The following is a 72,089-nucleotide window of genomic DNA, read 5'->3' as shown; positions in this document are numbered from 1 at the left end:
GTTTGGAAGGTCTATGCATTGAATTGATTCAGCATATTCTGCTCCTCCCTCTCCTGAAGAAGTTGCTCCTCAGGTCTCTGAAATCTCACATGGTACATCTGGAGAACTGAAAGGTATCCCCATGGTCCATCCTACAGCTTCTCAGCTGAAAACCACACAGAGCAATTGCCACAGGCTAGAACATGATCAACCTTGTCACTGCTCAAACTGTGTCACATCTGAAGGCCCCACTCTGCTGACTCAAGTCCCGGACATTTGGGGCAAGGTCTTTCTCTTACAGCAGAAGGGTCCTGTGTAGTTGCTGCGAGGCTCACTTTGTAAAATTGCAATGACACTGCTAATCACCTAGGGATGTTGCTAACATGCTGGTGGTGACTTAACAAGGCACCTGAATCCCCATCTCCAACATGCTCCCTGGTGGTACTCACATTGCTGTTCTGTAATGAAGTTAGAGAGAGCAACTGTATACAAAAGAAATGGGAGGGAAGCCACAAAGATGATGAACAAATATCTTATAAAAAAATTAGAGTTATTCCGAAAAGGAAAGATATTTAACCCATGTGTCCAAATTAGAAGCATGTCCACCAGCATAAAATCAGTGTTTTATTTTATTTTATTTTGTGTCAGTCGTGGAGCGTGAACTCTGGGCCTGGGCGCTGTCCCTCAGCTCAAGTCTAGTGCTCTACCACTTGAGCCACAGCGCCACTCCTAGTTTTCTGAGTGGTTTATTGGAGATAAGAGTCACACAGAGTTTGCTGCCTGGGCTGACTTTGAACTGAGATCCTCAGATCTCAGTCTCCTGAGTAGCTAGGAAGGCGTGAGCCACTGAGGCTTAGCAAAATCAGTATTTTAAAAAGTCACATGAGATAACTTACAACTTTGTTTTGTATGAAGTCTTTCAACTCCACAGTGCATGTTATCCCTAGAGTAAAACCAGCGCAACAAGTTACATTTGTGGTGCTCAGCAGCTAAATGTAGCCATCAAACTAGACAGCAGAGCTCTAGAGGTAGGGAAGAAAAGGAAAGAAGAAAGAAAAAAAGCCAATGGGATGACCTCTCTTGAGGCAATACAAGAATAATCTAGGTTCTAAACTGTACTTTGACTCAATATGTGGCTTAAAGAATCAGGTAAATGGTAGATCTTTCCATTTCTACCTGTAAAATGGGGGCAACAATACCTGTCCATCACTAGGACTCAAATACAAAAAGGACTGTTCCAAGAGCATAGGCCTTGTCACATAGGCTTTCGAAGAATAGAAATACAATCTCTCATCAATAATGCCTGAACTCAAACCAAAAAGAAAATCGACAAACAGGATCACAGCAAGCAGAAGTTTCTGCAGAGCAAAGGACATAGTTAACAAGACAAATAGACAGCCTACAGAATGGGAGATCCTTGCCAGCTATATATCAGTTAATGGCCTAGTATCCAGAATATATAAAGAGCTCAAGAAATTAAACTGTCAAGGAATCAACAACCCAATTAATAAATGGACAAAAAAATTAAACAGAGACTTCTCAGAAAAATAAAAACAGACAGTAGTCACATGGAGAAATGTTCAACATTTATAGCCATAAAGCAAATCAAAACAACACTGAGGTTTCATCTCAGTTAGATTTCATCCAGTTAGAATACATCAAGAAAACAAACAACAACAGATGCTGGCAAAAATGTGGGGGGGAAAGGAATCTGAATTTACTGTTTATGGAAATGTAAACGTGTTCAGCCACTCTGAAAGCAGTTTGGAGATTCCTCTAAAAACTAAACATATAACTACCCTATGATCCAGTAATACTACACTTGAACATTGATCCAAATGACTAAAAATCAGGATACAGGATAAAGTCACTTGCATAACAATATTCATTGCTACACTCTTCACCATAGCCAAGGAATGGAAACAGCTTAAATGTCCCTCAGTAGATGAATGGATCAAGAACATGTAGTATATACACACAGTAAAATTTTCTTCATTAGGAAGAATGATATTACACCAGTTGCAAAGAAATGTGTGGATCTGTAAAAACTATAATATATATATTATATATATATATATATATGTTAAGTGAAATAAGTCAGGCTGAGACATAGAGAGGACCCATGTTTCCTCTCAGAAGTGGAAGTTAAATCTAATTTATAGTTATACAAGTAAACACATAAAGAGTTATATGCAAGTATACACAAATATATTAACCAGAGTATAGTATTTGCAAAGTAGAATTCAAATAGTATAATTCCTTAGAAAAACTAACTCACAGTCCAACGAAATGAATACCAGGAAATTGGCACTTGAAAGTTGGGAAGGAGATCATAGACAAATGAAGAAGACAAATGAAGAGAGGGAGAGAAGGCAGTCATAATTTCCAATGTACACCCAATGAAACTAGGAAAACTGAGGTGAAGGGTTGGGTAGGGAGGGATGGGGGAGAATGATAAAAAAAGGTGACACTGATCAAGGTACATTATACTCATAAAATGATTGTTTGAGTGATAACCCCTTTATATTTATACAACTGCTCACGGGTAATAAAAATATAAATGCAAAGTGATAATGCCTGAGAATACCATCTCCGGTCTCCACGTTTACATGGGCTTCCTGTGGAGTCAGTGACAATGGTGGGGGTCTTTATCCCCCTTCCAAACCTCCATGAACCACCTGGTCCTATCTGAGAAGGGGACCGTGCTGTCTCCGTGAGTCGAGGAACTGCAGGCGGATAAAATTAGTGCTGCCCACCCATCCCAAGCTGTCAGAGAAACTATTTTGAGGCCCCTGCTGTCAAGTTCATTGTCACATCCTTTGCTCTGACTTTTTCCTGTGCTGAATTCAAGAGCTGAGTCACTGGAGAGGCGGGTCCTGGTGGTTGTTCTGTTCTGGCTTCTCCCTGGAACCTTAAGGCCAATTAGGGAGGTACAGGAAAGGATTCTGCAGAATAGCGAAGTAGGTGGGCACGTGAGATTTGCCATATATAATGTAAATGCCACATATGAGCTTCCTACCCACATTCTACAAAGTCAGGACAGAGAGTGAAGGAGGAAAAGGAGAAGGAAGAACAAGGCAAAGTAGCTAGTAATCTGATGATAGTACCAATAAATACCTCACAATAGCTTGAGTTTTCTAATAACTAGATATGTGATATCACCACACCAAAAGACACCAGACGAGCCTCTCCTAACATTGGCTCCCTTTGAGGCAATAATAGACACAGTGCTAGCTCAGCCTCTACAAGGCCACGCACAAACCTCAAGAGCCTAGGTCTCTGAGAGACAGTGAACCTGGCAGCAGGGGCCCAGGTACCTGTATCTACCAGACAAGAGGCTTAGTCTCATTGATACTAAAGAGGCTGAGCCAGGGGAACCAGATCCTGCTTGTCTCCAAGTTGCTGAAGAATATATCATAAGCCTTGCATACCACAGCCAAGATCCATGCACCCCCTCCCCAACACTACAGAAGCCACTTCCAGATTCAACAAAGTTAGGAAGGACCTTTGGATGCCTTCATACAGGCCCTTTTCCAGTGAATGAAAGAGGAGCCCAGAAGAAGAGAGCATCTGAGGTCCTTGGCTCCTATACCACCCTGAAGATCCTCCTTTGCGCCTTAGCTGTTAATGAAAGAACAAATTCCTTTCCCTTCCTGCAGGAGCTTTATGGTCAAGTCACCTTGCTGGGAGACATAACACCTATTCTTTGTTCCCATAATTTGGCCAAGGGTCTGAGCATAATAAACACTTCCACCCTTCCTCCCAGTCCTGAGGCTACCCCATCACTCCAAGTCCACTCTGAGCTAGCTGTCCCTTGTTGTCATCTCCTAGGCCTGATAATGTCACCACCTCACATCTTTCCTGTCAAGGTGCCAGGTCTAGATAGGGCAGACCTCATGCTTCTCATCTACAGAAGAGAAGCAGCTCATCCTTCAATGCTTCCTCCTCTAAGAAGCCTTCCCCTCTTAGGAGCCATAACACTCCGTGTGCTCTCCTTTGCAAGATTTACCACTTCCACCAAACTAGGAAGTGACTTGGCATCTCTGTATGGCCAGTGATGGGTACACAGTTGGGGTTGTATACACATGGCAGAAGCTTGCTTCTTAAATCCAGCTACCACATGGCCCAGGGCACTTGCACTCACAGATACTCACAAACTTGGCAAACGCACGAGTTTTTGCATAACAGCCAAGAGAGAGCCTCTGAAGCGCAAAGGAATTCTGGGAAGGTCCCTCCAGCCTTGGTGGGGTCCCAGTGGGTGAAGACAGATGTCTGCAGGTACCCAGTCCATGCTCCTCCCCACCCTCCTCAAGAAACCTCCACAGCCCTTCTTGCAGAAAGGAAAGTCAGGAAAGACAGCAGCTGCCCCCAAGGACTGCCAGACCCCCAGAGAGTTTAAATGGAATGAAATTAATCCCAACGTGCTGCCCCTGCCGCAGATAGGCACGGTGAGGAAAGCAAAGCTGCTAAATACTGCTTTGAAGAGGCAAAGACTTTTACCCCAAAGCTATTTGTCCTCCGTAAATGGGATTTTAGAAGCAGAGCTGAAAGGGGAGACGATGGCCTCAAGAGCCTCAGCTTGTATAAAACATTAGACAGATATTTAAAAATAAACAGCGCTTAAAAGAATGCTATAAATGACAGAGCTCCAGACCCTCCAAGGCCTTCATGCAAATGTCTCACTGCTCCTCAGCCCCAGAAATCTGGGCCACGCTGTAATCATGACTTTAATGGTTTAAAAAGGTTGGCAGTGGCTGCTGTGAAGGGCTGAGAGCACATTCACCAGGTGGTGACCGGGGTCTGAGGTGAGAGGCCCTGGACAGGTCTTGAGCACCAGTACCAGAAACACTCCTGAGATGCTCTCACTATGAAGGGTCTGTGCGCATGCTCACCAGCTTTCCTCCTCCTGACCAGCCTGAGCATTAACAATGCTCATCACACCCTGAGCCAGTAACTATTGTTACTGCTATTTTGTCATTAGAACCAGTGATGACTGCAGCTCTAGATTTTTGTTAAGGTTTTTAATCATTGCTAATAACTCCCTGGAACCATTCTATGCTAAACTTTTGTCTCTCCCTTTTCAGAGAAATTTAGCTTACAATCTTAAAAAAAGAAGAAGAAAAAAGATAACATCTACACATCATTCAGATTTTATTAGTTTTTGCCTGATGTTCTCTTCCTGTTCCAGGATCCTTTCCAGGATACCAGTTACATTTAGTTGTCATATCTGCTCAGACTGCACTTGGCTGTTAAGAGTTTGTCATATTTTCCTGGTTTGTACTGACTTTGACAGTACTGCTTAGATATTTTTTTGACACAGACTGGCTATAACTACATAATACAGTCTGGCTATAACATGTGAGCCTCCTGCTTCTATTTCCAATGGCAGAGATTAAAAGTAGGTGCCGGGGCTAGAAAATTGGCTCAGTAGTGGAGTGCTTGCCTCACGTATATGAGGCCCTGTATTCAATTCCTGAGCACCACATAAGCAGAAAAAGCCAGAAGTGGCACTGTGGTTCAAGTGGTAGGGTGCTAGCCTTAAGTTGAAGAGCTGAGTGAGGGACAGCACCCTGGCCTCACTACCAACAACAACAAAAAAAAAAAAAGTATGTGCCACTATGCCTGGCCATTGCTTGGTTATTTCGTAAAATGCCTCCTGACTGGAATTCATCTGATGCTTTCCTCTTGATTACACTGAGGTTATAGGTTTATGAGGAAAAGGCCAAAGAGGTAACATGCCATTTTCATACTATCACCTCTAGAACATACACTAACTACAGGATTTATCATTCCTGATGCTGACAAGCATCACCTAAGTAACTTCTGTCAAGTTTCTCTAAAATTTTTCATTGAAATCCTGCCTACCTTCCTTAATTCATGATAAAAATTCATTCCCCCCTAGAAGTCTCCCCAGATAATATACAGTTCTCAATACGTAGCCTTTCTCAGTGTATTTCAGATCTCCATGAGCTTGTACTTGTCTACCTTTTCTTGTTTATTGCAGGCTCTGTGAGGACAGGGACCTAACAGCCAGCAGCATCTAGCCCATAATATTAAGTAACCACTGATGTAGCATTCCTTGAGGATCAACTCCATGCTCTAAGCATTTAACAGTCATTACCCAACTGGAACCCAATGAAAGAGGCTCTCAGGTAATTATTACCCTGCAAATATATAGGGGACCATGACTGGGACAGCAAATAGGCAACAGAGTTAGAGTTGGCAGTTTGTTTCTGCAGTCTACTCCTTTGTCACCCTGCTCTACTTTTTCTAATTGGAGTATTTAAGTGCCCTCAGTTTACTCTCACTGACCTTCTCAAGGACATTGAAGTCTGGGTTCTTCAACAGCAACACCAAAGGCATGACCATGGCCCAGCCTCAACTTGACACAAACACTGGTTCCCGGCCCTAGTGTACATAGACCATGCCAACAGCTACCCTCAGGCCTGCCAGTCCTCGATAACCATCAAGCCTTGCATTTTTGACATCCAGAGACAGGGTGGCACTGCTGTGCACCCATCTTGCTGTATCAGCAAGAAGCCAAGCACTATATGTGAAGCTGGATCATCTCCCATGATTTCATTTTATTAAATTTTAAACTTTAATAAAACAATGACACATTTCAAGTAGTAGCCCTGGGTCTCCTTATCCCCAGCACCCCACTATCATGTGTTCCCCAACAACTTCTTCTCTTGTACAGCCTTGAGAGTGTTCAAAGATTTCTTGGGATACAGGCATCTGACATTCAGAGCCCTGTGTCAGGGAGGGGGAAGACAGAGGGCCAGGTAGAAATGGGTGACTTCAGCATGGAATGGAGAGATGAACAAACAGGCTAGGCATAGCCCAAGTAACTAAAATGAGAGATTCCTGCTTCTCTAAACAGTGTAGAAAACTAGCATTATTTGATTTTGGTACCTTGCATTTTGTATATACATTTATCTAATTTGTGAAGGGGGAGGGGCATAACAAAATGCCGAAACAAAGACACAGAATGACCCATTGCAACTATGATACTCGCAAGACACTATGTTGAAAATGAACCTTAAGACTTTGGGGGCGGGAGGGGGGGGGAATAGGGATAGTGAGAGGAAAAACACAAAGGAGGGGGTAACAAGGCCTGACAAGAAATATACTCATTACCTTACTGACGTAACCTTAACCTCTTTGTACAGCATCTTTACAGGAAAATAATTTTTTTAAAAAAAGAAAGAAAAGAAAACTAGCATTATAGGCTGGGGCTAGAGATAAGACTCTAGCCTTGAGTCAGGTGCTGGTGGCTTACACCTGTAATCTTAGCTACTAAGGAGGCTGAGATCTGAGGATCACAGTTCAAAGCCAGCCCATGCAGGAAAGTCCGTGAGACTCTTATCTCCAACAAACCACCAGAAAACCAGAAGTGGTGCTGTGGTTCAAGTGGTAGAGTGCTCACTTTGAGCTGAAGAGCTGAGGGACAGTGCCCAGGCCCAGAGTTCAAGCCCTACAACCAACAACAACAACAAAAACAAAAAAAGACTTTAGCCTTTGGGAGCCCAGACTGAACCAAGGGTTAAATCCTGAGACCTCAGTTTCCTATCTAAGGCCCCAGTCAACAGAGTCAGGGCACCAGAGACATTTTGGGTGATTGACCATACCTTGCACAGTAATGCTCAGTTTACTGATAAGGGTAATCCCATTTTTCTTTACGGGTTCTCTTCCAAGGCATACTTGCCCTCTCCTCATTTCTAGCTAGTCCTGTAGCTACCCCAGACTCACAGTTACTCTATGAAAACAGCTTGATCACAGTAAGCTCTAAACACGTGACTCCCACATTTCCAAAATCCCTCTTCCTGTCTTGTGATCCAAGCTCCTCCATCAGCTCTTCTTCCTCTGTGTGCCCTTGTTCCACAATGGACGCTTCCTCTGGAAGGCCTTCTCCCAAAAATCCCCTGTCAAATCCTGCAGAATCACAAAGCCTTCCCTCATTCCAAGTTCTCTTTGCCACTTGAATGTCATAAGAAGTCCCTCTTCTGGAATCCTCCTCTCTCTCTTTAAATCTCTGCTAAGTGCACAGTCAGTTATGACCCATGAGACACCTACTTTGCTAGCCAGCAATCTCTTGACCACTAGAAACAGTGCCTCCATTGGTTTGTAACCCCCTACAAATTCCTACCATGCCCAAGTAGTAAAAGGCAGCAGTGCCAATTGATAGCAAGGGTAGAAGACAACAATGAGAAGATGAGATCAGATTCTAGGAGAGCCCATGAGCTAGCCACCTACTAAGGCCAGACCCAGGCTGCACCAGAAGCTCAGAAGCAATCACTCCTATTCTCCCACAAAGTCACAAGAACTGCAGACCCTGGGCCCCTCCCTCCTGGGCCCTATTTTCCATTTTAATTTATATCTAAATAAAAGTCAGAGAACAAAGAACCAGAAGCCCAGAATAAATGCAGTCAAGACACTTCTCCAAATTTTACCTCTCCATATCTTTCCACCTCCACTCAGATCTTGTCTGAGGAGGTGAGAGCACTATCATACCTGTCACCATAAGACCCTTTCCAGCAGGAGCAAGCAAGGTGGGTTCCTGAACCAGAGAGCAGTGGGACCGTCAGTGTCCCCATCACATACACAGCAGGCTTAAGGTCCCTGCCTCCTAATCTCCAAGCCCACGCCTCACCACTTCCAGGACTGTATCCTTTTCAACCCAAATTCTGCCAAACTGCTTTAGGAAAAACATCACAAAACAAGCAGGTGACTGAGTACATAATGCTAGGCTTTGTGGGTAAGAGCTTAGTCATGCTTTCCATTCGTGCTCTGCTTAAAGCCCTCCAACCACATATCTTCTAACCCTTGGGAGACCCCCATGCAAGAGTGACTTCCATAACTCAGGTCCTTTTCAAGCACTTCCAGCCAGAACCACCACTTTTCATTCTAGGACATATTCTTGTTCAAAGAATTGCCCGTGTGTGTGTGTGTGTGTGTGTGTGTGAGAAAGAGAGAGAGAGAGAGAGAGAGAGAGAGAGAAAGGAGAGAGAGAGAAAGGAGAGAGAGAGAAAGGAGAGAAAGAGAATGGGAGAGAAAGAACGGGAGAGAGAGAGGAAAGGAAGGAAGAAAAAAGATCTACTAGTCTCAAATTCAACCTGTCACCTCAGCCAGGGTGCCCTCTATCAGCCTTATTATATTTTCTCTGGGATATAGCCTGTGAAATCCTTGGAGTCAGCTACAGGCCCCTTCCTCTTAGCATCTCATTTCATGGAACCTCTGGAATGCTGGCTTCCCAGACTGCAGCCCTTCCCCCGTCACTTCCAAACCAAACCCCTATGTTTTCTTCAATTCTCAGTGCCCCCACACACCCTGAGGATAAATGTGTTTCCTTAAAATTAAAAACTTTTTTTCCCTCTGCTTCTTTCTACACCAATGAGGAAGAATGTTTTACACTGGGGAAAAAGTTGGGAAAATGGTTCAATTAGGTTTAAGACCCAAGCCCACCAAACTCCTTCTTTTGTAATTGAAAGTAATGAACTTTAATAAAAAATCATCACAGCCCCTTCAGCATCGGATCAGATGTCACTGAAACTCATTTGAGTGCTGTCTTTCAAGGTTCCTTCTACAGGGCACTGTGATGAGTGAAAGCCCAGGAGGAGGAGGGGCTAATAGCCCAGATTCGCTTAGTAGCCCTATCTGTAGGGGATGCTGGGATTTGATCCCTTCCTTCCTGCCACATTCCTCACCAGGTCTGTGCCCCAAGCAGGCCTTGGCTTTTGTGGTCAATCACATGATAACCAGGCTGAGAACATGCTAGTGCATATACATGCATATATACACACGTGACAGGCTTTAGAATACACTTTCTTCACTAAGCATCCATCAACTGACAAGAAATTCAGCATGGCCTCCCCAGCCCCAGAATGCTCATCCTGACCCATGACCTACATGACACTTTGAAGAGAAATGTAGGAAAACTCACTTCCTTGAACCATAACCCTCTTTTTTCTAGGCACCAGGCTGGGGCCTGCCATCTCAACACAACTAAACCCACCCCTCTAGAATCTTCTACATATAACAACAGTTCTTCCCAACCCCCCTAGTCTTTTCAGTGATTTTGTTACATAAACAATGGATATTCATTATGGAAAATTCAAAAATACAGATAAGCAACAAGAAAATGAAAATATAACATCACTACTCAGAAATCACATTAACATCTTGGTTTATAACTCACCATGAATTTCTCTATGCATATAAGATAAGTTTTTGTCTTCATGGCTTGTTTTCTTTCTCTGAAGTAAAAATGGGATCACTGTATTTAAAGAACCCTATAGATTCCTCTGCCATGTTACTTGAGCTGATCTGAAACTTTGACAATGTAACAGGACAAAAAATTAACCCCATATCCAGGCGCCGGGGGCTGGTGCTTATAATCTTAGCTACTCAGGAGGCTGAGATCTGAAGATCGTTGTTCAAAGCCAGCCCAGGCATGAAGCTCTGCAAGACTCTTATCTACAACCAGAAGTGGTGCTGTAGCTCAATTGGTAGAGCACTCACCTTGAGTTGAAGAGCTGAGGGACAGCTCCCAGGTCCAGAGTTCAAGCCCCATGACAAAAAAAAAAAAAAAACTCACAAAAATCAGTAGCTTTTCTGTATGCAAACAATGAGAAGAAAGTGTAAAATTAAGAAAGCAATTCCATTTGTAATAGACTCAAAAAAAGCATAGGAATTAACCAATATGTGAAGGACTCTATGATGAAAACTTTAAAATCTGAAAAAAGAAATTAAAGCAGATTTAAGGAAATGGAAAACCTTCCATGTTCCTAGATTGGAAAGTTTAACATCATGAAAATGGCAATACTTCCCAAAGCTATCTACAAATTCAATGCAATACCCATCAAAATCCCTATAACAAAAAATCATATGAAGTAATAGAAGACCCTGATAGTAAAAACAATCCTTATCAGGAAGAAAAGTGCTGAAGGAATATCAATACCAAACTTCAAACTCTATTACAAAGCCATAGTAATAAAAACAGCTTGGTACTAGCACAAGAATAGGCCTGGGAACCAATGGAATAGAATAGAGAACCCAGAAATTAACCTCCAAACCTAGAACCACCTAATATTTGATAATAGAGTCAAACACAGGATGGTAGAAAGACAGCTTCTTCAACAAATGGTGCTGGCAGACAACTGAAGCTAGATCCTTACCTTTCACCCTTCACCAGAATCAATTACAAATGGATCAAAGACCTCAAGGTATGGCCAGATACTATGAAAATATTATAGGAACGGATAGGGGAAACACTAAGGCTCCTAGGCACAGGTGAAAATGTCCTAAGTAAAGATCCAGAAACACAACAAATCAAAGAAAGACTAGATAAATGGGACTGCATCAAAATGAAGAATTTCTGCATGGCAAAGGACATAGCTAACAAGATAAATAGAAAAATCTACAGAATGGGAGAAGATATTTACTAGATATGCCTCAGACAAGGGGCTCATATCTAAAATATAGAGTTTAAAAAATTAACTCCCCCCCCAAAAAAACAAATTCTCAAAGAAACAACAACCCAATGAATAAATAGGCTAAAGACTTAAAGAGAGGGGCTGGGAAGGTGGCTCAGTGGTAGAGCGCTTGCCTTGCAGGCATGAGGCCCTGGGTTTGATTCCTCAGCACCACATAAGCAAAAAGAAAAAAGCCAGAAGTGGCACTGTGGCTCAAGTGGTAGAGCGCTAGCCTTGAGCTGAAGAGCTGAGGGACAGCGCCCAGGCCCAGAGTTCAGGCCCCACGACCTGACCCCCCCCCCAAAAAAAAAGACTTAAAGAGAGACTTCTCAGAAGAAGAAATGGGAACTGACCAATAGATACATGAAGAGATGTTTAACATCTCTGGCCATAAAAGAAATGCAAATCAAAACAACACTGAGATTCTACCTCACCCCAGTTAGAATGGTCATTATCAAGAAAACTAACAATAACAGATGCTGGCCAAGATGTGGCCAAAAAGGGAACATTACTACACTGTTGATGGGAATGTAAACTTGTTCAACCACTCTAGAAAGCAGTATAGAGGTTCATCAAAAGATTAAATATGTTTCCCTATGACCAAGCAAATCCATTCCCGGGCATTTATCCAATTGACCACAAAACAGGTCACACTAAAGCTACCAACACAACCATATTAATTGCAGCATTGTTTACCATAGCCAAGATATGGAAGCAAGATTCCCCTCAGTGGACAAATGGTTCAAGAAAATGTGGTATATACAAGTCGTTATGTCGAAAACGAACTTTACAACTTTTGTGGGGGGGTGAGGGGGAGCGGGGAGGATTGGGTGGGGGGGCAGGGGGAGGATGGGAAGGGGAAACAAAGGAGGAGGCTACAATGCTTGATAAGAAATGTACTCATTATCTTGCCCATGTAATTGTAACCCCTCTGTACAGTAGTTTCACAATAAAAAAAATAGCAATACAAAAAAAAAAGAAAATGTGGTATATATACACAATGGAATTCTATGCTTCCAACAGAAAGAATGATACTGCTCCATTCATAAGGAAATGGAAAGACTTGGAAAGTGAAACACAGATTGCATGGTTTCCCTCATTTGTAGTAATCACAGTGTGCCTATAAACCTACAAGTAAGCACAATGGATGGTAAAAGACAAAAAAATTACACTTGGACATGATAAATTAAACAGGACTCTAAACATTCACACAGTGAGACCAAAGGAGGATATTCCTAGGAGAGGATCACAAGGGCTCAATAGCTATTTGCATATGATCCAAAGAGAACTCCAAGAAATGGAAACAAGAGGTTTTTTATTTTACTTTTGTAATTTTCTTTTCTTTTATTTTTCCCCTTTTGTCACTTTGTATGATTTCTGTACTTTTTGTCCTATATGTAAGTTTATCTGTTTTTGGTAAGGGGAAGGGGAAGCAGAAAATAGTGGGACAAAGGGTGAACTAATTCAGCAGTGATATTCACTAGACACTATGTTGAAAATGGGGGATAGAGGGTTCAGGAGGGAAAATTGGGAGAAAATGAGGAAAGAGGTGACACTACTCAAACATAAATGTACTCATTACCTGACCTATGCAACTGCAACCCCGCTATACATCATCTTTACAACAAAAATAAATTTTTAAAAAATGAGATCACATTGTGGACTTCCTCATCTCTATTTCCACCTCAGTTTATTCTCTGTGACACGTGTCCATATTCCAAACTCCTCTCACTCAAAACCCACTCTTGGCACTCACTGAACTTGGGTTACCTCCTCCATGATGATACTTCTGGCCTCTCAGATTATCTAGACTCCCATCCCCCAATTCTCATGTGTTTCCTATCTAGTCCAGGCTCTAAACTCAGAGTAAAAGGAGGTTAATTGGCTTTTCTCACCATCTGTTTGCACTGACAACCCATTTAAACAGAGTTCACAATCAGTCAGCATCTTGTCCAAAGCCTGTATTATCAGTATCGTCAATTGGTTAAATGACAATACAGCCCAACAGTAGAATACAACACAGCCATGAATAAACAGTGTCATGGGACAGTGTTTACCATCTGAAGCAATGTTTAAAAAGCAGTAGACAAAATATTTACAGTAAAATCTCAATATTGATAAGCATTATACATATGCATAGATCTACACATATACCTTAATAATGAGTAACCACTCAGGATAGATCATTGAAATTTCCATCTGTTTGCTTTCCTGGCTTTTCCAACATTTATATAATGTTTTGTTTTTACTTTCAGAAAATTCATTTTTTAAAAAAAATGTAGAAGCTTTGGTAGGATTATAAAATACCTGGAAGGAAAAAAATGCCTAGAACAGTAGTTCTCAAATTTTATCTGCAACAGGATAACCTGAAGGGTTTGTTAAAATATTGAGCTTGTAAAGTCCTAACCCCAGAATTTCAAATTTCAGTCTGAGGAAGAGGAATTTTCCTGTCCAAAAAAAAAAAAAAATCCAAGCTAGGAATCCTGTGGCTCATTCTTACCCTTTCAAAACCACTAGTTAGAAGTTCTCAGCTGATCACTTGTAGGATGAAAGCCATATCCATGAACCAAACCCATGAGGGGAAGTCCCCCACGCTCCCGCCAGAAGATTTTGAACTTCTAGGAATCCTCAAGCTTTGTCCCACTCAATCCACACCACCCCAACCATAGGGAAGGAGGTATCTGGAGAATGGCCGCTACTCCCTGAGCTTACTTCCAGAGGGCACCATGACTGCTTCTTATCCTACAATGAGCCCTTCGTGATCATTAACTTTGTATATTTTAGACACAGTTTTTCATCCTATTGTACCATGGTGTCAAAGGACTAGTGTAAGAGCTGTTCCAAGTGACTGGTTCTGAGGCACAAGGGAAAGTCACAGAGTTAACCTAATTTGGGGGGGGGGGGACATTATGTGCATGCTCCTTCCCATCTCACTAGGGCTTTCCATTTGTGACCAAAAGTTGCTTGGGTATCTTTCTTTCTTAACAGAAAATTCCCCCTGAATCTACCCACCATCCATCCCTTATTCTATTTGTGTATCTTGTGTGTGGATCACCATGCCATGGATCCAGAAAGACAATAAAGCACACATCACTGCATTGTGCTCCATGCCAGGGCAAAGGTGTACATAAAGGCCAAGATACAAAAGAGTCACCAAAAACAGGCAAGGTTGCATTTAATACCACAGACAAAGTGGTTGAGGGGATAGAATCCAAGTTTACTAACAGCTGGATGCAAATCCTAGTTCTACTTTAACCAGTTTATCCACTCCAGACTTCAGTTATCCAGAAGGGGGGATGGGCAGGTTTAGATTGTAAACTCAGCCTTCAATACTGTGAATCCTGGCAACAGCAATACTCACAAAACAACATGTTTGAAATGAACTGCAGAACTTGCAAGGTAAGTAGGAGAAAACTGAGGGAGGGGGTAACAAGTTCGACAAGAAATGTACTCACTACCTTAAGTATGTAAATGTAACCCCACTGTACATCACTTGACAATAAAATTAAATTTAAAAAGTACTATGAATCCTTTCCTTTGATGTGGGCAGATCTAGCCATTGCTTCTAATGAATAGAAAATGGTAGAAATTATAGACATCACTTCTGATATTAAGAATGGGCTGTTGCTCTCACTGTGAGCACTCTCTGTATGTCTATCTCTCTCTTTCACCCTTTGTTCTGGGTGAAACAACTGCATGTGTGAGAAGTCTATGGAGAAGGCCCCATGACAAAGAGCTGCAGCTTCCAGACAATTGCTGGAGGACATGACCAGGAAGTAGTCAAGCCTGGAGATAACCATGGCCCCAGTGGCAACTTTCATAGTTGTCTCCTGAGCTCCTCACTCAGAACCCCCCTGCTAAGCTTCTCCTGGGTTCCTGATCCTTAGAAACTAAGTGAGAATAAATGCTTGGTGTTTTAAAGTATTTGTTAGAGACATAACGATATGGGCAGTAGTGTGCCTGAGTATGGGGTTGTTATGAGGAATAACAGGTATACTTCTTGCATCGAGTACAACATATAGTAGTTTCTTTAAAATGTCACTGCTTATAACAAAGAGCATCTATTTTCCACAAATGCCCTAAAGCAGTGCATCCAGTGGTTGTTTGAGACAGTAAATTTCAGCAAGGTTCAAGGATGTATCAGTGTCTTGTTGCTATCATAACAAATGACTACCAATTTAATGTCTTAAAACAACAAAAATAGATTCCCCACATACCTTTTCCGGTTTCTACAGGCTGCTCATATTCCTTGGTTCATGGTAGCATCTCTAAAAAGTCTACTTCTGTTGTCACAACTCCTTTGGCTCAGACTTTCCTACCTTTCTTTTCAAAGAGACCCTTAGCACATAATGAGGCCAACCTAGGTAATGTGGTAAAGTATCACAGGATTTTTAATTTATTCACATCCAGCAAATCTGTTTTTTCCATGTTATAGAACGCTTGCAGAGTTCCAGGGATAGGATGAATATTTTAGGAGACCAACACTGATCTACCACAGCAGGATCCTCCCTTTTTGTTCTCCAGGTAAAGCATCCTCAGTTCCATCTGCTATTCCACCCACCAGGGAATCCATTGCCCTTGCCTTCAAGTCCTCTTCAATGATCTCCAGCCCCTGCCACAGGATTCTATAAAAATCAGGTTGTGAGAGAAAATCTTGACACTGTATTCCCACAGGACTGAATTTAATAAGTGAAGACTTTGGTTCTCACACATTTCGCAACACTTCAGGAAAACAAACAGTATTTCCTCCCTCCTCTGCTAACACCACTATCGGCATGAAAATTCCTGCTTCCCATTTCAGTTGGCTACAGAGTTGCTCACACAAAGAGAGGTGAATTATTCAATAAACTCAAACTGTTTAAACTGGCATTTAATATTTGATCAATTAGCATTGTTTGATCTGTTCCCTAACAGTAGATTGTCCTGGCTGTTATGCAGTTGAGCTGGGTTTGCTATTTCAGAGTGTGGTATTGGGGAGGGGGGGCAGAGGCTCACACAGGGTATGGATCTGAGGCTCAGGAGAAGGCAAGCAATCTGTGGGGGTAAAGAAAGGACACTTGTGAGACTGGAGAGTGAGACAGAGCTCACAAGAAGTAGGGTGAATGCACCTGGACTCTCCACCCCCTCCCACCCACCTGGCTGAGTGCCTCTGGGACTGAATATCCATGTCCCCAACACTTTGTTAGTCTCCCTCTCTCCATAGATTTCAACAGCACTATGCCAGCACTCAGCACACAACCAGCCTCAGGTCAATGAATCAGGTCTGGGAGGTCAGTGGATGGACTTCTACTTCCAAATCCCCATAGGACCAGGCTTTGCCTGCCACAGCCAGACATGCTGGAACCATGGAGAAAAAGACCCTCTGTAAAATTATTTTTGTCCTAAAAAGGAAGTTCATTAATTGTGTGAGCACAATTAAGTAGATTGTCTCCACTTTGCCAGTTTGTCACTTGTTGGGACTAGATGCCTAAATCTTGGATTCCTGAAATGGAAATAAATGCAAAAAGAAGAATGCATGTTCTGACTCAGTAGGAAGAAGCCTGGATCTCATACTCACACACACACACAGAGATATGAACACATACACACTGATACATAAATATACATAAAAATACAATCATACATATATACACACAGACACAGTCAAGTGTAGTGGTGCATGCCTGTATTCCAAGTATTCAGAGGAGAGCAAAAGGCTTATGGTTCAAAGCCAGTGGGACAGAAAGTTAACAGACACCAATCTCAACCAATAAATGCAGTGTAATGGGGTTCAAGCCTTTAAGCCAACTACAAGAAAAGTATAGGAAGGAAGATCTAGCTCCAGGAAAAATTGCAAAATCCTATCTGAAAAAAGAAAGCCTAGGTATGGAGTTCAAGTAGCAGGGAATTTACCTAGTATGCACTAAGCCCTAATTTCAATACCTGTACTACCATCAAAAATATATATATATATAGCCAAGTGCTGGTGGCTCACACCTGTAATTCTAGCTACTCAGGAGACTCAGATCTGAGGATCTCAGTTCAAAGCCAGCCCAGGCAGGAAAACTTCATGAGACTCTTATCTCCAATAAACCACTCAGAAAACTGGAAGGGGCACTGTGGCTCAAGTGGTAGAGCGCTAGCCTTGAGCTGAAAAGCTGAGGGACAGAGCCCAGGCCCAGAGTTCAAGCCCCACGACCAACAAAAAAAAAAAAAAAAGTACATATATATATATATATATATATATATAAATATGTATTACACACACACACACACACACACAAATACACATACACAGACATAAAGACATATACATAAACACATGCATTGCATGCCTATAGAGAGCCAGAGACAAACATTTATACACACTCACACACTCTTGAGGAATCTACTCTGCCAAGGACAACCATCTCTGCAACTCAGACCTAGTAATAGTTCACTAGAGCCCCCCCCCTCAGACTTTGCCCACACAAAGCTCTTTCCATAGCGCCAAGATTCAGCTCAAAATCTCTTCATGCAAGGGGCCACAGCCAGATGTACCACTTAACAAACCAAAGTAGTGATTCCATGTTCCATTGGGCTTCTTCACCTCTCTGGCTGTAAAGTGAGTTTTGTGCACCCATTTACTTTACCAACCTAGAAGAGACAAGGCTCTGTTTGGTACTATTATTAAACACAATCATCAGCTACCTATCACATCTGTCATTGATTGAGATCAATGACAATTTTTTATGAAAATAAAAATCTATGCCTAATGAAGTCTCTGTTGCCACAGACTCAGCTGTAGAAATAAATGAGAAACAATTTCTTGCTATCCATTATTTTAAATTACTGATATCAATCCTGTTGCTAATTTCAAGGTTTATTGAATTTTCATAAATTATCATCAGCTCCCATGGTACACCTGTGTAAAACACACCAAGTTCAGGACCCACAACTGACCAAAAAAAACCCTGAACTCAGAGAGGGTTTATGATCTCAGCCTCATTCCCCAGCCTCCTCAAGAAACCTTCCAGAAAATATCAGGCTCTCTATGCCACATCAGGAGAGAAGTAATGAAGCAACATTGGCAGAAGGAAGGAAAGAACGGTGTGGAGGGGACTAGCAAGAGGAGGTCTCTGCTTTCCTCAACTGATCTGAAAGCTGCTCCTGGCAGCATCACTGCATTTGGGACCTTTCCAGGTAAGCTGAGCAGGAATAGCTGTCTTCCCCTAGGCCTGCCTCTTCCTTGAGACAATAAATCTATAGACTTCCAGACCAGCAGCTAGGACAGGCCTGAGATGAGTGAGAAGGAATTGGATAGGACAACCTGTTATGGGTTCAGTATGCAATGTCTCCCACAGGCTCAGGAGATGAAGGCTTTGCTCAAGCTGCTAAAACTATTTTGGAAAGCACCTGAAACTTTGTGTGTCCCTGGTAGAAGAAGGTCACTGACTAAGGATGTGCTGCTATCCCCTTCCCTGTCTCTCTACTTCCTGGCTACATGAAGTGAGCAGTTTCCTCTGCCATGTCCTTCCTGTATGATGTTTCTACTTTATCACAGGTCTTAAAAGCAAGGGAGCCACCCACCTGAACCATGGGCTGAAATCCCTGAAACCATGAGCCAAAATGAATCTTCCTACTAGGAATTATAGCACACACCTATCATACCAGCTACTTGAGAGGTGGAGGTAGAAAGATCATAGCTAAAAGGCCATCTCAGTGAGTTTGAGACTATCAGAAAAACAAACTTAAAGGAAAAGGACAGCAATGTGGCCCAAACAGGAGAGTATTTGCACAGCAAACCTTGGCTCACAAACACAGATGAGAAGCCTAACATGATATTAGAAGGGCACCTCCCCAAGTAATGATTCTGTCCCTTTCACTGTACTGTGAGAGGTTCAGAATGGAAGAGAGGTGGGGATGAGGAACTGTGGAAGAAGAATGAAGACCCTCACCCTAGTACAGCATGAGGTAGAGGCAGCAGCACAGCATATACACTGCCTGGGCCTAGAGATCACTATATCCTAGTCACAAAGTCTCCAGGGAGCCCACACATGGCTGCCCTCAGCTAAATGCCCCATTACTTTCCTGAGGTGCAGGGTGAGAAAACAGGTACTAAAATGTCTACCGACACTGCCCGTCAGCACCACAGTCTCTAAAGACACTGTTGATCTAACACCCTACCCTCTCTTTGCAATTGAGAATGGCCTTTAAGAATGGAGAAGAAGCTTCTGGAAGACAAAAAGTAAAAATGCTTCTCCAAAGACATAAGGAATGGAAACCAGGGTCTTAGGCCGATGTTTTTGAGGCCTAGAAGCCTAGGCAAGTATAAAACCAGATCCTTCTCTGCCTTGCTTTACCCCCAGCTCCCAGCAGATCCCCAAATCTCACTTCTGCTTTTCAGCCTTGCTCATGTTTTCTCCCCTATTCCTGTTCAATCTCGCCCCCTTCTGAAGTCATCTTCACTATCCTCAGTGCAAGCAGATGTCTCCTCTGCCTTCACACTAAACCCAGGATCCTTCCCATGGCCTGTCAAGGTAGCCTAAGAGGTACAAAAGTTCTTGCTAGGTCTACAGGTGACCCCTTGTCTAGCATGACCTCTCTGGCTACTCATTCTACAGATTAACTGCCCCTGGTCAGGCAGGATTGCAGAGCTCTTTGCTTTGTCAGGCACTATGTGGGGAGCAGAGGGAACATGTGGACCTAACTTGCATTCTGTTCCCACAGAGCTAGATGACCATCTGTGGGGTGAAGATGGCTGCTGAGTTAGAATGCTGGTAAGCTGGGGAAGGCTGGTCCTGGGAAACGTGACACCACGTGCCACATCAGTCAGTTTCCCCAGCTTCTCTAACATGGAAGTTGTTAGGACCTGCCATGCTGCAGCTCCTTCTCAACTCCACTTTTTTCAGCAGTTCTAGTCTCTGCCAAAAGTAGGTATGCTTGCTCTCTCTCTCTCTCTCTCTCTCTCTCTCTGTCTCTCTCTCTCTCTCTCTCTCTGTTTGCTCTTGTAGTTTCAAAGATTTTTTTTCTTTCAGCTTGACAAAACAATGACGTGTCTATCATAAAAATAGAGAGTCCATCAGCTGCAATCGCACATTATACTATCACTAAGACCCTAGGTAGAGCACAAGTGGCATCTGTAAGATAATATAAGCTCTAATAATATTTTCCAGGGAAGAATTTCTCACCATCATAAACACAAACGACTATTAGGGGTGTATTTTTTCAGCAATGATGAGACATAGATTACCTGGTTCCGGCAGCAAGATGTGAACAGGCTGATTTTTTTCCCCTCTAAGCTGTTCAGCTTCTAAAAAATTAGCATAATGTGCTGAATGTTCCAAACAATTCTAAGTTGGTCTTAAAAACTCCTTTGTGATTCCTCTCCCATTAAAGACTTTAAAATCTTTATTCTCACTTAATAAAGAAATTCATCAATGTATTTCTCTAAATGGTAAATAATATAGATAAGATCAAAATGGGATATGTTACATAAGAAAAACCACTCCAAAATTAATATGCTGGTCATCTTAATGATTAATATAATCCCTGGTACTTAGTAGGTGCCAATGAAGGGATATTCTACTCATAACTGATATTCCCTAAGAGTTATAAAATAAATCTTTTCAGTATCATTTCAAGATCTGAAATGCTTCATCATCGTTTTCAGTTTAACTTTAAAATTGGGAGGTTTCTGAAGCTCCCACGAAAGGCCTTCCTCCCAGTTCTAGGTCTCAGACTTTGCCAGAGCGCCACCTACTGCCCAATCTCTCCACCTTCACTCAAGCCACCTAGAAGCATCACAAGAACACAGTGTGGCTTACTCTCCAGCACTCAGCCAATCCCTACTGCATAGGGTAGATTTAGCAAGTAAAACAAGACAGAACATATCACTACTCCAAAGTATTCAGCCAACAAGAGCCATGACTAGAGACATAAAGCTCAACGGGGATAGATGCCCTTGTTATTTCTTCCCTGAGCAGGCAAAATCCTCTCCTTCATCTACTCAGAGCTCTTCATACACGCAACTTGGCTACCATCTCTCCTTCCTGAGTCCCAGCTTGAACTACCAGCCCTCTGACAGGGCAGTAACAATGGCTGGCCACTAGACATTATAGAAGCTCAATGTGTAGGAGCAAATCAAAGCTCCAGCAGCCTCTCAACTCAGACCACTCTCTATGCAGCAAACAGGTTGTATCCTATTGTTGGCTAGAGAAGCAATTAAGTTATTGATCTTCGCGTAAAATGTGCATTGATAAACCAATACAGGGCTGATGCCATAGATAAACAGTGCACGTCATTGGGTTGTAGGCATGTGTAAATTATTCAATACTGATAGGTATCCAGGGAATTTCAATATGGCTGAGAATGCTGCACATTGTGAGGACATGTAGAGCCAGTTTTGCTCAACTTTTGTTGTTCTTTCATTCACTCACCAAGCACAGATTGAGTACTTTTTTGGTCTGGCGATGTGCTAGCTTTGGAGACACAGGGACAACTAATACTCTTTATTACTCTTTCTAAAAAGCCCTTCACTTAGTCCCTAGCCTAGGGCAAAGCTGGAAGAATGTTTTCCTCTAAGCGAGACTTCCTTCAGTCAGGGTGGTTTGTGCTTAGTATTTCCTACATTTGGGGCTCTTTGTTCATCTATACACATGTCTCAGTCTCCCAATGAGAGCAGTGGCTCATAAGATAGGAATTTCTAGCCCAGTTTTACAACTGAGAAAACAAGGACTAGATGTGGCTAAGAAGTCATGTAGTTACTAAGAAGCAGAGAACCCAGGCGATCCAGTTTTGTCCCCGATATGCTTTTGTCTAGGTTTCAGTTTGTTTAAGCTTGTTTATCTTAAACTGTGTGCTCATTTATCCTATGCTGACTTTGAATTCTCCATCCTTCTGTCTCATCTTCTTGAGGCAAGGATTAAGGTGTATGCCAGTATGCTCCCTATCACAGGAATCATAACCACTGTCCTGGATCTGATCATAGAGCAAGATATGTCCATGACCACATATTATCTTCCATCCCTCATGCAGACAAGTGCTACTGAATACATGAGAATGAGAGCTCATAAGAGCAGCCTTGCCTGACGTTGGAGACATGGATCTGAGACCAGTACTGTAGAAAGTAGTAGTCTAGAAGAATAGCCACAGGCACTGCTAAGCATCTACCCATCAGCCATGAGCCTCTCCTTTTTGCTAAATGAACCCTGGAGTTTTCCAGCAATCATATAGTAGGAAGGTTAGTGCACATATCAGGCCCAATACAGAACATTACCCTAAACCAACCAGGGTCATCTCATTCATCCTGCTGATGACTGGTTTAGGAATAGACACATTACAAAATTCTGACCAGTCTTGGACATTACTTAGATCAGGTAGGCTTGAGGAAACCCTGACAATGGTCTCTTAGAGATTAAACAGAGACACAAAAAACATCTTGCACCTATCAGATAGGCAAGATTCCAAAAAGGTTGAAACCATGTTATTTTGGTATAGGAAAGTAGGCCTCTTTTACATTGCTGATGTGAATCTAAATGAGTGTAAGTCTTGAAAGGGCAATCTGACAATCTTGTCAAGGTTACAAATAAACACCCCTCTTGCCTGACAAGTTTTACTCCTGGAAATTCATCCTAAAAGAATACCAACATATTTGCACAATGGGTTATAATAGTAAAGATTGGAAACAATCTAAATATCTATCAAAAAATGACAGGTTAAGCAAATAAGGTTACATCCACAGAATGCAACATGATATAGCTGTAAAGCAAAAGGAAGACTAGTTTACTAACTTGACTGAAAAAGCGAAATGTCAAAAACACACATTATGTAATCTTTTGGAAAAATGGAAGTGGGGGTAGGAAAACTATATATTCATATGTGCTTTTCATATGCTTTATTATATAAAGAGATTTTGGAAGAACACACATGAAAGGCTTATTTGACAGCTGATAAGGACAGGAATAATAGATGGACCTTATGTTGTGTACCTTTTATTGTTTTAGTTTTGCAAACCTATGGATGTTACCAGGCAATTATTATATATCTTTTTTTTAAAAAAGTGAAACTAGGGTTGCTATCGTTTCTGCCTAAAGATGTTCATACACAAGGACATAAAGACTCCTTGAAAACACAGCAGCTATTTTGTGACCTTGATGGGCACCCCAGAGAGTAAGGAAATGGAAAGAACCTGTGGCCTCCATGACATTGCTGAGAATTAACCAAACTTGGAGGTGACCTACCTCACTGCTTCTTGTCAGATGAAATAAATCTTTCTTTTCTTTTTTTTTTTTTTTTAGTCGGTCGTTGGGCTTGAACTCTGGGCTTGGGTGCTGTTCCTGCGCTCTTCAGCTCAAGGCGAGTACTCTACTGCTTGAGCCACAGTGCCACTTCTAGTTTTCTACTGGTTTATTGGAGATAAGAGTCTCACGGACTTTCCTGCCCAGGCTGGCTTTGAACCACGATCCTCAGATCTCAGCCTCCTGAGTAGCTAAGATGACAGGCATGAGCCACCAGCGCCGGGCACATTTCTTTATTTTCTAAGCCATGTTAGTTAAGGCATCCCAGTGACACCACAGGACCCTGATAAAGACCATTCTTGTGAGCGAGCACCTTAAACAGGTAAGCTGTGCCTCTGCTCACACATCTGTTATGAAGAAGAAATACAGGCGTTCAGGGTAAACAAACCACTAAAATACACATTTACCTTTGTTCCACCTCCTACCCCCAAACTCTCCTAAAATAGCAGCGAGAGTCAAAATCCATAAGGACAGTGGAGAAAACATAAGTTATAGCAAGAATTTGCAGGCTAGAAAGTACAAGGGCATGAACTAAATAATAGGACTATCGGAGACAGCTGGAACCGAAGCCCAGGATTGGATGAGCAAGTCCACCTGGAGTCTGGAACCTCTGGAAACTGAGGAAGCTTAACTCTTCAAAAGGCAGGGTCAAGGATGAGGCTAAAAAAAATAATACCTTAAACCTCCAAGAAAAGAAAATAATAACCAACCAAAAACTGAGGCAAAAACTTGAAGGGGCGCTCATCAAAGTAGACCTACAGACAGCAAATAAGGGGATGAAATTTCCTCCATCTTTGCCAAGAGCAGCTTGCAAATGCCAGGGTCAAGATGGCACCACACACCCAGGTTTTCAAGGGCTCGGGAAGGAGACATCCGGAAAACAACTTCTCGGCTATGACAGGTGGCTGAGGAAACACACCCAAGGTAAACTGTAGGCAGACAGGAAATGGAGAGACGCTGGTTGTCAGGAAAGGGCGGGAAACAGCACAGCCGGGCTGTCACTGACAAAAAAAAAAAAAAAGGGCGGGAAACGGAGCATCCGGGACATCCGAACAGCTGGCAGCTCCACCAAGAATGAGCCAAGGGGAGAACAAGTGAGAATCCTCCCCCCCCCCAAAAATAACCCACCAGAAATGGGGAGAGTGGGCCAGAAACAGACACAGAACAGAAGGAGGCCTGAATTCAGCTGCCGGGGAGCTGCGTGCGGCGCTGGGCCTGGAGAAGCAGCTCCTTGCTCGATGGAAACTCGCGCCATCTTGAGAAGGCTGCGCCCAAGCTCGCGGCTTTGAGAAGCATAAACCCCGACATTTTCCCCTGTTCTCCGTCCCTGACCCCTGACGAGTGTCGACGCCCTGGGCCTGGTGGAAACCCACGGCAGGAAGCCCGCGGAAACACGGAGAGGGTGGGATTCTGACCTGAGGCGCGGAAGGGGCGGAGCTCGCTTCTGCTTCAGGGCGGGCCGCAGCGAGGTCGGTGGGCTGAAGACCGCCATCGAGACCAGTGCGCATGCGCTGACCTGCGTGGGGGGGGGGGGGGGGCCGGGGCCGGGAGGGGGGGGGGGCGGGGGGGCGGGGGGGCGGGCAGCAGTAAACAGGAGTCCCGGGTGATGGAAGCCCAGGAGCTGTTGCCCAGCTCTCTGCATGAGCTTCAGAGACACACCTGAGACCAGAGGCCCTCGGCTCATCTGAACTCATCAGCTCAGCCCTGGGAGCATCAAAATCAACTGTTCATAATAAACTCTGGCCAAGAGAACTTGGGTTCTCTGTGTCTCGTACTAGGGAGGGTGGAAACAAAGGAATTCCAATCTACCTAGCTATTCAGGCTCACCAGCTGGTGGCCAAAAAAAAAAGAAGAAAAAAGAAGGGGTAAATACTCTCAGTATGTGCCCTCTCTAAGAGATGGATAGTCCAAGAAAACAGAACTCAAGACTTGGCAGAGGTAGAGAAAATCTACCACTGGAAACAATACTTTTATTTGTTATTTTCTAAATTCAGGCTTCGTTTTGGACATGTTGAATTGAAATCCCTTTGTACAAACTACTTCAAGATAATAGTAATAACTGTTTTCATAGTTACTGACTGGTTCGTGTATTTTTATTCCTTTTTTGTCTTCTTTCTATATTTTGTCCTCTTTTGTTACCCATTCTTTCATTTCCTCTCCTAATAGTCAAACTCCTTCATTCTCTCTAGCTAGTTTTACCTTGTTCTGACCTTTATTTTCTTTATCTTTTCCTTTTGTAAATATTCTTACTTTTTTCTTTCCATCTCCCATTTCTTCTCAATTTCTTTTTTTTCTCATCATCTTTTAAAACATTTTTGTTTTGTATTATTCCTATTATTATTTATATTATTTCTATTCCCACCAATCCCCTGATGTTGTTGCTAAGAGTTATGAATATTATAGTTTACAATAAGTTTTTATTTAATTTAGGCATTTTCCTTGTTGCAATTTTTGCCATTAGTATTATTGCTTTCCTCCTTCCTATATGTAGCATTGAACACATTGGACAGATGCTTTCCTGCTGAGCAACACTCCCAACCCAGATAATGTCTAGGCAAGAGGTTAGGAGAAAAGAAGGAGGCGTAGTAATATGATGCCATATTGAAATTCACCAAATGCTCTTTAAAGGGGGGAAGTAAAAGAAAAGATGAATGGGAATATGGTCAAGGGGATGAATACGTTCAAAGACCACTGTGTGATTGTATGGAAACATCAAGGTAAAACCCCATTATCTTACAAATGTAGACTAACTTAAAAAATAAATACCACATCTTTCTCTATACATAATTCACTCTACTTGAACTTCAGCAAAAACTGTAACTTGAAGGCTAGAGAAGAAAAATTAAGCCAATGACCAGATTCTTAATAGGTACCAACAGGGATCCTGAAGACTCATTCCTGGACATCAACCCCTAAAGCAATAGCAGAGATAAGTACAAAAAGAATGTGAGTAACACCTGTAAGAGGCTGCAGCATATGTTATTCAGATCTTTTCAAGCATCCATTGTTGACAAGATTAGAGGATTAATGCAGAGGTCTTACCCCGTACATTCTGTGGTCTGTAATATCTTTCTGATCTACTAGAAATACTCTGCTCTCATGAGATCTAGAGAGATCTCACACCGTATGCACAGTTGAAAATATTTATACCCTCCAAACAATTAACATGGAAACTATTCAAAGAAGTAACAGGGAACCTATACCATAGAATCCAATTGGAAAGATATTCAACTCTCCAAGGCAATTCAATATCCCATGACATATCAAGAGAGGCTATTCCCGAAAGGCACAGTACCTATGTGCATCTGATCATACAAAATAATATTTATCAAAATGAACTCCAGGAAATGGAAACGAGGTTTTTTTTTTCTTTTTTGTTTTTGTTTTCTTTTCTTTTTGTTCTGTTTGTTTGCTTATACATCTTTGAGAATATAAGAGGAGGCACAGAAATGGGGGGCCAAAGGGTGAACAAATGCAGCAATGATAATCACTGGACACTATGCTGAAAATGAACCATACATCTTGCGGGTAGGGATGGGAGGGAAAAACTGGGAGAGAGAAAGGGAAGGTGTGACACTGTCCAAAAAGAAATGCACTCTTTACCTGACTTACGAAAGTTATGTAACTTATGTAGCTTCTCTGTACACTAACAATAAAAAATAAAGTAAATAAGAGGCTGGTCTCTTACAACATTCTTCTAAAAGTTCATAATTTCCTAGTAACTAACTCCAAAGATATTAAAGAGGATGAAATCTGGTTAATGAACAACAAAATTGTTTTTTAAAGATCAATTAATTCTAAGAAAATACAGAAAAATAGGGGGTCACTGGTGGCTCACGCCTATAATCCTAGCTACTCAGGAGGCTGAGATCTGAGGATCACGGTTCAAAGCCAGGCAGAGCACTCACCTTGAACTGAAGAGCTCAGGGACAGCGCCCAAGCCCAGAGGTCAAGCACCACAACCGACAGAGAAAAAAAATGCAGAAAAATAACTGAGTAAGTTAAGGAAGGCAATTCAGAATATGAATGAAAAGTTCAATAAAGAAACAAAGATTTTGTATTCAGGTACCAGTGGCTCACTCCTGTCATTCTAACTACTCAGTAGGCTAAAATCTGAGGATTTTGGTTCAAAGACAGCCTAAGTAATCTATGAAACTGTATCTCCAATTAACATCAAAATTCTGAGATGGAGGTATGGTTCAATTGATAGAGTACCACCCCTGAGCAAAAAAGCCAAACCAGAATGAAGCAGCCTAGATTCAAGCTCAGGACCAGCACACATGAAATGAACATGAAACTGGAGAAGGAACTATTTGAAAAGTGGAAGAGGATCAGAGGGAAGGGGAGGGATATAAGAAAAGGCATGCAGACAGATTATGATCAAAATGTTATATGAATGTATGAAAATGTTACCATGAATCCCATTATTTTGTGCTGACAATATATACTATTAGCCGGGTGTCAGTGGCTCATGCCTATTACAGCTACTCAGGAGGCTAAGATCTGAGGATTGCGGTTCAACGCCAGTCCAGGCAAGAAAATCTCTGAGACTCTTATCTCCAATAAACCACCAGAGCACTGTTGCTCAGGTGTTAGAGTGCTTGTCTTGAGCTGAAGAGCTAAGGGATAGTACCCAGGCCTAGAGTTCAAGCCCCATGACCAACTATATATAGATAGGTAGATATAGATAGATATAGATATAACTAAAATATGACAAAATGAGATACTGCTACACAACTACTAGAATGGTTGCAGAAAGATACAGACATCTTGGAAGACCATTTGGCAATTTCTTTAAATTTCAACATGTTCTTTGTTTATGATCCAGCAACTGTGCTCTTTGGCATTGATTCAAGTGACTTGAAATTTTATATTCACACTAAAACCCACACATAAGTATTATAGCAGCTTTATTCAAAATTGATGAGACTTAGAAGCAACCAACATATTTTGTGGATGGATAAACTGTGGTATGTCCAGACAATGGACTATAATTTACCACTGAAAAATGAGCTATTAAGTCATGAAAGGACATAGAAGAGGAATGGAGGCAAGGTAAAGAGCTTGCCTAACAAGTAAAGGGCATTGAGTTCAAACTGTAGTACTGTTTTAAAAATATGTGGGAGATGCCTAGTGTATATTACTAATTACTAAGTGAAAAAAAGCTAATTGAAAGGATATTTGCCATATGATTCCACTTGTATTACATTCCAGAAAAGGCCAAAGTACATGAGAGGAAGGACAGAACTTGAGAGATATTAGGACTCTAAAACGACTCTGTGAGTGACCATAATGGTCGATACATGTAGTTCATTTGTACAAACCCATTCCATGGGCAACATCACAAGTGAACCATGGATTCTGTGTGATAATAATGTGCCACTGCTGATTCCTCAACTGTAACAAATATGCACCTACAGTAAGGTATTTGGATAGTAAGGAAGGCAGTCTATATTTCAGTGCAGGGGCCATATAGGAAACCTGTATCTTCCTCACAATTTTCCTGTAATCTAAAACTGCTCTAAAGAAATAAAGTCAAGGGGCTGGGAAGGTGGCTCAGTGGTAGAGTGCTTGCCTTGCATGCCTGAGGCCCTGCGTTCGATTCCTCAGCACCACATAAGCAAAAAGAAAAAAGCCAGAAGTGGCACTGTGGCTCAAGTGGTAGAGCGCTAGCCTTGAGCTGAAGAGCTGGGGGACAGCGCCCAGGCCCAGAGTTCAGGCCCCACGACCAGACCCCCCCCAAAAAAAAAAAGAAAGAAAGAAAAAGAAAAGAAATAAAGTCAAATTAAGAAAAACAAAGAAAGCCAGACATCAGTGTCTCACTCCTAACTACTCAGGAGACTAAAATCTGAGGATCACAGTTTGAAAGCAGCCTAGCCACAAAGTCTGTGAGATTCATCTCCAATTAACTACCAAAATATCAGAAGTGGAGTGAGCCATGACTCAAAGTGGTAGAACACCAGTCTTTAATTTAAAGAACTAAAATAAAAGTTGAAAGATACCAGGCTCTGAGTTCAAGCTCTAGCACCTACCCCAAAAACAGAAAATAAGAACAGTATGAAAGTTGAATGATTAGCCCAAAATGTCTATCATTCAGCTAATCAGAGTTCCAAAAAAAAGAAAATACAGAAAGTAAAGAGGATGTAATATCAAAAATAATACAAGATCCTTCATGTCTATCATCTATCAAACTTGCACCCTGAAGCAAACTTTAAATATATATATACAGATATATATATACATATATATCCATCTCAAGGACCATCAACATAAGATACAGTGCACAGAAATGGAGAAAAATCCTAAAACCTTCCAAAGAAAGGAAGCAGGCCACATATAAACCTCAGGACTAAAAAGCACCTGATATCTGAAAAACAATGAAAACTAAAAGACAATAGAACAATGCCTTCAAATTTCCAAGGGAAAATGATTTACCATCTAGGGTCAGCCACACCATTCATCAAATGTGAGCCTAGAACAAGGATATTTTTAGCTGAGCAAAATCTCAACTTATCTTCTCATCCTTTCTCAAGAAATCACCAGTGGAAGTATCACCCCAAAATGGCAAAATTTTTTAATTAATATTTTTTTAAAAGAGCATGCTATGATTCAGATAAGTACCCCCTAAAGACCCATATATTAAATATGGTCACGAGTCCATGGTGCTATAGAGAGATGATAAAACTATTAGAAGGTGGTGCCTAGCGGAAGTAAGTATGGAGGTGTGTCCTTTCAGGGGACATTATGACCTTGGCCCCTTCCTTTCTCTTTTGGCTTCCTAACAAAGAGGTGAATAGGTCTAAACTATCACATACTCCCACCATATTGTTACTGTGCTGCCACAGGTTCACAGTAACAAGGCCAAGAAAGACCCTGGATTGAAATCTCTGAATCCATGAACCAAAATGAGCCTTCCCTCCTTTAATATTTATCTCAGTATTCTGTCACAATAATAGAAAGCTAACACAAGGCCTGATCCCCCCTCAAAAAAAGGTGAATCCATGATCCAGAGGATGTCTTCAGTGATGGAGAGTTTTAGAGTAAAAATCTACTACAGAAGAGTTCAGGTTGAAGAAGACCCTAGGAAGCTCTATAAGAGCTACCTGAAACATAAACAAAACTAGTAGATTGTGTAATATGTCTGAAATATCCAGAGGGGGTTTTTTTCCAGTTCTCTCATAGAGTGTGGGAAATAATTTGTAATTGGTACATATAAAACAAAACAAATAAAAAAAGACACAAGATAATTGTTAACTTCTGAGAAAATTAACGTTGTAAAAGAAGGAAAATATAATCATGTGGCTCACTGTGAAGAATGGCTAGATAGTCATAATTATATAGGAATCAAACACTGCTTTAACTTGAAATGAAGATTTAACATTCTCTGGAGGACAGAGGAAGGGAAAGCTTGTGGTGAGGCAAACAGAATGCCACACAGGTAATAAAAATAAAACAAAATAAAATCTCCATTCCACCAAGGAAAATTCAGTGCATGAATCTAAAAATTAATGAAAGATTAGTTAAATCAAATGGCATAGAAATATGGAGAAAATACAAGAAAATTTTGCTTAAACATCGGGAAGAGGCAATTCTAAAGCACTAAAAGCAAGGAGCAAGGTAACAGGACACTACCAACTTTCATCATAAGCCAAAGTGCAGTATCTTGGTACCTTTATACTTTGAACCTGGGTAAAAAAGAAGTTCCAGGTACCAGAAGCTCACACCTATCTACTTAGAAGGGCAAGACCTAGAGGATCATGATTCAAAGCCAGCCCAAGTTAAAAACCATCTCCAATTTTAAACAAAAAGCTGGACAAGAGGTATGGCTCAAATGGAAGAGTACAAGTCATAAACAAAAAGCCAAGCTAGAATGGGAGGGGGGGCGTCCCCTGAGGTCAAGCCCTCTTACTAGAAAAATAGAAGAAAAAAAGAAAAGCAAGTTATGAAGTAGGGAGGCTGAATCTAACTGGTGCCATCTTGACCACATGGTGGATGATAGGATTTGGGGTTTAACTAGTGCTATCTTATCTTCATGGCAGAGGCAGCGAAGTCCCACCTCTCAGGTGATGGGCATGCCTGAATTCTTAGACACAGGGGTGGGGACTTGGACAATAGGTTAATAGACCTGCCAGTCTTGAGTCGTTAACTCTCAAGCTCCCTGTGACCCTGCCCCCTGACCTGACCCTATGTAGGTCTGGAACCTGCTCAGGCACCATACCCCATGCCACATGTATCTGTGTTCATGTCCTGTCTCCTGGCTCTTCTCCATGGTGTCCCACTTCAACTCTCCATTGGAGCTGATCTGGTTTGTTGGTAGTTTTTCTGCTTTTTCTTTCCTCTCCTACTCTCATGGCTCAGTTTTCTGACAGTGTTAAGTGTATTTTCAGGGATGCAGGTCTTTGAGAAAGGAGTCCCTCTACAGACTGCCAGTATTCTAATAAAGACTCCCAATTCAACCTCTCAAAATGCGGCTTCTCTATTTTCTCACCATACAACAGTTGAAGAAGAAGGGAAAAAAAAAAAAAAATGACCGTGTTTTCTGGTCTCGCATGTAGTCAGATCTACTTCCAATTCTGGGAAACTGGGAAACCTCTAAAGACTCAGCATTTGACCTCAGGAACTTAAAACTCAGCTTTGACAAGACGCAGAAAGAAAACACATGGCCTTTAGCTCTGTACTGTTACATGGTGCTATATGAACGTCACTGGACAGGTTTCTTTGTCATATATGCATATGTTCCTCTAAGCTAATGATCTAGAAGCAAGATATGTCGTTTACATTTTAATGGGTTTGCTAAATTACTCCCCCCAGACGCTGAAGCAGTGTACAAACCTCCTACCCCTGCAGTGAGGGAGAGTCTTCCCTTATCCATCCTGACTCTTGATAATAATCTTATTAATGATTGCCAAACTTCCAGGTGGAAAAATAGCATCTCTTCTTTTTAAACTTGTGTTTTCTAAGTATGCTGTACAGTGAGTAAGCTTAGGAACACTCTGCAACAGTTACAAAAAAAAATAAGGCATCTGCAGGCAAACATGTTGTTCAGTGAAACAAGCAAGTTGCAAATTATTATGTACTAAATGATACTATTTATGTTCAACACATACAAACACCTCTATGTGTAAGTTTCTTTTTTTGGTGGAAATGATATTTGAAAATGCTGCCTCACATTTGTTAGACTGAAATAAGGATAATACAGGATCTAACTGGCGCCATCTTGGCCACACGGTGGATGATAGGGTATTGGTTTTAACTGTGCCATCTTGTCTTCCTGGTGATGGGCATGCCTGAATTCCTGGGGGAGGGGAGGAGTTGGATGGTAGGTTACTGTACCTGTCAGTCCTGTGCCTCAAACTCCTAAGACTCTCAAGCTTCCTGTGGACCCTTGCCCCTGACCCTGATTCTATTTAGGCACATACCAGCTAGGGTGCTATTATGTCATGCCTTGTGTTCCTGTGTCCCCTGTCCCCTGGCTGTCCTCAGGTCACCATGGCATTGCACTTCAGCTCTCCATTGGGGTTGATCTGGTTTGTTGGTATTATGTTTGTGGTCTTTCTTTCCTCTCCTGCTCATCAGGCTCAGTTTTCTTACAATGTTAAGTGTATTCGAGGGATTTGGGGGTCTTTGTGACAAGAGCCCACCTGCAATCACTGGCTTTCCAGTAAAGACTCCCAATTCAACCTCTCAAAGTGTGGCTTCTTTATTTCTCATGACAGTTCCCTCACAACAGACCGCGACTGAGTTCCGTTACAACAGACAAGCACACTACTGCTGAGCCACAACTCCACCTCATTTTATAATTTTATTTTGAGATGGGGGTCTTACTTTTTGTTTCAGCCTGAGCCTGGACCTCAATTTGTCTATTTCAACCCTTCCCTCAGTTAAATGAGGTGACAAGTATGAGACACCATGTCCAGCTTCTTCCATTGAGATTGAGTCTCATGAACATTTTTTGTCACCTAGGCTGGCTTTAGAACCACCATCTTCCTCCAGAATAGCAAGTATTACAGGTGTGAGACACTGTACTGAGATTCTGTGTATAAATTGATCAATAATACCAAAGCTATCGAGTACAAAAGAGGTTTATTTGAGATCTTAGGAACTGCGATTTAGAATAGATGAAGCTGGTAAAAACAAAACTCTATTTTACAGAGAGAACAAAGAGTTTGAATTTAAGAAGGCAAAACCCATTGGGTATGGTACTGTCTGTGCTCCTATAATCCCAGCAATTGGGAAGTTGAGGCAAGATAATCTCAAGTTTGAGGCCAGCTTGAATGACATAGTGAGAGATTAAATAAATAAAATAAAAATTTGGAAGAGTAAAAGCCTAGACTGATTAACTCAAGCAAGTGTCAAAGTTCTTAAGTCCACAGTCGATCGGTCAAGTTACAGCTAGTTATACCCACAGGCAGCTCTAAGTCAAGATCTCTGAGTCAAGTGTAAACTAAGGTCTCCAGGCTCCATTTTAAGATGTTCTCTCTCTAACCAAAGTGATTCTGTCTTAGATACTGTTTTCCTTAATTTCCTTAATACTGTTTTCCAAAATTTATGGGAAAAGGTCTAAAATAAGACCTATTAAACTATTACTATGGTCCTTTTGGTGGGAGGAGAGGAAGATTAGTAAGGGTGGGGGGACGTTCACTTTCTTTATAGGAAGCAATCATAGGAGAGGAAACATAATGCTCCTTCTACTCTTCGGAGTTCTTAGCTGGAACCCTTGTTAACAAAGACCAACTAGTAAGAGAAAGCCAACATTAGATTTTGTACATGTAGATCTCATCTATACATGGGCAAAAGCTTGGGGGAAAAAATAGCTTCAGCTGAGCTAGCTGAAACCAGTTGAACATAAGATGGCTGCCAGAGTAGCCTCCAGTAATCTCTAACTTCATTATGATCTGATTTCCATACTAAGTGACACATCAACCAGCCTCCATGACAGGAAATTATTGCACTGGACCATAAAAGTTGCAAAAAAGAGGTGGTGCTTGAGTTCCTGGAAATCTCTGCCTATTTCAGGAAAAAATATGACTGTCTTTTCCCATTATTAGCCTGGCTCAGTCCCTGCTTTCTTTTACTCTATATCTACTACTTCCTCATCCCAAACAGGATGAAGAGTTGATCTGTAAGAGAATGAGAATTCCCACTTCTCCAGTCTGTAACCATTGGGTAAATGGTTGCTCCCAGAGCATTATTCTGGAAATCAAGTTTATTGATACAGTCTGTCTGTACCCCCAAATTTGGAGAGGTCCAAAGGGAAGCACCATGGAGTTGGGGTTCAGAGCCTGGCCCTACCACCGCAGCAGCCAGGGGACTTTGGCCCATTCCCTCTACCCCAGGAACCTGTTTCCTTATCTATACCAGGTGAAGGTGGGCAGGAATAGAGAGTCTCAGAAAAGCTGCTGCCCACTGTGCTGCTGTCATTCCACTCAGGCTGCGGCCTCTCTACACCCACCTTGATCCAGAGTCTAGGAGCTGAGCCCTGAAGGGGAGAACACCCAATTGCAAGGTTCAGAGCCTGTTGAAAGGCCAGGTCCTGCCACCCTAGTCCTTCCTGAATCCACCTCTAGAACCTCTGCCCCCTCCTGCTTCTATCTGGAGGCCTTAGAACCTCACACCTCCAGACCCAGACACTGTCTCCCTTCCTCTCTCAGAGCCTAAACCAGAGGTGGCAGGAAGCAAACTGACTGACTTTCAGAACGCTGCTCCATTATCTCAGTCTGGCCCTGGGCTCTCAAAAGCATCCCTTTGTCCACCCTCTGTTATCCAGACCTCACATGTTGGATCTGGGCCAAGTGGGCAGCTGCCACCCTCTGCCAGCAGATTGCCTAAGGCTACCACCCACCTTGTTGAGAACCAAACCTCCTGTCTGGCTGGAGCTACATTTCAGAGCCCACAGGTGCCCACTTGCAGTCTCCCTCTCTAAAACACTCCACACAAAGGGGCTTTTATCTGGTTCAAAAACATGCTTTAAAAGCTTTAAAAAGTCTTTGCAGTGGTTTCCTATGTTCTGATCTCTTTCAGATGATAATAGTTTTAATTATAACAATCATTACAGCATAATACCTTCAATTTAGGCAATCAGCTCCATTCAGAATATTCAAATAGAGGAGGGTGAATTTGAGAAGGGAAGCTTTCTCTGCACTGGTTCCAGGAAGAAGTCCCTGGGCCTGGCAGATGCCAGCTGTTGCCTGGAGTTGGAAGGCCACTGAAGGCATGAGTGTGTGGGCCTCCCAAGAGAAGGCCTGGGGAAATTCCCAGGGATTCCAGAACAGGAATTCCCAAAGCCTCTACAGAAGGCCTTGAGACTTGTTGCAGCTCCCCTCCCCATTACCTGCCTGGAGAAGGTTCAAATTTCTTCAGTTCTATCTTGCCTATCTCTAGGATTATCTTGCACAAAGTCCTTGTATATGCCATTTGCAGCCAACCCAGTCATGCATTCTCCTCACATACATGATACAATTACCACAATCAATTGGCACTGGCCTGGCACCAGGCACCATGCCGGCAGAATAATCAATTGTCCCAAGATAACCTGGAGCTTCATTTTTATTCCTATAACTCAGCAGTTCCTTAGTGAACTGGGATGTTTAGTCAGCTGACATACTGGGCACTGGATGTACAGCAGCAAGCCAGACTCATTACCCAAGATGACCAAGCTTTTGAACTAGAGGAGAGTAAGTAAGAGATTATAAAATACTGACAGTTGGAGGTTATTTTTAGCATCCCAGGACTTCTGAAACAAGTTACCACAAACTGGTTGACTTAAAACAACAGAAATGTATTCTGTCAGTGTAAGAGACCAAAAGTGTTGGCAGGGTTGGTTCTTTTGGAGGATTTGAGGGAGATCTGTTCTATGCCTCTCTTGGAATGGTTGCTAACAATTCCTGCCAGAATTCCTTGGCTTTTGGACACAGCTCTCTTAATCTCTGCCTCCATATTGACATGGCCATCTTCCTGTAGTTCTGTGTCCTTTCCCAATCAGAGAAGACAGCAGTTATTACATTTAGGACCCATCCTAAGTCTATGATGATTTTATCTTAACCCTTAACTAATTATATCCTCAAAAATCCTATTTTCAAATAAGATCATTTTCTGAGGTTCTGGGTATACAGAACCTCAAGGAAGAGGGGTATTGCACTATTCACTCAGGAAATGCACAGTGGTGTTTCATAAAAATCCCAATGAGATCCCCAAGGCTGGAAGGGTAAGAAAGCCTCATTCATCCATTCAGTCATTCATTCTATGGGAATCCTGTGCTCAGTGAATGGGAGAGGAAGCACTAATGCTGGGATTTGGGCTGACATAGAGGAATAGGGAAAGAACAGCTGTTGAGAAAAGGATAGAAAGCTGTGTGGGCTGGTATCCTTGAACACAGGTGCAGAAGAGAAGCTTCAGATAAGGCCCTGAGAACACTGCTGATGGTGGCTGAGGATATCTACAGGCCACAGTTCCACCAATGTCCCCAGTCTTGCTGACACAGGTGCTCATGTTTCAGCATACATGCCAAGCACCACATAGGCACATCTAGTACTCTAGCTTCACCCCAGAGCCCTTAGCCTCTCCATCCCATGGATGACTCCAGAGCACAATGGGAAAGTACTGCCCCTCGGCTCACCAACAGAAGGCAAAGTCTGGACATTGTCCCCAAATCTATCACCTGAATTGCAATGGATCTTCATGAGAATCTATCCAATGTGGATCCTTTCCCCAAGGTTGGGTCATTTTGTTTTAAAGAATTGCTGTCTCCAGAGTCCAGCTCTGGACTCCAGAGTCCAGCACCCCTGGACTGGCCACTCTCATAAAGGCCTCCCTCATTTTCTTGAAATTCATTGGATCATCTTCCTCTCACCTCCGCAATTAGATCAGTGAAATATTTCTAGTTTCTGTGAAATTGTTTTATGTGCCCAGCTCTCCACCCTCAATAGTCACTGCCTCAAACCCTGGCCTTTCTCCCTAGACTTGCTGAAATAAAGCACTAACCAGAAAGCCCCAGGCTAAGACTCAACCAAATGTCCTTTCAGTCCCTATTCTTCTGCTTTAAGCACATGGCAGCCACCATGATAAGCATTGTAACCTTTCTCTTTTCACAAAGAAAAATTTCCTCCTGTGCCACCAATAGTTGCTTCCTCTGAGGAGCAGGGATCCTGGGACTCATAAACCACTGGTCATTACTAACTAGTGTGTCTTCACTCGAGGCTATAATCTTTCTAAGAAGCCATGGTGGGGCTGCAGTTCTCTTCAAGATAAATGTATATACAAGGCTAATGCATTCACCAATTGTCCTGTCTCTGAAGTTACCTCACAGTGCCCCTCACCACACCTACCACACCAAGGCTGTGTCATCACAAAGGTGACGTGGCCTGGCTCACCTGTCCCTCTCCATAGTATGAAAATGGTTCGTCTCAAGCCACCACATGCCTGCCCTGCACCCCAACATCCCTGACTTAGTTACTTGGTTCATACTCTAAATACCAACTCACCAAACTGGATACAGAGGAAAGAGTCCTTATCACCTCACTAAGAATCATTTGTGCAAAGAATGATTTGACTTCTCTCACCTAGTTTAAACCCTGGCATGATTTCCTATAGCTTTTAGGATAAAAATCACTTCTCCTCAGCCCCAGGAACACCCCCCCCCATGATGAAACTGAATTTATGCTTTGTAGATGCTATTAGCTCCCAAATGATACTGAGCTTTTTCCTAGCCCAAGTTTTCTCCACTCTTGGCCTCCCACCTGAGAACAACATACATACACACCTGGTTCACTCACTCCTCAGATCCACGTAAGTGTCCCTTCTTCCTGGAAACTTTCCTGACCTTCTGAGTAATCCAGGTTACTGTCTGCTTCCCTTTTCTTTCCTTCCTCTCTTTTTTCTCCCTCCCTCCCTTCCTCCCTCCCTCCTTCCTTTCTTCCTGTGATATGGGCTTTGAACTCAGGGTATGAGTTTTAAACAGAGGCAGACATTCTACTAGATAAGTGAGATATTTCTACTTTCTGTGAAAATTGTTTCATGTGCCCAGCTCTCCACCCTCAATAGTCACTGCCTCATACCCTGGCCTTTCTCCCTGGACTTACTTAAATAAAGCACCAACCAGAAAGCCACAGGTTTTCTGCCCTTTCAGTCCCTATCCTTCTGCTTTAACACATGATAGTCACTTAACTGGCACCTTCTTTCCTTTTTGCTTTTGTTATTTTTCTAGAACTTCTAGTTTATGCTTGGCTAGACTGGACTGTGATCCTCTTATTTACACTTCCTGAACTGGGATAACAGGCGTGTGCCACTGCACACAGGTTGTGCTGGTTGCGATGAGAAGTCTTTTCATCTTTATATCCAGTCTGGCCTTATACCTTTTTTTTAATTTTTAATTTTGAAAATACTGCACAGAGGAGTTACAATTACATGGGCAAGATAATGAGTACATTTCTTATCAAGCATTGTAGCCTCCTCCTTTGTTTCCCTTCCCATCCCTTCCCATCCTCCCCCTGCCTCCTACCCAATCCTTGTCCCCCCCCCCCCCAAAGTTGTAAAGTTCGATTTTCCACATAACAACTTATACATCTCATTGTTGCAATGGGTCCACCTGTATCCCTATTTAAACGATTTGTTTTTTTAAATTTCCCTCCACAAATTATACCAACATCAAATACAGTGAAAGCAAGGGTTATACTGTGGGGGAGGGACATACAAAGCAACAAAGAAATAATCTTATAAATGTGTTAGAAACAATCACCTGAAAGAAAAAAACATTTGATTACATATCTTAGGGTTCATTACCCTAACATCAACTTATCTGACCTTTTCTGCTTGACTCAGACATATACTAGTTATTGCAAATAAGGAAAACCATGGGACCTATGTTTCTTTGGGCCTGGCTTACTTCACTTAATACAATTTTGTCCAAGTCTTTCCATTTCCTAACAAATGGGGCAATGTCATTCTTTCTGATGGAGGCATAGAATTCCATTGTGTATATATACCACATTTTCTTGATCCATTCATCTACTGAGGGGCATCTGAGTTGGTTCCATATCTTAGCTATGGTAAATAATGCTGCAATAAACATAGTCGTGCTGGTAGCTTTAGTGTGGCCTTGTTTGTGATCATTTGGGTAAATGCCCAAAAGTGGGATTGCCGGGTCATAGGGGAGCTCTATGTGGAGTCTTTTGAGGAACCTCCATACTGCTTTCCAAAGTGGTTGAACAAGTTTACACTCCCAACAATGCAGTAAGGTTCCCTTCTGTCCACATCCCCTCCAGCATCTGTTGTACCTTGATCTTACTAATTCTACCTCCCAAGTGAGCAGCATGTTTCTTTTTCAAGAGGCAATAAAGCACAATGGTTAATAGCACTGCCTGGAACCAGATTTCCTGGTTCAGCTTGCAAGGCTCTTGCTTATGAGTTTTTGCCCAAGGTATATTTGCCCACTTGCAAACTTTTGAACTGCTCCAGGCCTCAGTTTCCTCATATGTGAAAAGTAGTTGTTCTGTAAATGAGAGGACAGCAGCACTCACTGTATATGATTTGAATCCTATAAGGCACATAGCAACATGCCAGGCATCATACTTTTCACCATTGTTTTCTAATGTTCCATCACCTCATTTGGCCTTCAAAGCCCTTTGAACAGGGGGTAACTGTGCATCAACTTGGTTGTTTGCTATCTGCTGAGACTTGAGTCCCATGAGTGAGTGGAAACATATCTGGCATGGGGCCTGGCATGCACATGCACTCAATAATTAACACTTGTGGATTTTTTTAGGAAATCTGTATGGCTTTAAGAGTCACCATCCTGGTGACAGTGGCTGTGGAAGAGAGAAGCCCTGACATGGACACAAATGGACAAGAAAGCTGGGAGAGCCCCTTAGGTAGCTAGTGATAAGCTAGAGCTGGGAAGCAGCCTTCCCAGGCTCAGGTCCAACCCTATCTTTTACCACATGTGGCCATTGAACTTTCTTGAACTTTCTGGGCCTCTGCTTCTTCATTAGTAAAACTCTAGCAGGACACTTTCAGTACCTAGTTAAGGTGGCATCCTCAGTGGGAAAAGCAAGGAAAGATTGGGCCCTCTCTGCCTGCTCACAGTGGCTCCCGACTGTCCTGGCATCTGCATTGCCAACTGTAGAGTATGTAAATCCAAACGATTAATATTCTTCATAATCTTACTGCAACCATTTTTCTTCACAAATGTGTTTGGTTGCAGGACTGGCAGCATGTTCTAGAGACACATTTACATTTCATTATCTCTAAAAGCTTAACCACCGTAACTAATGCTAGATTAATAAGTTGCCCCATCGAACAACTACGTTAAGTAACAGCACTCATACAGTCTCCCGGGAGGGCAAGGGTGCTGTGAAACGGGGCCATGGCTAACAAGGGGCAATCAGGTTAAACAGGTTAATGTCTGTGTCTCCCTCAAGAGACTCTCTAGCCGAGCGATTAAATTCCAGCCAAAGCTATGCATTTCCCAGGCCTCATCTGACCAGGTCACATCCATGCAGGACACTCAGGATGCTCCTGAACTCTGACCCCAGCCTAGCCTTGGCTGCTCCAAGTAGAACAGGTACTATATGGGCAGTGTCAAAACAGGATGTTCGTTTGTTCACTTGCAGTTGGAGACCTTGTGTACAGCCTCAAAGAAAAAAACAAAAGCCAAGTTTTGCAGTGTCAAAGCCAGACTGGTGGGAGGCCCTGGGGCCATCTCATAAAGAACAGCCCACAAAGCCCACCCACTGAGGAAGCCTCAGGAATCAGGTGCTCTCTCTGACCCTAGAGTTGCAATCCAGCCCCTAGGTAGTACATGCCATGTAATCTCATGGTTGGGGAATTGGTTTTTATGATTATGTTTTTTGTGTCACAAAAATGCATTAGCACAGTCCCCTAATGGAGTAGTGAACTAGACTTCCATCCTATTTGACACCTTCCTGAGGACCCTAACATTTTAGTTCATATGGTAAGGACTGGACTGATGCAATGTCTCTGCTTTGGGGAAGAGCCTTCTTCCCTAAGGATCTGTTCTGCTCTGAGAATGTGGTCACCGCCCATGCAAGAAGCCTTCACACATAAGAATGGGCTGCCCAAGGTAAGCCCTCTGACAGCCCAAACCCACTCTGGCTGATCCTCTAGAAATGTGGCAGGATTGACCATGGACTAAAGCCTAGTATATCCAGGCCCAGATTGGCAGCTAGAGAGAAGCATGCTCAAAGAAAGCACATCCTCTGCTCCCAGAATAGCATCCTGGGTTAAGCTACTACCCAAATCTGACCATGAAGAGTAGAGGTGAGGTTAAGCTACCTGCTAACCACAACCTCTGCTCCTCATGCTCCACTAGCATCTGTGCTGGGCACAGGATTCTGGTGGCCCTGTGGACCTGGAGTCCACGGGGTTTTTCCATCTCCCCAGCAAGTGGGATATGCAAGGCAGACAGAGCACCTGTGGGGTGTTGCTCACCCTCCAGGGGTAGCAACTCCATGTTCATCCCCATGCATTGTCCTATGTTCCCTGTGTATAGCCTAGAAGTCACATCAAATCAAATACCCTGTTTGCTTGGCAAAGCCATAGTTCTTCCTTCCACCTGGGCTACTGAAGGCCCCCAAGTCCCCAGGGAAAGCGCTGTGAGCTCTGAACCCATCATGAGAAGTTCGAATGCCCCACAGTGAAGGTGTCCACAGTGCCTGCTATACAAGGTCACAGGGACAGGAAAGAGTGTAATGCGGGAGATCTCACCCCTTCTCTCCCTGCATGGTGACCCTGAAACAGATCAACAGGGCAGGAGCCTGCCCCTCTGACAAGACTCCCCCTGAATCTCTGCAGCCAGAAACAAGGAGGTTAATAAAACATAGGACAAGGGGCTCCCAAGGGACAGTTCTTGGCCGTCTCTGAAGTTTACAAAAGCAGCGCTTCTGATGCCTCAAAGGCGCCTGCCATGGCTCCCGTGAATTATTATACTGCAGGTTTGCAGGACGTTCTGGCTGCAGTGCCTTGGGAATTAGAGTAATTGTATTTTATCTGTTTGCCAAGAGTTTTCAGTAAACTCCTTTAATGTACTTTAAAACTCACGGCCCCAAATAGCTATGCATGCCTTCCAGCTTATATGCCAGGCACTGAATAAACACAGGGTGATATATGGAGCTGAAGAGGACACTATCCATATATTTACACCCTTTACCAAAACACACATTCATCTTAATGACATTACTTACCACATACCCAACAAAGGAGCCCAGTGAAGGTCACAGTCACAGGTCCTCCTCCAAGAGGGCTACTCAGCTTACAAGAGGCCCCCAAAGTGCCTCCTTTCCTAAAGGGGGAAATTGCTCACTCTATTCTTCCTACACGTCATAACCTGATCAGAAAACCATCTCAGACCTCTGTCTTTTAGTATCAAATCCTAGATAGCAGATGAACTCCAAATGACACCCCCATACAGAGAGAGAGAGAGATCTCAGTAACAGGCTACCCCCCCCCAAATTTGCCTCAACTCTCTGCAACCAGGACAAACAAGAATAAAAATAGGGAGGATGAGGAAGAGGAAGAGGGGGAGATGAAGGGTAAAGAGGAGGGGGAGGAGCCGGGTGCTGGTGGCTCACGCCTGTAATCCTAGCTACTCAGGAGCTAATATCTGAGGATCAGGGTTCAAAGCCGGCCCAGGCAGGAAAGTCTGTGAGACTCTTATCTCCAATAAACCACCAGAAAACCGGAAGTGGTGCTGTGGCCTTGAGCTGAAGAGCTGAGGGACAGCACCCAGGCCCAGAGTTCAAGGCCCATGACCGACAAAAAAATAAAAAGAGGAGGGGGAGGAAAGTAAAGAAGGAAAGGTGAGCTGAAGTTCATGGAGGAAGAAGAGAGAGGACTAGTGAAGGTGGGTAATGGGATGTGATGAGGTGGTGATGGGGTGGAGAAGACAGGAGAAGGCAAAGTAGATTTGGCCTTCTGGCCACTCTCCCTACCCTTCAAAGTAAGAGCTCCATCCAAAAGAGATGTGGAAGAAATGCTGTCCAGGGGAAAGAAATGGACAAAGGGCTCGAGGACTGAATGGGAGCCCAGGACATTTCTTTCACTGGACTGAATGATGGACAGGCCTCAGTTTCTCCTCTTGGGGCTCCTCCATAGCCTAGCCATGGAAGTTAGTATGGCCTACACTTGGTTCTGGTCTCCTCTGGAAGAGTCAAAGCACCCAGGGGGTGGGTGGCTACTTGCCACAGAGGCTGGAACCTACCACAGGACCTGGCACCCATCAGATGGGAACCACTACGGGGGCTACTGAGGCTGACCCTTGAATAGTGGTCCTCATCTTTTTGCTTTCCTAAATCGATGAGGATTCTTAAGGAATTGGGAGTTCTTAAAACCCTGTTTCCCAGCCTGACCATTAAAAACTAAAGCCATTGTTCCCCCAGTCCTCCCACAATCAGGAAGTGAAAGGCCATCTTCGTAGGGGCTTAACCAGAAAACCTAGAGTGACAGTCACTCCTTCCTCCCCCTTGTACACCACGTGCAGACCCAAGTCCAGATCTACTCTGTCAACCTCTTTGTCTTCTTTGGAGAGGAAGAAGGCAGAATGCAAGGATGAACTCAGAGCTTCATGCCTGATAGGCAGAGCCACAGCCCCAACTCAACTCTACTATGTGCAGAATCTGATCGCTTGACTCCACCTCCATCCTTGAACCCTAGTCCATCTTCTCTTGTCAGACTACTGTTAAGCCAATCTTCCTCCTGGACCCCTTGCTTTCTACCCACCACTATCCAGTCTATTGCTAACATAGCCAGGAAAATACACACACACACACACACACACACACACACACACACACACACACACACACACACACACACACACACTAAACCCTGGTAACCTGTGTTCCTTTACACAACAAAAAGGGCTTTGCAGATGTGATTATGATTCAAATACTAAGATGGGGCTGTTATCCTGCATTGCCTCGGTGAGCCCAAACTAATCACACAGGTCATTGAAATGGAAGAACCTTCCCCAGATCTGGTCACAGATGTGCCAAGGGAAGGAGGGCCGACAGAAGGCAGTGTGAGAAAGATTCAGCAATGCTGCTGGTTCTGAGATGTGAGAGGTCCATGTAAGGACCCAGAAGATACCCATGGAATATGTGGGTAACCCCAACTGAGGGGAGCATCAATAGACCCTGCTGCTGGGCAAACACCAAGCTCCAGATCTGTGTCAAACTTCTGACTTACAGAACTATAACACAATACATTTATGGTGTTCTAAGCCATTAACTTCGTGGTAATTTGTAACAGTGGTAACAGAAAACAAATCTAAGTTCTCATCCAGTAGCCAGTCAAAATGCAAGTCAGACCATGTCCCTTTATTACTCAAGACCCTCTGGTGGCCTTTAATGTATAGTGAAAACCAAAGTCCTTACAAAGGTCTATAAATCCAAGTGGCTTGGGCCCAGCACCCTCTCTGATCTCCCTGCTCTGCTTTCTGCTCCCCCTGATTGCTCCCTCCTTTGCTGTTCTTCAAACTCAATTGATCCCTGTGCCAAGATATTGTAGTGAACTGTTACCTCTGCCTGAGATACTCTTCCTATAAGCATCTATCAAGTCTCTTCCCTCCCTCCTTCAGTCTGTTCAAGATGGCTAGCTCAGAGAGGTCTTCTCTCACTCCTCTGTATGAAACTACAGACTTTGGTGTTACATCTCCCTTCCTGCTTCATTTTATCTCTTAACATTCATTATATATGTGTGTGTGTGTGTATATATATATGTATATGTGTATATATATGTATATGTATAGATATATATATATATATTCACTCGTTTATTTTCATTTATCCACCACCCCCAAACAAAAGGTAATTTCCAAGAGAGCAAGGATTTGAGATTTGTTTTCTGTTCCATTCCCAGCTCCCAGCAAAGGCTTCCACAGCCCTGCTGTGGAATACTTGTTGGCAGAGAAATAACACTGTTGGAAGTGGGAAGAGGCTGGGAGTCTGTTCACAGGGCCCTCATCCTCAGCAATTGGCCTCTGAATGCTTCCCAACCTATGTGCTGAAACACTAGGTTCCAGAGCCCAGTACCCTGGCCATAATCACCCTAACAAGGGGGCAGCATTAGCAAAGTCCTGAGGAGCTATCTTATCACAACCTGCTGCTCTGGATCCCTGGAGAAAGATAACTATGCAGTGATATTTTATGTGCATTTCCAGGTGTAGGGATTGTTCCCCTCTTTCCTGTATCATCCCACATGCCCACCTTTACTAAGGTGCCCTACTGGACAGTCTATTGACTACCTGATACCGCAGCTACTAGCCACATGTGGCTACTGAGCCCTGAAATGTAACTAGCATGATATGTGGGAGTCCAAAGTACACTCAGAATTTCAAAGTCTTTGTGCAAAACAACCATGTGAACTAGGTCGGGCCTGGTGGCTCACTCCTGTAATCCCAGCTACTCAGGATACAGAATACTTGTGTTCCAAGACTAGCCCTAGGTGAAACACTTGAGACTATCTGAAAAAGTAAATAAGGCAAAAAGGGATGGGGGTGTGACTCAAATGTAAAGCATGTACCTAGCAAGTGCAAAGCTCTGAGTTCAAATCACAAGCCATCAAAAAAAATTTAATCAGACCATACTAAAGCTACCAGCACAACCATGTTTATTGCAGAATTATTTACCATAGCTAAGATATGGAACCAACCCAGATGCCCCTCAGTAGATGAATGGATCAAGAAAATGTGGTATATATACACAATGGAATTCTATGCCTTCATCAGAAAGAATGACATTGCCCCATTTGTTAGGAAATGGAAAGACTTGGACAAAATTATATTAAGTGAAGTAAGCCAGGCCCAAAGAAACATAGGTATGGTTTCCCTTATTTACAATAACTAGTATATGTCTGAGACAAGAAGAAACAGTCAGATAAGTTGATGTTAGGTGAAATGAACCCCAAGATAAGTATTCAAATGTTTGTTTTCTTTCTTGCGATTGTTTCTAACATATTTATAAGATGATTTCTTTGTTGCTTTGTGTGTCCCTCCCCCAGGGTATAACCCCTGCTTTCACTGTATTTGATGTTGGTATAATTTGTGGAGGGAAGGGAAAAACAAAACATTTAAATAGGGATACAGGTGGACCCATTGCAACAATGAGATGTACGAGTCATTATGTTGAAAAATGAACTTTACAACTTTGGGGAGGAGGCAACAATGTCTGATCAGAAATGTACTCATTACCTTGCCCATGTAATTGTAACCCCTGTATACGGTATTTCCACAATAAAATTTTTTTTAATTTAATGCCATAGTTTTGTATATCGAAATAATCACATTTTTAGATTAAAATGTATTATTGGAATCAATGTTACCTGTTCCTTTTTTTTAATGTGGCTACTAGAAACTTTAAAACCATATATGTGGCTCTCCCATTGTATTTGCCGAGGACAGCACTGGACTGGAATGTTACCTGGGAAGTGATCTGACCACCAGCAGAGGCAGTATCCAAGCTCCTCCCCAGAGAACCTGCTTAATCCTTAGCATCCCAGTAAATAAGAACTACTCCATGAGGGGATCTTTGTCAGGTGTGGTCTCAAGTCCAGAGGCCCCCCACATGGCCTTATTTCCCTGGGCAAGTGTTCCAGAGAATGCATCTGGATTGGAAGAAAGGGCTGGGATGTGAGCCCTGCTTCTGTAGGCTGGGATCTCTGTCCAGGTTGCAATAATGAAGATGCAGAGTCCAAAGATGGTTTTAGACTGTGTCCCCAGCACTCAGTCTTGGGCCCTTGGACTGAAAGGTATAGTTGTTTGAGGACATGGTCTGAGGTGTGGGCCTCACCATCTGGAGACGTGGCACTTTATTTTTAAAATAAGATGAGTCTCATGTTTCTGGCACCAATAACTCCCAGCTCTTTCACCCTTAAAAATATCCTCCATAGACAGCTGTTGTCACTGCATTTTTAGCGCATTCTGACTATTTCCAAAGTGACAAACACTCTGGGGCCCTGCTGGGGTAGAGATTGCAGATGTGCAAGTGTGCAAAGGCAGTGACAGGAGCTCAGACAAACCCCTCTGAGGGGGGTAGACTCAAGCACTGAGCCTCAGCTGCAGCAGAGAACTAGATAGCTAGGGCTCAGAGCCGTATTGGGCAAGCTGCTTTGGGCAGAGCCATCTTGACCACTCCAACAAGAGGCTGAAGGACTAACCACAGGCCTCCCCACCCAATCTACTTCTTGCCTCTACTGCATGTGTGCAAGGTCAAAGGCCACCCAGAGACCAGAGACATTGAGGAGATAAGCTGTGCTTCTGGGAGCTCTACATCTTTGAGTTTCCAATTCAGATACAGGTTTGGTGAGAGAAACCCAAAACTCAAGATTCACCATTACTTTATTTTTGTTTTATAAGCGGTCTAGACACATCAAACTGGAAAAATATAGACTTAGGAACTATATGGCATCCCAGGGTTAAAATCCTAGACAATTCTTTTTGCATCTTGTATAAGAGTATAATCTTTTGAGTGTTCCCAAAGTTTCAGAGCTGTTCCAGGCTACTTCCATGCTAGTGTGAATTATCTGAGAGAATATTTCACTTTCATTCTGATTCCTATATCCTTTGGGTCCTGATCAGTGCCCAGCAATTCAGAGACAGAAAGCTTACATGTAGTTTGTTTTTTTTTGGGGGGGGAGGTTGGTCGTGGGACCTGAACTCTGGGCCTTGGCACTGTCCCTTGAGCTCTTCAGCTCAAGGCTAGCGCTCTACCACTTGAGCCACAGTGCTACTTCTGGCTTTTTTCTTTTTGCTTATGTAGTGCTGAGGAATCGAACCCAGGGCCTCATGCATGCAAGGCAAGCACTCTACCACTAAGCCACCTTCCCAGCCCCTTACATGTAGTTTTGTCCACTATAGGAAATAGAAATGGAGAGCCTGGGCAAGCCCAAATCTACCTTGGGTGATTGGGGCAGGTAGCAGGGTCCTCTCTTTGCATAATCTTTGGGGGCAAAATAAATCTTTGTCCTGTGAGCTGAGGAAGCTTCATACCACTCTTACCCTTTGGATTAACAGCATACAGGGGCGTCTGGGGAGGCAGGGGCAGAAAAAAGATGCGATAGGCTTCCCTCTTGCCTTTGAAACACCTCTCAGAGGATGACTGGATCGGTAGTCCAAGAGGAACTAGACCATGGAGGCTGAAAAGTGAGCTGCCTTGAGAGAAAGCATCATTGAGCCAGGTCTAAGAACAGGGATAATAATACTTGGCCCACAAGGTGGTTGTGAGCTATTATACAGAACGTTCTAACCATTTCCAGTGGTCATCATCGGGGGCAGAGGCAAGGCTAGCATGGAAATGTCTGCTAGCCCAGAAATGGGCAAGTAAGCATGCATGCTTTCAGAATAGAAGTGTCTCTTCTTCCTCACACCTTCTGCAATGAGCTGGCTAGGTGAAGCTTGAGAATGGATGGTGGAAATCGCCTGAGCCCTTGGGCCTCGGGGTCAGACTACAAAGCCCCCAGGGTGGCCCTTTTTCCTGAGCTGCTTGGTTTATGGACTTTTAGGGCCTCCACTCAGAGCTGATGATGATTGGATAAATAAATTTGGCTAAGTTAGAACTTCCAGTCCAGAAGGTCAGGGAGGACTTGGACTGCAGCTGCCATTAACAGAGCATATTTCAGCAAAAGCCTCTTAAATCGTGAAGACTCCAGGGGGAGCTAAGATGTGATAGATGTACTCACTCTAATGGCCAGACAGGAGCTAGAAATCAAAATGAGGAGTGAATGTGTGCTGGTGGATGAGGGCTTCTGTCCAGGCCTCTGCAGGGGCTGCTGGGCCCAGCTCAGGGCAGACCAGCCAGATGCACTGCTTTCAGGCTTGACTATTCAATTTGTACATTGAATGGAGGGACTAGTGAGGACAGAACCAGGGTCTACACAGAAGGCCCAGGCAGGCTACCTGTCACCAACTCACTATGAGCCCCAAGGCAGAGGCTTTCACCAGATTATATCTTTGTCTCCTCTGTTCTGTGAACCAATAGAGGAGGCTGATCTCCAAAAGTGATGAGAACTGGACCTTCTCTTGTGTTAGAGCTGCAGTTTTTTCAAGTCAGGGGTATAGGAGACACAAACTCATGAGGCACTGTCTTCAAAGAAGGAAATCTGTGCCCTAGGGAAGCCTGGGGTGAGAACTCCAGGGAATTCTCAATCATGATGGGTACGAAGGCTGGGGAAAGGGTGTAGCTTACTCAGGACTTTGAGAATAGAGAATTTTGGGGAGCTGAGGGCAGAGACAGCTTCAGACAACAAGGAAAGGGACTTGGAGCTTAAGAGAGCCAGCGAGAGAGCGATAAGATTGCCCATAGCATCCTGGTCCCAATTATCTGTCGTCCATGGAACAAGACTGGGGATATTGCCTGCTTTATAAACTTTGGGTTGCATGAAAACAGTACCCTCTTTGATGTTTTGTTGCACTCTGGCTAAAGACTTCAAGACAGTGGCCCTACATCATGAACTTCCTCTTCTCTTCCCTCTTGATGTCTCTGTCATTCTGATCCCTTTGTAGGTTTTTTCCTCCTTCTGTGTTTTTCCACTGTTTATATTCATGTTCTCTTGCTCTTTCTCTCTGTTTGAAAGATGAGCGCTTACTACCCCCAACTAATCTTAAACTCTTGGGCTCAAGTGTTCCCAAGCAGCTGAGACTACAAGTACATGCCATCATGTCCAGTTTGGTCACTATCTAGGAAAAATGGCTCTGCTCCAGTCCTGCCATGAAATGTTTAGGAAGGAGTAACCTTCTACTAAACAAAGAGCAACAACAGATGGAATTCTCTGAGATTCCAAGGTCTATGAGGGCAAAGCAGGAATATCTGTCTATCTCAGGGTCCTTAGTGCTAAGCCCTGTGTCTGCATGACAAATTGTTAAAAGACTACATGAATTCTAAAATAAAATAAGCATTGATACCTACCAATAGAATCCCTAATAAAAACTCTAATAACTCCTAACTCTCAAAGTACAAGCTGGGGCTGGGAAGGTGTCTCAGTGGTAGAGTGCTTGCCTTGCATGTATGAGGCCCTGGGTTCGATTCCTCAGCACCACATAAACAGCAAAAGCCAGAAGTGGCACTGTGGCTCAAGTGCTAGCCTCGAGCTGAAGAGCTGAGGGGCAGCACTCAGGCCCAGAGTTCAGGCCCCATGACAGACAAAAAAATAAAATATAATATAATAAATGTACAAGCTATAAAGCTGCTCTAATATTTATTATTTAAAGAAATAATAGTAAGTGTTGGGCACCAGTGACTCAGGCCTGTAATGCTAATTATTCAGGAGGCTGAAATCTGAGGATCACAGTTCAAAGCTAGCTCAGGTGGGAAAATCCTGAGACACTTATCTCCAACTAACCAAAAAAAACAAAAAACAAAAAACCAGAAATGAAGCTGTAGGTCAAGTGGTAGACCACTAGCCTTAAGCAAAAAAGCTCAGGGATAGCACCCAGGCCTTGAGTTCAAGCCCCAGGACTGACACACAAAAAGAAAGAATTTAAAAGTACCTAAGTAAGCAAAGGTTATATTACAACAAATAATTTGAGGTGGTAACAAAAAGTTACAACAGAATCATTTTTAAAATAAAATAGTGGCTAGGACAGTGGCTCCTACTTGTAATTGTAGCTACTAGGGAGACAGATACTGAGTAGATGGCAATTCAAGCCAGCTTGGGCTAAAAATTCAAGAGACTTCATTTCAGCCAAAAAAATACATATGGTACATGTCCATCACCCCAACTACTTGAGAAGTATAAATAGGGAGGATCACAGGCTGGCCTAGACCTAAACATAAGACCTTATTCAACTAAAGCAAAAATAGCTAGGGGTATGCCCAAGTGGGAGCCCCTGCCTAGCAAGTACAAGGCCCTGAATTCAAATACCAGTATTAAAAATAAACAAAGAGAAAGAGAAAAAGAGAAAGAGAAAGAGATGGAAGGAAGGAAGGAAGGAAGGAAGGAAGGAAGGAAGGAAGGAAGGAAGGAAGGAAGGAAGGAAGGAAGGAAGGAAGGAAGGAAGGAAGGGAGGGAGGGAGGGAGGAAGGGAGAGAGGGGGAATCTAGAGAAGAAACAGAAATGACAGCTTAGAGAACCATGAAATGGAGGCAAGAAAGATGGACCAAAATGCTTCTAACTATATAGCCTACTTTCTGAATGACAGATCAAGTGGACTGAGAACTGATAGTGAAATTATAGACCTGAGCAATGTGAGAAATTTGATCCAATAGAGCAGGAAAGTGGGTTAGTATCCAATGGCTGTCATAACAAAATATCACAGAAATTTATTTCTGCAGGCCAGAAGTCTAAAAGCACTGTTTTAGCAGGGTTAAGCTCCCTCTGAGACCCTGGGTAGCATCTTTCCTTTGTCTCTCCTACCTTCTAATGGTCCATCCTTAGTAGTCCTTGACTTGTAGCTATAGTGCTGCTATTTGTCTCTCTGTTACTGCATGGTGTTCCCTCTATCTGTGTTCACATTGGATTAGCATCTACCCTAATGACTTCATCTTAACTTGACTATATTAATGATGGCCCCAGTCTCCAAATAAAGCAAAATTCCTAGATGCCTCCCCTCAGGCCCGCAAAGTATCTGTTTTGGGGGTACGAAATTCAGCCTGTAATGGAATTTAATGACAAAGACAAGAGGATCCATTTTTTTGTTGTTTAAAACAAAAAAGAGGAAATGGGAGAGGGAGAGGATGAGGAAGATGAAGAGGAGGAGAAAGAAGAAAAGAAGTAAGAGAAGGTGAAGAAGCATTTCTTGGGGAAGTGTATAGGGGACATTAGGTGCAATTATCTCAGCCTTTTCCCAGATACATGTCCACATTCACAAATAAATGAAATCAATATTCTCCCTGACACTTTACAAATCTCTTTTATATTATTTATTGTAACTCATGTTTCATTTCTGGTTTTATTTGTTTACATACTTGTCTTTTCTTTGATCAGTTGGACTAATGGCTTTGTGGATTTTTTCCAAAGACCTAATTATTGGTTTTGTCCATCAATACTCTTTTTTTTCTGTCTTTTTTATTCAGCTTTATTTTTGCTTGCTTTCCTAATACTCTCTGGCCTCTAAGATTTCCCGTGTAGACACATAATTTACTCAGTGCAGTGTGTATATTTGTGTGGTTTAATCTTTCCTAGAGACATAGGATTTAGAATAAAATTTTTCTAAGCATAATATTTTGGCATCATCCTAAGTATTTTGATATATTATAGTTCCTTTTAGTTATTCTGATTTTTATCCTGTGGTTTTACTGTTTAATTTCTCGGCAGTCCTAGGGCTTGAACTCAGATCCTGGTTCTTGTCCCTGAGCTTCTTTGTGCTCAAGGCTAGTTCTCTACCATTTAAGCCACAGAACTACTTCAGCTTTTTCTGAGTACTTTGTTGGAGGTAAGAGTCTCATGGACTTTCCTGCCTGGTCTGGCTTCAAACCACAATCCTCAGATCTCAGCCTCCTGAGTAGCTAGTATTACAGACATGAGCAACCAAAGCCCTGCTGGCTTAGGAGTCTTTTGAGGCAATTTTAAGGTATCCATGTAATTGGGCAACCCCAAATGACATTTATCTTCCTTTATTTCTAACCATCTTCTCTATGGTGATCTGTGAGCCCAGCAGCAGAGATCTGGAAGTTTTTGCATACAAAATAAGACAGGAGCCAGGCACTGGTGGCTCACATCTATAATCCTAGCTACTCAGGAGGCTGAGATCTAAGGATTGTGGTTCAAAGCCAGCCCAGGCAGGAAAGTCCATGAGACTCATCTCCAATTAACCACCAGAAAACTGGAAGTGATGCTGTGGCTCCTTGAGCTGAAGAGCTCAGGCCCAGAGCCCAGGCCCAGAGTTCAAGTCCCACCACTGACAAAAAAAAAAGACAGAAATGAAGCCCAGCCTTGGTCCCCTGTTCATGCTCTCTGAAGGAGCATCCCTTCTGTCTGGACTAGGCCTTTCCTTCCTCAGCAGTGTCCTACTCTGCCCCAAACAGCTCCAAGGCCATGGCTGCATATACTCCATCTGGCTCTGGACCTGTTCCACCTCCTTACCTCCATCCACCCACTCCCAGAGACAGGAGATTGCAACGGGACTCTCCATAAGATAGAGAATTTCCATGTTCTCTTCTACCTCGTGGTTTTGGCTGGCATGCTCCATGGTTTGGAACTTTTCTGCCTTTGGCTATTTCTAACTCTTTCAGGGTGTAGCCTAATAGTGAAAGCACTGTTGTATGGCATGCACGCAAGTTACTAGGCACTCTGCCAAACCTTTTGCATACCTTATTGCATTAAATCCTTATAAAGAAATCTTTCATTGCCATTTCATTGGTGCAGAGACTGCAATTCAGAAAGGTTAGCTCACGGGTACCCAGTCCCTTACCATATAGAACAGGGGCTGAAATCCAGGGCCACCTGATTCTCATCCTCTTAACTCCCAGGCTTCAGTCTTTGACACTTCTAACCCTGAAAGGCCTCCTCCATCCTTCCTTTTCCCCTTACTCTGCCTGGGTCTCTCCACAGCCCACAGGTCCTCCATCTTATTGGTAATTAATTGCTTGCTTGTCTTTCTTGCTTTTCCCATTAGACAAACAACAGTTTGGGGGCAGTACTCAGTGAAGGACTTGCCACTCTCCTCTTGGCCTAATCATTTTATCTAAAGATGGAATATGAAGGATTGACCCCCACCTTTTGTCTCAGGCCCATACAGATGCCAGGCAAAATCCCAAGTATGTGGGAACTTATTTGTTGTGCTGGCAGGGCAATCTACATAAGCCCAGCTGTCCACATCCGGTTGTGGGCCCAACTGAAAAGAACCCACCTCCCCTGACCTAGTGGCTTTTTTATTAACCTCTGCCTCCTTTCTCGGACCTCATATGACAACCCCGCCATATACCCAACCCACCCTCTGGCACAACCTCCAAACTCACGAGAAGGTCTGTGCCCCACACTGTTCCTCAATAAACAGTCCTCACCTGTTGCTGATCGAGTCTGGCCTATTCCTTTTCCATTCTCCTCCATTTTCCCAACACTCATGTTTGAAGGTAAGGTCTCCAACTCACTTGGCTTGCTTTCTTAGCTGGTGCTATACCACTTGAACTAAATAATCCCAGATTTGCTTTTCACTGGTTATTTTGGAGACAGAGTCTCATGGACTTTTCTGCCCTAATTGACTTTGAACCAAATCCTCTGCATCTCAGCTTCCTATGATTACAGTCATGAGCCAGCAGCACCTGCCTATAAGCAGCTTTTTGAGGGTAGAAAAGGATTTGCATTGGTGGCTGCTGTTTTCATTAGGTGATCACTAAACATTTTGGCTGGATTAGTGGAATGATGGATGTGTAATGGATGGTTGGCTGTGGATGGACGGATGGATGGATGGATGGATGGATGGATGGATGGATGGATGGATGGGGTGGGTTGGGTATATGGCGGAATGAAGGCACTAATTGGTAGATGCTAAATACTAAGGACATGGAGTCTAAGATATTTGACCTCTTCAGGAAATACTCACTCTAGAAAACACAAGCTAAGGATAAGATGCTATAGTCTGGAGCTGAGTGGAGCATATAACAGCTTGGTGGAACCAGTTTGCCAGAGGTTGGTTTATAGGATACAGGCTCTGTATAACCTCTTCAGACAGAGGGACTTCAGATTAGAAAGATTCAGCTCATTTGGAAATAGAAACAGTCTCTAAGCTGGAATGCCATTCACATCCTACTCTAAACATAAGAAACAAAAGAAGCTATCATATCGATACTTCTACCTCATCCATTTTCTGAACTGTAAAACATGATTTCATTTGCTTAAAGATATGTAGGACCTGATGAACAATGCAAGAAGTTATTTAGGTAGAGAACACACTCTACATTCCATCACACAGCAGCAGGCCTAGGACAAAGAGAAAAGAGATCATACAGTAGGAAAGGTAGTTTCGGATCCAATGATAATTTCCAGACAAAGGTGTTCAGAGTGTTCTTTGAACACTATTGTAGCTAGAGTGGGGGAGGGTGTCATTATGGTTCCCACTTAGCCACAGTCTGGTCATGGGATGTGTGAGGATGAGGGAATTGGTGAGTAGGGAGAGATGCAGAGCAGGCTCTGGGCCTTTCAAAGATCTGGGTTGGCACAAAGTAGTTATTGTTGGCCTGGAAGTTCAGGTAGGTGATGTCAGCATGATAAGAATCAGGAATTGACTTCCCAAGGAGCTGCTGCCTTTCCAGGAAAAGTTCAGAGAAGCCCCAGAGGCATTTCTAGTCAAAGGGGCTGGTCAGTCTATTCAGTGAATAGGCTGAAAATTACAAGTTGTCAGAGACATTTTCTGTTGAATTACACTTTAACAATTTGGATCTCCAACATCAGTTAGAATATTAATCATTTTGGAAAAAAATACAAGAAAGAAAATATTTTTCCTTAAGCACCTGTTGCCAAAATCCTGACAAATAGTTTGCTTTGCAGCACTACTCATATCCAGAATCGGGTTCAGTAATTTTCTTTTCTGTGTGTGTTGCAGATTCTTCCCTCCACAAAAGCCTTACAGGGCTCTGACCCTCTCCCCAGTCTATCCTTGACTCCCCCCAAAAGAGATGACACTCCTTCCCTTCAGCTATACCCTGCAGAGCATCCTCCACTAGCTCCCATTTGGCTAACACTTGGTGCTTCAATAGACAATATCCCAGCTAAGGTCCTGAGTATCCCTCAAGGAAGCCAAGTTCTCCACTTCCCAAGTATTCCTAATCATATTCAGGTCTGACCCAGAGGAAAATAGAGGGAAAGCTGATACACCATGAAAGTTCTGACAAGCAGGCATGATGGTGGACAGTGTCCGGTAAGCTAGTCACCAGTGGCCTCTGGAGGAGATGGTGAGGGATGGGAAGTACGCACATTTCCTATTCTGCACCTTAGGGCTGCCTGGCCAGGACTCAGGAAGACTCTGTCATCCAAGGCAGCAGAGAAAGTCCTAGATACCAGTGATGTCATAATGGGCAACCTAAGGATAGTGGTAAGAGGACTGTGCACCATGAACCATGCTAACTGCTCTATGACTCACCTCATATAACCCACACCACAGTGCCAAGAGGAGCCCATTATCACCTCCACTTCATAGATGAGAAAATTGGGGCCTAGAAAGGTCACATCTCTTGCCCAGAGATGGTGTCAGCACTGAGCCTAGGCCACATGATCACCCTCTGTACTATGCTGCACAGACCTTTTTCCCCACCCCCTACTCTCTTGCTCCTTAGTTTGGTCCCACAGTCCTGCCCACTGGTCTCTTCTGTCCTTCCTGGCTGTCCTTCCTAGCACTTCTCTATCCGCTATCCTGAATAGAGCCCCAGATATCCACCTGATGTCACCAGTGGTCCCTAATAGCCCAGGGCTGATCTCACTGACACCCTAAACATCCTGCCAGCTGCCCCTTACCTCTCTCTTGCGCTGAACCCTAGTCAAAACCCAACATTGATGGAATATCCTTCACCTGGGCAGGATTAACATGCTGGCCAGCATAGTGCCAGGCACATACAGAAATGTCATCTAACACTCCATCCTTCCCTCTGGTCTGTGATTCCCATGATGCTCTCTGATGGGGCCACTGGGTACCTTGATGCTTCTGCCCTCACCAACAGAGCTTCTTAGGCAGATGGTTATACTAGAGCCAGCTTCATAACCAGCACCAGAAGTTACTGCCATTAGCAGAGGTATCCCCTTCTCCCAGCTCAAGCTGTTCCTAGAAATGGCATGGTACACTAGGTACAAGGGACTGAGACCAGAGGCAGGGTCCTGTCACAGTCTGGTGAATGATTGCTTCATCCATAGACAACTGCATTGGTTTTCAAAGAAAGCACATATCAAGGTCAGTAACTGGGATGGGCAAAAGAGACAAAGAAGACAAATCCCACCTTTGAAGGAAGCAGGCACAGAATAAGCTTTATATCTCTGTGGCACTTGGCAGTTTAGGAAGTTTTGCAAGCCCAGTACCTCATTTCCTCTCAGAAAAAAACAATGTGGGGGGGGGGAGACTTGTGCCCAGTTTATAGATGGAGAAACAGAGGCTCAGAGAGGGAGGCAACCTCCCTTATTTAATTAGTTTTATTAATTCATTTGGAGACAGAGTCTCACTATTTGGTTCAGCTGATTTCAACTTAAGGTCTCCACTTTTTTTTTAAGTTTTATTGTCAAAGTGATGTACAGGGGGGCTACAGTTACATAAGTAAGTTAGTAACTACATTTCTTATTTAACTTGCTAACCCCTCCCTCATTTTTCTCTCTTTCCCTCCCCCCCAATCACCTCCTCCAAGTTGTACAGATCATTTCCAACATATTGTCTTGTGAGTATTGCTGTTGCATAAGTTCCCACTTTGTCCTTTGTCTCACTATTTTGTTGTTCCCCTTCCTTTCCCTAGTTCAGATAAGGGTATATACAGTACCCAGGGAACCAAAATTAAATACAGTGACAACAGGGCATAAACCATAAGGGGTAAAAGGCCTCCACTTCTTAAGTGCTAGGATTACAGGTATAAGACATCATACCCAGCTACAAATTCCAGTCAGGATATTCCCCCACATTCAACACACATACACACACACACACACACACACACACACACACACACACACACACACACATCTGGTGAATTGTTACCCTTCTGAAGGGAGGGTTTCACTGAGAAGGAGGGGGTCTTTCCAAGTCTGACTGTCATCTCCAGAGATCCAGCTGCTTCACATGCACAATGGACTCTTGCCTGCATTTCTGAGCTAGAAGGGCCATCATAGGTTATCATATCCACATGCATCTCTAATCCAGCAGAGAAGAGTCTCGCATGTGACAGGGGCCTGTGCTGGACTCTTGCTGCATGGCCAGCATCTCCTTCCATGCCCCATGCCCCATGGGATAGAGAAGTAATTTATTTGGATAGTGACAGCTAACAGGCTTATCTAACTACAGTAAAATAATTTTCTGAATTATTCATGTGATATTTGAAATCATGATTGTAGAAACAAATTAGCTACCCAAAAACTGGCAATGAAGGCTGCCTCATTAATAATACATTGGGTAAGAGAGGCAAGGATGCAGAGGGCTCCGCTTGGAGCATAGTGATCTGAAAGCCCCACTCCCAGAGGGCCCTTCCTAAACAGGTATCACATACAGTCCCCAGTATGGTTGCTGGCAGCTTGGGCCAAGTCATACATGACTCCTCTTCAAGGAGAGGTTTTTTGGGCCTCCCAGGATGCCTGCTTTTCTCCTTGGGTGACCTCAAGGCTTGCCTTCCTCATCTTCCCCTCTGACCTCTTGACTTTTCAGGTCATGAGCCAGCTGATTTCCCAGAAGCCAGGAACATCAGAGACTGACTTCCAGTCCTCCAGAGGTAGAAGAGCTCAGCCTTGTAATTCAGTCTTCCTCTCACTTGGGGAAATCAGCACATAGGCCGAGAATATACAGGACCTTAAAGTTAGGCCAGATGTTTTGGAAATGGCTGTGATGAAGCAGTTTGAGCACCACTAACCTGTACCTCTGGGGGAGGGAGAAAGAGTTCTCCCACCATCTGTGTTACTGGACAAGTGACCAAGATCATGAGCAGGAAGTGAGTTGTGTCAGGACTTCCCAGCTCTGCTTAAGACTGACAAAATATCTTTGGTAAATCTGACAGCGTCTCAAGACCTAAGTGTCCTTCTTTGGCAAATGAGATTAGCAACATCCAATGTCACAGGAACATTTTAAAGAGAAATAATCATAACCCCATTGAGAAAGCTCTTTGGCAAGAATCCATATAACATGGTCATCAGTGCTGCCCAATTTATTTAGTTACCCAATTGCACTGTAGCTGTTCACAACAATTATACACTTAAAACAACAATATCAGTAATAATCTCTTTAACTCTGTCCTCTAATGCCAAGTTCTGGGCCTTGGAACACAGAAAACCTTCCCTAGCTCATGGTCTAGGCTTCTAGGTAGTGCTAGACTTAGGTGTATAGGAAGAAGGTAGGGATCTCCAAAGAAGTTCCCTGGTGCTGTTTTGAAGGTTAGATGTTTCTGTAAACAGAGCAAGATGCTACCTTGGAAATCATTAGAGATGTCAGGTCTATCTGTAATATAACAATTTGCTAGGACCTCCTTAGAACCTACATTCACAAGGAGGACCAAAGCCCTATCAACTTCACCTTGGTTAATGGCAGGCAACAGGCTACACACCCATGAAAAGAGCTCAGGGAATAAGATGAAGAAGGAAAGGAAGCACAGTGTACTAATCGAGGCCTTCATGCTAGAGTGGCTCTCACCTGGATCAGAGATGCTTTATGCAACCTCAAGTGACCTCACCTTATCACTGTCATTCACCCACCATGTACAGGACCACTCACAAGGGTGCTACTACATGGTAGCACCTTTGAGCCCATTGGCTTCTACCTGGAGAGCCTCATCAGGCCTAACCCAGTCACGGAGAGCATACCTAGACCTAAGGCCATGTGACCACATCTTAATGAATAGGAAGTTGAGACCCTCCAGGAGATAATAACCAGAAGGAGTCAATGTACATGCTCGGGCATGGATTTTGAATGCACTTTACTTCTAAAACTAGCAAACAATTCACATGCATTTTTTCTTTAAAAAATATGAATACAAGGGGAGTTCTCAAGATGGCGACGGGGCAGTAGGGAAACGCCACAGCTCTCTCCAACCAAAAAGAGAGTTCGAGTTCCAACCTTTAATCTCCCCAAGAGACCGACAACAACAAAAAGACGAACACTCAGAGAAAAACCAGAGGTGGAAAATAACAAAAAAAGAAAGAGAGGAAAAGAAGAATTTCAGAACAGAGAAGAGCGAAGACCCCTCCCCCAACCTTTACTGGCCGCGCGGCAGTGCGCCAAGCCGCCGGCCAGCCGGCCCGGCGGGGGCTGCCGGAGCCACAGAGACACAGGGGGCTGCTTGCAGATCACCAGGTACCGGATTGCAGAACAGCGGATCGCCAGAAACAGAGAAACCTACCAGCCGGGAGTCTCCAGGAGGATCCCACCCCACCCATCACTCTCCACCGGAGCGGAGAGGCTGCATCCCGCCAAAGCCGCCCGGCACCAGCAGCGCCACAAAGGGACCTGTCCGCAGACCACCCGCCCAATCGCGATCGCAACGACCCGGCGGGGGGCCGCCCAACCCAGCCCGCAACCACCCCAACTGAACTCGGACTGCAACAACAACTGACGACCTACAGGGTGAGTACCCATCAGGGGACAGGGAATCCATCAAGGGAGACCAGAGCTGGAGGGAATCCCCAGACCCTGACCTAGACTCCCTACCCCAACACCCGGACCACAGGACCCACTAAAACTGGGAACTGTTCGAGAGCCCCACCAGCCGGTGGAGCACACTCTGCTGGCCAGGCCAGAGCAAGAGCGCCCCGGGAAGGGAGCTTAAATGCTCAAGCCAGGAACAGTGCCCCTGGGTCAAGACTACCAACAGTAGAAGAAATTTGAACTGTGTCCTCCAGGCTGCATAACCAAGGTGGTATACACATTAGCACAGGCCTAACGAGCGTGCTCCAGGCTGGGGCCGGAACCAGGCCAGGGGACCGGCGCCTGAACAAAGCAAAAAGGGTCAGAAGTGGGGCTGTGGCTCAAATGGTAGGGTGCCAGCCCTGAGCTGAAGAGCTGAGGGACAGCACCCAAACCTAGAGTTCAAGCCCACAACCAGCCCAAAACAAACAAACAAAAACACATCAGGAGCCCATAGCAGACTCCAGTATTTGGGAGAGTGCATCCAGAGCATCTGATCTTCCCAAGAGCACCCGCAGGAGCAAACACAAGCAGTCTAGGCTGCTCAACCCTTCCAAAGGCGGGAATTGCTACAGCAGAGAGCTGAGAATCCTAAGTGAATAGCAGCTGGAAATAGGCTCCCAACAGAATCCAGATCAGGCACAGACTCTCTCTACCAATAGAGAATCAGCAACCAAGCAAAGACAGACACACCAAAACAAGATTGAAGAGCAGTCTCCTGAACCCCCATGCGAAAATCACAGAGAAAAATCACAAGGTTTACCACTACCCAGGACAGCAAGCTCACCTCAAAAGCCAGCAGCCACGCAGGGGAGAGCCCCAGTGGGAGCAAAGCAGGAATGGAAGACAAAAACTACATCCAAGGGTTGCTGGAGGCAATGACTCAAGAAATAAAGCGAGAAATGGATCAGAAATTGAAAGAGCACAAGGATGAACTATCAAAAGATATACAGGATATCAAACAAAAATTGGATGCAAAAATAGAAGCTGCACAAACCTCAGTAAGAAGTGAGATAAACGCCAAATTAGAGGTAATGCATACTGATATCACCTCATTGAGAGGTGAGATCAGTACTCTGAGAACCAACATTGAATCCATAAAGGGATCCATTTCCACCATGCAAACCACAATAGAAGCCACGGTCAACAGAGTGAATGAAATGGAAGGTAGAGTGTCAGATACAGAAGACAGAATACACCAACTGGACCAAAAAGTGACAGATATGGAAAAATCACTCAAATTAAACCAAAGGGAAATTCAAGAGCAAGCAGATAATGCTAAAAAATTTAACCTTCGCATAATCGGAGTGGACGAAGGTGAGGAATTCCAGAGCAAGGGAATGCAACACCTATTTAACAAGATAGTCAATGAAAATTTTCCCCACCTCAAAAACGACCATCTTAACTACATCACAAAAGCTTATCGAACACCCAACAAGCAAGATCCCAGGAGAAACACTTCTAGGCACATAATAGTAACAATGATGGATCTGAATAATAAGGAAACAATCCTGCATGCAGCAAAAATGAAGAAGGAGCTATACTACAACGGGAAAAAAATTAGAATCACTGCAGATCTCTCCACACAAACAATGAATGCAAGAAAAGCCTGGGAAAGCACCATACGAGCCCTGAGAGCCAATAACTGCCAACCCAGACTGATATACCCGGCAAAGCTAGCATTCACATTCGATGGAGAACTGAAAACTTTTAATAGCAAAGAAAAACTAAATGAATACATAAACATTAAGCCAGCATTACAAAGAATTCTAAGAGGGGGGACACAACCTGAAGAAAGCAACCAGGAACTGGGACCTGCCCCAAACAGGCATTACTCAAAGTCTAACTGAGCAAGCACAGGAGGAAAGGAAAGAAGAAAAACTTAGGAAAACGGAATGGCAGGGACAACAATGCATCTCTCTATACTTTCTCTTAATATAAATGGGCTGAATTCGCCAATTAAAAGAAAACGAACTGAGGACTGGATCAGAAAACAAGACCCATCCATCTGTTGCCTTCAGGAGACCCACCTCTCAGCCAAACATACAAACAAACTCAGAGTGAAGGGGTGGAAAAGGATCTACCAATCAAATTCCCCCAATAAGAAAGCAGGTGTAGCTATCCTGATATCTGACAAAATAAACTTTTCATTAAAATCAGTACAGAAAGACAAGGACGGACACTACATATTAATAAAGGGAACAATCCAAGAGGAGGATATAACCATCATCAACTTATATGCCCCAAATATCGGTGCACCCAGATATGTTAAACAAATGCTCTCAAACTTACAGAATAAAATAGATCCCAATACGATAATACTAGGAGACTTTAACACGCCACTCTCACCAAAGGACAGGTCTACCAACCAGAGGATTGGCAAAGAAGCTACCGAATTAAGTGAGGCCATACTTCAAGCGGAATTAACTGACATCTACCGAGTATTTCACCCTAAAACAACACAGTACACATTCTTCTCAGCAGCTCATGGAACTTTCTCCAAAATAGACCATATCATAGTTCATTCAAGGAACTTAAGCAAATACAAAGGGATCGACATAATCCCCTGTATCCTATCTGACCACAGTGGAATCAAGCTAGCTCTCAATAACAAAGCATACCGCAGAAATTTCTCTAATACATGGAAATTGAACAGCACACTCCTTAACAAGGCCTGGGTAACAGAAGAGATCAGAGAAGAAATAAAGCATTTCCTAGAACTCAATGAAAATGAAAACACCTCACAAAGAAACTTGTGGGACACAGCAAAAGCAGTCCTGAGGGGCAAATTTATTGCCCTCAGTGCCCACATCAAGAGAATGGAGACAGACCAAGTAAATAACCTCATGTTGCAACTAAAACAGCTAGAAAAACAAGAAAAAATGGGACCTAAAGCTACTAGACGAAGCCAGATAACCAAATTGAGAGCAGAGATTAACCAATTAGAAAATCAGAAAACCATAACCAAAATAAACCAAACAAAAAGCTGGTTCTTTGAAAAAATAAACAAAATTGATGGCCCGTTGGCAAGATTAATTAAAAAAAGAAGAGAGGAAACCCATATTAATAGGATTAGGGATGCCACGGGAAACATCACAACACGTACCCAAGATATCCAAACAATTCTAACAGACTACTTCCAAAAGCTATACTCTCTAAAGGAAGAAAATCTGGCGGAAATGGATGCATTTTTAGAGAAATACAAGTTACCCAAACTGAGCAAAGAAGAAGTTAACCAATTAAATAAGCCAATATCCTATAATGAGATACAGGAAGCTATCAAAAGTCTTCCAACAAAAAAAAGCCCAGGACCAGATGGATTCACAGCAGAATTCTATAAGACCTTTAAAGAAGAACTAATACCCATACTCCTCAAGCTCTTCAGAGAAACAGAGAAGGAGGGAGCTATCCCAAACTCATTCTACGAAGCCAATATCACACTCATCCCCAAACCAGGCAAAGACCCAACCAAAAAGGAGAATTACAGGCCAATCTCCTTGATGAACACAGATGCAAAGATCCTTAACAAGATTCTAGCTAACAGAATCCAGAAACACATAAAAAAAATAATACACTATGATCAGGTAGGCTTCATCCCAGAGACACAGGGATGGTTTAACATACGTAAGTCAATAAATGTAATCCAGCATATCAACAGAGCCAAGGTCAAGAATCACATGATTATCGCCACAGATGCAGAAAAGGCCTTTGATAAAATTCAACATTCATTCATGCTAAAAGCTCTGGAGAAAATAGGAATAGAAGGAACATTTCTAAAAACAATAAAAGCCATTTATGACAGACCAATAGCCAATATTATACTTAATGGGGAAAAGCTACAACCAATCCTCCTAAAAACAGGAACAAGGCAAGGATGTCCACTGTCTCCACTCCTCTTCAACATAGTCCTAGAACCCTTAGCCAGGGCAATAAGGCAAGAAAAAGACATTAAAGGGATCCGCATAGGGAAAGAAGAAGTGAAACTATCCCTTTTTGCAGACGACATGATACTATACCTCCACGATCCCAAAAACTCCATCCCCAAACTTTTAGAAATCATAAGTCACTTCGGCAAAATAGCAGGATACAAAATAAACCCACAAAAATCAGTTGCCTTCCTATACACTGATAACGCACAGGAAGAGAGGGAAATAAAGGGAGCAACCCCATTCACAATAACCTCCCAAAAAATAAAATATTTAGGAATTAACCTAACCAAAGATGTAAAAGAACTATTTAATGAGAACTATAAAAAGTTAAAGAAAGAAATTGCAGAAGACACTAGGAAATGGAAAGACCTCCCATGCTCCTGGATAGGCCGACTTAATATAGTAAAGATGGTGATACTTCCAAAATTAATATACAAATTCAATGCAATTCCTATTAAAATCCCAATGACGTACATCACTGAAATACAGAAAACAGTCCAAAAATTTATATGGAACAACAAAAGACCTAGAATAGCCAAAACAATTCTAGGGGATAAAGACAATATGGGAGGGCTATCCATGCCGAACTTCAAACTCTACTACAGAGCTATAATCACAAAGACAGCATGGTACTGGCACAAAAACAGACCCGAAGACCAATGGAACAGAATAGAAGATCCAGATATAAATCCACAGGCCTACAGCCAGCTGATATTCGACAAAGGAGCCAAAGACATACAATGGAAGAAACACAGCCTCTTCAACCGCTGGTGCTGGGAAAACTGGGCAGCCACATGCAGAAAACTAAAAGTGGACCCCAGCCTATCACCATGCACCAACATCAACTCAAAATGGATTAAAGACCTTAACATTAAACCTGAATCTCTGAAACTACTGCAGGACAGAGTAGGAGAGACACTTGAACTAATAGGCACAGGAAGGAACTTCCTGAACAGAGTCCCAGGGTCACAACAAGTTGGAGAGAGACTCGACAAATGGGACTACCTTAAAATAAAAAGCTTCTGCACAGCTAAATCTATCGCAACTAAGCTAGAAAGACAACCAACTAATTGGGAAAAAATATTTACCAGCAATATATCAGACAAGGGGTTAACATCCTGTATATACAGGGAACTCAAGAAACTAATCCCTCCCAAACCTAACAAACCAATTACTAAATGGGCAAGGGAACTAAAGAGGGACTTCTCAAATGAAGAAATAAAAATGGCAAAGAAACACATGAGGAAATGTTCATCATCCCTGGTGGTGAAGGAAATGCAAATAAAGACAACCCTGAGATACCACCTTACCCCAGTCAGAATGTCCCACATCCACAAATCAGCCAACGACAAATGCTGGAGGGGATGTGGAGAAAGAGGAACCCTATTACACTGCTGGTGGGAATGTACACTTATACAACCACTTTGGAAAGCAGTCTGGAGGGTCCTTAGAAAGCTAAAGATTGACCTCCCTTACGACCCAGTCATACCACTTCTAGGCATCTACCCTGAACAACAGGAACCAATATACAAGGACACGTGCACCTCCATGTTTATTGCAGCACTGTTCGCAATAGCTAGGATATGGAAACAACCTAGGTGCCCCACCACAGATGAATGGATCCAAAAATTGTGGTATCTATACACAATGGAATATTATGCAGCCATTAGAAATGACAAAATAATGGCATTTGCAGGGAAATGGATGGAGCTAGAAGGAATCATGTTGAGCGAGGTAAGCCAAGAACGAAGAGACAAACGGTACATGGTCTCCCTCATAAGTGGATGCTAAATCCAAAAGGTTAGTGATACGACAAAACTAACAGGACTTAAGAAACAAAGAACTCCCGCTCATCTGGTTGAACCACTACTAAATATCCTCATGCTGCTGATCACAAATATGGTATATAACATGTGAACACTGTTATATATTACAGACTGTGGTAGACAATTTGCTCCAGGGAAGTTAGAATGAACTTGTGACTTTGAAATTATGTAATCATTTAATCACAATCAAAAAAAAAAAAAAAAGAACCTCGGGGAAGGGAGGGAGGGAGGGGATGGTAGGGGGAAAACAATGGAGGGGGTAACAATGTTCAAGAGGAAGTGTACTCATAACCTCACTCATGTAACTGTAACCCTCTGTATAGTAGCTTTACAATAAAAAAATAAAATTAAAAAAAAAAAAAAAAAGAACAAAAAAAAAATAAGATGTTAGAAATATATCTACCAATTGCCATGTGTAGACTTTATCTGAGCCCTGATTCAAATAAATCACTACCAACCACAAATTGACAGAATCTGTGGACAGCACCAAAGAATTTGACATAACGTTTCAAAAAAAAATGATAATGGTATAGTGATTATGTTTTTTAAGACATATAAGGAAATATATATTTACTTATGGAAATGTAATATTTTATATTAAGTAATATATTATCTTAAACTGTCATCAAAATAATTCATTGAAATGGGGAAACCAAAAGAACAAAATTGTTGAGGAATATGATGGAAAGAAAGATAATTATAATATTTTCTGTGTACATAGTGATTAATAATTCCTATAATAATGCAGTTTTTATTCTAAAACAATCCCTCTTATCCTTTTTTTCAATTGTTTTTATCTGTGCTTATATATTTGTCCAATTCAAAATTGATCATTCATGAATGGTTATTTTCTTGTCACAGTATATTCCCTCCTAGGAGACCCTAATTGCATTTAACTTTAGAAACTGTCATGAGTATGATGAATATGGGGTTTAAGGGAAAGACAAATATGATGATTTACACAAGCAAGAAGAAATTAAGTAGCTCTTTAACAACAACATAATGTCAACGAAGGATTTCTTTTTAAGTGTATTATTATTTAGCCTGTAGTTTAACATCCTTCAAAGTTAAGAAAGGAAGCCAAAATCATTAGAGGAAATGAAATATTACAAAGTCCATAAATGTGATAGTGTTGGTTTTACTGTCCTCAAGGTCTGCTTTTAAAAAAAAACCACTAATATGGCATGACATTTAAATTATTTAAAGTTACTAGAATTGCCTAATAAATATCAGTTCTTGTATTAACAAAAAAAAAAAAAAATATATGAATACAAAGATTACACTTGAGGGGCTGGGAAGGTGGCTCAGTGGTAGAGCGCTTGCCTTGCATGCATGAGGCCCTGGGTTCGATTCCCTAGCACCACATAAGCGAAAAGAAAAAAAGCCGGAAGTGGCGCTGTGGCTCAAGAGGTAGAGCGCTAGCCTTGAGCTGAAGAGCTGAGAGACAGCGCCCAGGTCCAGAGTTCAGGCCCCACGACCAGACCCCACCCCCCCCAAAAAAAAAGATTACATTTGAAATATGTGGTGGGTACAAACATTCACTACGAAGGGACTATAAAATGGAATGTATAGCTGGGCACTGGTGGCTTACACCTGTAATCCTAGCTACTCAGGAGGCTGAGATCTGAGGACTGTGGTGCAAAGCCAGCCTGGGCAGGAAAGTCTATTAAGACTCTTATTTTCAATTAACCACCAGAAAATCAGAAGTAGCTCTGTGGCCCAAAGATCACTAGCCTTGATCAAAAAGAGCCAAAGGAAGTGCCCTGACCCTCAGTTCAAGCCCATGACTGACAAAACAAACAAACAGGAATGTGTACACCTGTTGGCTCCAGCTCTGCCAACCTCCACCAGGCAGAGCTGGTGGAGCAAAAGCATTAGAAATGAATAGCTGTTTTTGAATTTATCTCAACAAGACCTTAATGCGCACCCACTGTGCTGATGAAGGCGGAAGTTTGAGAGAAGTTGGTCAGGAGAGATAGTCCTTGCAATTATAGTTATGGATAGGTGGCCTTAGGGAAGCTTCCTCGGCTGTTCCCCACTCCTCCATTTCCTGAGTCTGTCCTCCTCCTCTACCAGGCTTGTTCCTCCTGTTCAGCTCCCAGCTCCCTTGTCACTTCCCCAGGAAGCCCTCTCTGACATAAGTAAGCAGAGCAGATCTCCAGCACATTGTGAGTGCTTCTCATCATAAATACATATGTACTAAGGCCATTTGTGGTGGCAGGTTCCATACCTGGCTCACAGCCTCTGGCTCTGGACCCAGAAGATGCCTCCAGATGGGTAGTTTCAGAGCTGGCTGTAGATCCAGGATAAGGAAAAGGACAATGAAGGCCCAACCTGTTGAGCCCTCAGTTCCAGGCACAGTGAAGGACTGGAGGTACCATAGCCTTAGAAATTCTCACTCTTCACTCCAGAGAACCTTCACCCTGGTGTAGAGACAGGAAGAAACCCGAACTCTTCATTTGGGTATACAGGGAAGCCATGCCACCATGAATATTGCTATGTGGACCAAGAGCCCAGCAGGCTGCAGCATTCACTCAACAAAATACACTCTGGTGAGCCTTCAGCAACTATCCAGAGACCCTAAGTTGTCAGGAACAGAAAAAAAGAATGAGAGCCTGGAACTCACTCCTTGCCAATTCAGTGTCAGCCCATGAGTATAAAGTAGGTCGCTGGCTCCTTGGCGCAGAGGTTCTGTGTATTTTTATAACTAGGTTTGAACATCATCAGGTGATAAGCTTATAACATTGCTGTCCCCTAGGGCATGGCCTCAATTTATGAGCCTTATTTTTAAATGGAGAGGAATGGGGCTGGATCAAATGCTACTAGTGTGCTAAGATCCCTTGGGCCTCAGCATATGGTACAGGGTAATCAGACAATCAAGGTAGATGGCCTGCTGTAATGGCAAGACAGTGCCAAACAAGCCATGCATGGTGAGTACCTGGACATCCTCAAGCCAGACATCATTGCCTTTCTGTGAGACATGCCCAACTGTGACTCTACTTCCCTTTGCTCCTCCTCCCTACATCTTATCTTTTCTGGGTGCTTTCATTCTCAGCTTTAAGGACTCCAACAGACAAGCTGGAGGTCAGAAGAGGTAAGAGGCCTCACCTAGTATCACATGGAGTATCCATCAAGATGAAGGCTAGTCTTTTCCCCAGATTCATTATTCAGAGACCTCGATCCTACAGAGATGCCAAAGCCTTCAATAAGGAGCTCACTCAACTCACAAAAATACCCCCGAGGGTATTCTGTGGTCCCTTCCACATGGCCAAGTGAGGTTTTGGAGTGCTGTATAATGTAGGAGAAAGAAGAATAAAGATAACAAACACAGCCCCATCATGCTGGGACTTGGTACCAGATGCAGTGAAAGAAGAAACACAAATACCTGGGAAGGTCTCACTTCTTCCTTCAACGTTTACCCACACTTGTCTCCTGACCTTCAGCTGGATGTCATTTCCCAGCAGCCATTGCAAGTAGACGTGGCCACATAAAACTGAGTTTTGACCAATGGAATATGGGCAGATGTTATGTGTGTCCTTGCTGGCCTGGCCCATACTAACTGCCCATGGAGATGTACCTTCTGCTTTCCATTTTGGCTGGCCCACATGTGACCCCTTAGTGATGGTGGATCATCAAGACCAGAGAAGTCATGGTTCCTTGAATCACTGCTTAGAGAAGAGTAGCCTCACCAGATGTGCACTAAGGCAATAAGTGGAATGTCCAGGATTTTTTAATCATAATGGCAAGTATTTGCTCTGATAGACTACAGGCACCCTGAGAGGCTGTGATCAATTGTATCTGGCCTTTTCCCCTAGCTCAGCAAGCTGCAGGGCCAGCCTCAGCTCTTTAAATGCCATTACCTTCAGGTAATATAACAGGGTCAACCATTACACCCATCCAGGCTGGAACTTACCCACAGTCACAGATGCAACAGGATCCAGGCCAGTGCTTCCAGGTGCCTGCACCTCTCACAGCAATAGGAGTCAGGAGAACATGAGGAGAGAAGCCCCAACCCTCTTAGAACCTGTCCCCTAGGCAGCACACCTCCACGGGCTCTGGGTGCTATCTAGGTCTTAGATTCTTCACCTAATGAAAGGGAAGTGCTGGGAGGTGCTAATGGTGTTACCAGAAGAACTGAATGGTGTGCTGTGAAAAGTCAAGTGATAATAGAACTTTGACTTTTTTTTTTTTTTTTGTAAGAAACTCTATCCTGGAGGATTGGCATCTGGTGATGCCATTGACTGATGACAAGCAGTGATAGCCTGAAATGAGTCTAGTACAACTGTCCCACCACTCAGAGCAGCTTGTGACTCCTCTATAAAGGAGAGCATGAGTATGAGCTGTGGAACCTGGGCATGACCTCTGACCTCAGCCTTTTGGGAAAGAGGAGGATGGGGATCCTGTGAAGGGCTCCATGAAGCCAGTGTGTGCACACAAGCGCTTACCAAAAGCTAATCAGCATTCTTAGAGGGACTTACACAAGAAAGATGTTGTGGAGGGTCATGGAGACTCTACACCTTTGAACACTCCTCTTCAAGCCTCCTGGGAAGGCCACTGGATTGATCTAACCAGCTGACACTGGGCAAAGAGTGACATCTCTGAGCAGCCAGGCTGGGGCACAGCCTAGCTGTGTGCCTCCTATGCCATGTGACTCTCTACCCAAATCTAGTCAGGCAGACAGCTAGAAGCATCTGCTCTCTGGCAGGTGCTCTCTGAAATCCAGGGTCACTTACTCACCTGACCCCCTCACCCCCAGCGCAGGAACATCATGGTCCAGGATGATTGTCCTAAATGTTACCACAACTTCATCTATGTCCTAGGGCTCCTGTCAGATCTGGGGAGCATCTCAAATTCTATTGTCCACTGAACTCAGGGCCTGGGCACTGTCCCTGAGTTTCTTTTGCTCAAGCCTAGCACTCTACCACTTAAGCCACAGCACCACTTCCAGAGGAATCGAACCCAGGGCTTCATGCATGCTAGGCAAGCACTCTACCACTAAGCCACACTCCCAGTCCTTCATTGTCCACATTGAACCTGATCCTCCCTCCTCACTCCAACCCATATTCTTCCTACCTTAGTTCAATATTTCATGTGCCCACTTTCAGGGGTCTAGTGGATAGCTTGGCTCTTCTCTGCCTAGACTCTGAACCAATGGTGGATAAGACATTAGGGCAAGAAGAAGACTAACAGGTCACCTTTATTTCTAAACAGGCTAAAAAACCTAGAGCAGGTTTTTCTAATAATCTTCCCCAGAATCAAGTAGGTGTCCCTCCCACAAAGGGGAAAAGGAGTACAGGGCTAAAGCATGTGCTTTGCCAGGACAGTGGCTCCTAGGGCCAACAAAACGGAAAGAGGCAGGTACAGGACATAGATCCCTGTCCCCACAT

Source organism: Dipodomys spectabilis, unplaced genomic scaffold (genome assembly GCF_019054845.1).
Source record: "Dipodomys spectabilis isolate Male_0828 unplaced genomic scaffold, ASM1905484v1 ptg000119l, whole genome shotgun sequence".
Lineage (NCBI taxonomy): Eukaryota > Metazoa > Chordata > Mammalia > Rodentia > Heteromyidae > Dipodomys > Dipodomys spectabilis.
This window is presented reverse-complemented; position numbering follows the sequence as displayed.